This window comes from Hemicordylus capensis, chromosome 4 (genome assembly GCF_027244095.1).
Source record: "Hemicordylus capensis ecotype Gifberg chromosome 4, rHemCap1.1.pri, whole genome shotgun sequence".
NCBI classification, from domain to species: Eukaryota; Metazoa; Chordata; class Lepidosauria; order Squamata; family Cordylidae; genus Hemicordylus; species Hemicordylus capensis.
The window spans coordinates 304,480,771-304,552,859 of NC_069660.1; the positions used below are offsets into that span (position 1 = coordinate 304,480,771).

At 46.4% G+C, this 72,089-nt stretch overlaps 1 long non-coding RNA gene across 1 annotated transcript; it reads right to left on the minus strand.

Moving 5' to 3' along the window:
- Positions 1 to 5,825: 5,825 nt before the first annotated feature.
- On the minus strand, positions 5,826 to 41,433 carry LOC128324983 (uncharacterized). Its single transcript, XR_008307202.1, has 2 exons — positions 41,321 to 41,433; positions 5,826 to 5,992 (listed from the first exon to the last, which is right to left on the minus strand). It is a non-coding gene; the product is annotated as an uncharacterized LOC128324983 (long non-coding RNA).
- Positions 41,434 to 72,089: the final 30,656 nt, after the last annotated feature.

Below are 72,089 nucleotides of genomic sequence, written 5' to 3' on the forward strand. Positions count from 1 at the left end.
AGTGTTATATGATGAAGCAGAAGCAGCTTGCTCTTAGGGCTTCTTCTTCTTCTTCTTCTTCTTCTTCTTCTTCTTCTTCTTCTTCTTCTTCTTCTTCTTCTTCTCCTCCTCCTCCTCCTCCTCTTCTTCTTCTCCCCCTCCCCTTCTCCTCCTCTCTCCCTCCCTCCTCTCTCCCTCCCTCCCTCTCCCTCTCTCTCTTCCACACTCACCCACACACACACTTCACTTTAAAAAACAACAACAGAGGGATAATTTGACAATATATTTGTTATGGCTTGAGGAGGCATTAACACGTGTATTACAAGCAGGGCATATAATTAAGACTGTGAGTATTTCCTCTTTTATGGGATGTTTGTGTTTTTCCAATAAATCCTGTTGAGAGATTTGGTTCATTACCAACACGATATAAATATTCAAGAAGAAAATGTGTTCTTAATGAATTGGTCTGATTGCTTTAATTACATTTACAATCTGTTGCTTCTAATATAGTCTTTTTTTTAAAAAAAATGATAATAATGGTTTGCTTGATGCATGATTGTTTTCTGCAGTGCTGAATGTGGAGGACAAATCTCACAGGAATACTCCCAAGCATCAACTGAATGAAATTAAAATTAAAAAGCTGCCATCTAGCAGCATTAAAATTAGTGAGGGGCTTGCCACTAATGTTAGTCATATAGTGTGGACCCTCTGGCCCCAATCCATCTATTACTGTGTGCAACCAGATATGCACAGCTACTGATGAAGGTTCATGTCACTATTGAAAGAAGCATCCAACCAGTTCAAAGGGGTCTGGATGAACACTGCAAAGGTACAATATAGATGTTCACCTGTATGTGTGTTTATTGCACACATGGAAGCCTGCTTCCATAAATGGAGCTCCCTTACTGGATCAAGGCATGTGTTAGTGTACGTATGTGTGCAGAGATGTAGCCACAATTAAACAGGGCCGTGCAACAAGAACTACATCCTGCTGCCTGGACCCGCTGCTTGTTCCTTGCCCTGCCACGCTGTTGCAGAATGACCACGTGCCCGCGAGAATTATCTGGCAGGGGGCAGTGGCGCAGCCATAACTTCAGACTGCATTGGCAAAGGCAGATGAAGCAGGGAGCAGTTAGGAGGGGCTGCGAAGAAGGGTTTCATCCTTGAATCTCACCCCAGGCCCAGCCTCAACCTTGCTGTGTGCGTGTGCGTGTGTGTGAGAGGGGGTGGGGTGGGGACGTTTTCCAGATTACCTGCTACAACTGTGGTTTGGCTTCTCAGGATCGAATTGAAAACAATCCCCAGAATCTACCACAGCAAAATTTCCCTACCATGGAAAAATACAGCTACTTTTTTTGCAACTGACATTCAATGTTATAGCACTAAATGGCAGCGATAAAATCTGAAACAAGGTATCGGAAAGGTGAATGGCACCCTGCTGACTGCATAGGGACCACAGTGTCACAACACAGAAGTACAGAAGCACACTTAGCAGATATGTTGTGACACTGTTGTAGGGGTTAATCTGGAAAGCACCAGAAAGCAGAAACCCTGAGACAAAGAGGCCATTTGCATGATCATATGCGGGTGGTTTGTGTAGGGGAATAATGGCAGTTCAGTTCCCAAATAGCAGAGCAAAACCAGTTTGGTGAGAAAGTAGCAAAGCAAGAGGTCTGGAGACAGTTCTTTAATACTGAAGAACTACAAGGATTTATTTAAAGAAAAGGTTACAGACAAATGTGAAAAGCCTGCAGCTTAATTTCAGCTGTAGCTCATAGGGATGTGCATGGAACTGGCTGGCCCAGTTCAGTTTGAGTCCGGACTGGACTCAAAGCTGACCGGACCAGTTTGATCTGGCACCCTGTAGAACCCTCTCCCCAGTCCGGTCCAGTCTGGGGTGGGGGTTCGTGAAGGTTTTCCCCCTTTATCCCCTTTTGGGGGCTTCCTCTAGGCTACGGGGGTGTCCGTGAAGGTTCCCCCTCTCCCCACCGGCCTCAGTAATCACCACTGCAGCACGTATTAACCCCTTTTTTGGCCCATTCGGGACTCTGTATGTTGGTGCAGCAGCCATTTTATCCACCGATGCACATGTGTAAATGCGCATTTGCGCATGCGTGGCGGTGGAGAGAATGGCCGCTGCACCAACATACGGAGGCCCGAACTGGCTGAAAAGGGGATTAAAACGGGCCGCGATGGTGATTACTGAGGTGGCTGGGGGATGGGGACTCTTCATGGACCCCCCCATCGCCTAGAGGAAGCCCCCCCGAAGGGGCTAAAGGTAAAAAAAAAAAAACTTTAAAAATCGTAACCCCCCAAAAAACTGTCAGGGGGGAGGGGTTCGGTCTGAGGTCAGTCTGAACAAGGGGGTTTGGTTCAAGCCCAGAATCATTGATCCAAAGTGGTTTGATGTAGAATCGAACCCCCTTCGAACTGTTTTCACATTCCTAGTAGCTCATGACTGAAGAGAGAAACCAAAACAAACAGCCATCTCTGGAGAGACAAAATGGAGACTAACACTGGAAGAACAAAGAGGGGAGGAGTCCAGCATGTTTATCCATGACCCTAAATCCCACCTCCAGTGCTCACTATGAGATATTGCAGTTGAGAGCTGATGCTGCCAGGGTCCTAGCTCCAACACTCCTTCTCATTGGCTTGTGCTGCTGTCCCAACTTCTCTCTCAAGGTTTTGAAATGATCCCTGGGAAATGGCTTAGTTATCACAACTGCTACCATTTGTTCACTTGGACAATACCTCGATTTTTTCTTGTACATCCTGCACATAATTATATTTTGTTTCAATGTGTTTGGTTCTAAATTTAATTGTCTCCATTTGTGAGATCTGGATGCAGCTTTGATTATCCTCGAACAGCTCAGTGGGTTTTGGTTTGTTTTCGTGTTGAAATCCAACATTAGCTTGTGCAGCCACACCACCTCTTGACATGTGTGAGTGGCAGATACATATTCTGCCTCAGTAGATGAGAAAGCAACTATTGATTGCTTGCAACTACGCTAACTGACTGCTCCACCACCATAAAAGAATACAAAACCACTGGTTGACTTCAAGGAGATTCTCACGATCAGCAAAAAGCGGGCTAAGGGAGCCTAGCCCGCTTTTTCCTGGTCATCTGCTGCAACAGGAGCTGTGTGGCTCCCGGCAGCAAACTCTCCTAATTCCCCCTCCTCTTAACAAAGGTTAGGTAAGCGAGCACTCCACTAACCCCATCGTTTTTATTGTGTGTTGCTGCGGTGTGGCTCAGTGCTGCGACAACACACAAGGAGACCCCTGGCAGGAGGCTGAAACAAGCCTCCCAACCCTGGAGGTCTCTCCAGAATGCCCTGCTCATTTGCGCGGGGCATCCTGGGACTTCCAGGGGCCGCGCGGCCCCCAATCCCCGCAGCCACAACCGGCTCCATGATGGAGCCAGCAGTTATGTGGGCAGCTGATCCGGCCATCCTGGATTGTCTAGGGATCATCTGCAGGGAGAGTGGGCTAAGCCCGCTCTCCCCGCAAACCATCTGAAGGTGGGTCTCACCAATCGTGAGACTCACCTCTTCAAGTCTATTTGATCCTCAGCCCAGTCTCAATCCTCAACCCGTATAACCTACTCAACCCGTATAACCTACTAATTTGAGTCCACTACTAGCAGGCAACTTTAATTTTAGATGGATTGTCCCACAGATACAGCTATGTCCGGTCTTGTTATCATAGCTACATATAAAAGTTTTCCAATCACTGTCCTGTACTCACTGTTGTCTGGCAGAAGTTCACTCTCCTCCTCCTGTTTTAGGTAACCTGTTTCCATGGGTGTTCTAGTTTCTTTGGCCTCTATAAGTCCCAAATACTCTAGTAAATCATTTATTTTCTGTTTTTGGTTAAGCAAATAGCTTCATCCTCTTCTCTCTCTATGAAGCTATTCTCACGATTGATCAAGCTGAGATCAGGCTGAGCTCCATTAGCCCAGTTTTGATCAACCGTGGGAACCACTGAGCCCGACTTGAGCAGCCACTCATCTGGGCAGCCGACCCAGCCACCTAGCAACGAGCAATTGCTCATCTGTGGGGAGAGTGAGCTAAGCCCGCTCTCCCCGCCGAACCCCATCGGGTGCTTCACATGGATCGTGTGAAGCGCCTCTATGTGTATCCCAAGATCGTGTGAAACAGGCCCGAGTTCTTTTATTTCTACCTCACTATACAGGCGCTTTATTATTTCAAGGCTGTCCTTTCTATTTTCATAACAAATTATCAGATCATCGATGAAAGTAAGTATATAGGTCCATCTGTTGTCTCTGAACCTTGAGTACAGGCAGGGGTCAGCCTTTCCTTTGGTAAATCCCTTATTAACTAGCAACTAGTTTAATTTGACATTCCAGGCTCTTGCAGCCTGCTTTAGTCCATAAATACTTTTCTGCAGTGTACATTCAAGTTTTTCTTTACCAGGTTCCACCAATCCTGGAGGCTGCTCCATATAAATAACTTCTTTGATCGCTCCATTAAGAAATGCAGTTTTCACGGCTGTGTGATCCACTTTCACTTTCTTTGCTTCTGAAATGCTTACAGGTGTCTTTACTGAGCTGTGTTTTACAATAGGAGCAAACGTCTCATCAAAATCTTCCCTACATATCTGCAAGAATCCTATTGCCACCAGTATTGCTTTTTTGGGTGGGGGGTGGCTGCTGTGCATGCACAAATGACTCCTGCGAGGCCTTGGGCCATGCCAGGCCTCACAGAGGCCATTTGCGCATGCATGGAGGCAGGCAAAATGGCCACCACATGCAATTACAGAGTCCCAAATGGACCAAAAAACAGCATTTTACAGGCCACGGTGGTGACTTCAGAGGCCAGTGGGGGGAGGGGGAACCTTCGCGGACCCCCCCGGCCTTTAGGAAGCCCCCCAAAGGGGTTAGAGGTAATTTTTTAAAAAATTGTGACACCCCCCCGGACTGAAATGGACCAGGGAGGGGGTTCAATGGGGGACTGGACCGAATTGGTCCAGTCAGGTTCGAGTCCAGACTCGAAACGAACCAGGCCAGCCAGTTCCATACACACCCCTACTGTCTCAATCCCTCTTATCAGGGATGGGGCTAAGGTCTCTCCTTTTTCATTTAAAACTGGGCAAGAAAAACAACTAAATGACCACTTGCAGTGCCACGTACTTGCAGATATTAATGAAACAAATCACTCGTGTGAACTGTTGTATTCGAGTAATGGCCAGCTCACACATTACAGTTTGCAAAAACAGAATTTGGTCTCACACTTGTATATATTGTGTCTGCAAACATGGGAACTCCTGGGGTAGTCTCCACTAGTCATTGAAGTGGCTGTGACCCTATCACAGTGAAGTACAAGATTGCACTGATTGTGAGCTGTACCACTCTGTGCCCCATCCCTCACAGAGGCATAACATGCAAGAGCATCAGATTGCCAGAGGATAAAATCACTTTGTAGAGGTCAAGCATTTGTTAGAAAGTGGAAGAACCCTCTTTTTCATGTGCAGCTGTAATACCTTTAGAGCCAGCTAACCAGTTGGATAAGTGAATGCAAAGAACATATGCAAATCACTGAGTTTGTTTTATGACATTTTTGTTTCTAAGGAATTTTCTGTTCTCTTATGCGATTCTGCCTGTACATCCCTCATACCATGGCATGATCTGTGCCAGAGCAGAGATGAGGGGAAATTCCATATCATCAAAGTCGAGAAAAAAAATGAGAGAGCCATCTGTGGAGTACGCAAAGCTTTCAGGGTGAGGAATGTAGCTTACCTAGGGTTCTGTTATTTTACACACACACACACACACACACACACACACACACACACACACACACAGAGCTACATAAGCAAATCAGACAGAGAGCATCTGCTTTGAATTTATCAGCCGAGCAAATGCAGAAAACAAGAGTGTTTAGTCTCCAGGCCACCAGCGAATGCTCCAAATTCTCTGCTGCTTGGCTGACTTCTGAACGGTTTGGCACATCTTCAATAAGAAATTACATCACTGATGCTCTGGAAATTCAACCTAGTCACAGAGATGGAAGAAAATAAGCAACTCTTCAGTGAAATTCTTGGCCAATGCCACTATGCTTAATTTCAATAGTAATAACAGTAATAACAGCCTAGGGGCCAAGGAAGTCATCCCATAGAATAGGGGTAGGCAACCTCGACTCTCCAGCTGCTGTTGAACTAAAACTCCCATGATCCCCAGCCACAATTTATTGTAAATGGGGATGATGGGAGTTGTAATTCAACAAGGTTGCCTGCCCCACCACACAACCTCCACTGAAAAGAATGGCATGGTGATTGAATCCAGCACCAGTCTTATCGTGGATTCACCCAGTTGAAAAGCAGAGTAGGGGACAGACCTACACATAACAAGAATAGGGATCCAGCTCTAATGTGAATCATATCTGTATTGGGACCTAATCAAAATTCCAGTCATGCCTGAAGCTCCGTGCACTCTGAGACATTGTATAAGAATAATTGCTTGTATATGTTGTATCTTTGTCTGGTCTACATGCTTAAACTTTTCTTTTGCTTTCTCTTGCGGCCTTTTACATTACATGGGCAGTTCTCTTAGGCTCTGGGCCCATAACCCTGTTGTAGGGAAGGGATTCCAGTGACCTCTATTATATCCAAGCAAGCGTGTGTGAGAAGAACCAAGCCCATTAAGAGTATCTTGAGACTGACAGACATTTAAGGTCCAAAAACTTTCAAAGGTTTATTGAGGAAGTTACATACTTGAATAGAAAGCCCGTGTCCTTGACCTTTATGTCTTCATAGTGTGAGAGCCATGGGTGTAGCATCCATTGGACAAGGGGGGACAAATGTCCCTTGGTCCACAAGGTCTGAGGGGCCCCCAAGGCTGGTCCCCCCTTGCCCTCCCAAGTCACCCTCTTCTCCTGCTTGCCCGGGCAAGCTGCAAGCTAAGCAGCCTGCTGCAGTGTTTCCTTCTGCCTGCTGAGCAGCAGCTTCCGCTACCGAGAAACGGGGAGGGAAAGGCTTGGATGGGTTAGGTTGCCCGCCATGTTGTGTCTGACGTCAGACACAGGGGGCATGGCTTGGGACACTGGGGCATGTGCTTTGCGTGCACAATGGAGACCCCCCTGGCTACACTTTGTCGCCCAGCCCGTGGGAAGCTTGCTACACCCCTGGCAGAGCAGAACAAGGAAGGAAGAAGGGAGCAGACAGGAGGGAGAGAACTGAGCATTTGAGCAGGTGCGAGGAGGGGGAGACCTGAGTCTACCAATCAGAGGAAGCAAGAGCATAGACAGAGACAAAAAAGAGCGGGGAAACAAAGGGGAAGACTGTTGCTTGCTATCTCTGTTCCCAATGCCCCTCGTGGTCAATAGGATAGAAGGTGTAAAGAATCAATTTTGCTGGAGCTTATTCACAGTATATTGATAGTCAGATTTCAAATGCTTAAGACATCTGTGTGTGTGTTAAACAGATGTCAGTGACCCACATTCTGTACAACAGTAAGCGGACGGGAGAAAGGCTGCATGCTCACAAGTCACCTTCAGTGTCCCTGTGGAGAGGGCTTCTTCTCAGGGGTGGAGCAATCATTGTTCGAGGGTTTTTTTTTAAAAGAACCCGGGCCACTGTCCTCAGGCACCGCACCTGGCGCCCCAACCATGCCCCCTGCGCCTGATGTCAGATGCAGGGGGTGTGGCCATGTTTGCAAACTTTGGCTGGTGCTGTATTTGCAGCACAGTCGGGTTTGCAGCGTGGCCATGCGGCTCTGTCTGCGAAAGGCTTCAGCCAGCGCTAGGTTCTCAGCTTGGACGGGAATACGTCTCTCTGCTTTTTTAAGTGGGGAGAGGTGCTCCCAGCTGCACTGCAAACATGGCTCCGGCCAAGGTATACCTGCAAACGGGGTGTGCTGCCCCATTTGCTAACGTGGCCACACCCCCTGCATCTGACATCAGATGCAGGTGCATCCAACTGTTTGGAAAGTTTTGCCCAGAACTCAAAGCAACTCCTGGATTCCAGTTTGCTGATGATGATGCTTAGCAATGTGATGTAACATGACAAATCCTACCATCTTGCCTGCAGGAAGTGAAACGTTGGTAGCGCTGCAAGGTAAGAACCACCTCCCTACACACACACACACACACACACACACACACACACACACACACCGTGACACAAACAGTATTTTTAACACATGGGTTCTTGAGGGCACAAACAGCAACTGAATTCACAAGAATGTAAGAAACTTATTTGTTTGTTATTTCTCTGTGTAAACCACCCTGAGCCATTTCTGGAAGGGCGGTATAGAAATTGAAGAAGAAGAAGAAGAAGAAGAAGAAGAAGAAGAAGAAGAAGAAGAAGAAGAAGAAGAAGAAGAAGTTGTTAATAAGAAGAATAGTTTCGCATTATTGCACTTCAAATGGTCAATAATGCGAAACTATTCAATACCAATGAAACAAAGCAGGCTTACAAGAAAGAACAAGTCAAGAACCGAGCAGAAAAATGGAAAAATAAGCCCCTGCATGGTCAATATTTGCACAAAATAAGTGGAAAATCAGACATCACCAAGACCTGGCAATGGCTTAAGAATGGCAACTTGAAGAAAGAAACTGAGGGTTTAATACTGGCTGCGCAAGAACAGGCACTAAGAACAAATGCAATAAGAGCAAAAGTTGAAAAATCAACCACAAACAGCAAGTGCCGCCTTTGTAAAGAAGCAGATGAAACTGTGGACCACCTAATCAGCTGTTGTAAAAAGATCGCACAGACTGACTACAAGCAAAGGCATGACAAAGTAGCAGGGATGATACACTGGAACATCTGCCAAAAATACAAGCTACCTGTAGCCAAGAATTGGTGGGACCATAAAATTGAAAAAGTTGAAGAAAATGAAGATGTAAAAATATTATGGGACTTCTGACTACAAACAGACAAACATCTGCCACACAATACACCAGATATAACTGTAGTCAAGAAGAAAGAAAAACAAGTTAAAATAATCAACATAACAATACCAGGAGATAGCAGAATAGAAGAAAAAGAAATAGAAAAAAATCACCAAATACAAAGATCTACAAATTGAAATTGAAAGGCTGTGGCAGAAAAAGACCAAAATAATCCCAGTGGTAACTGGCGCCCTGGGTGCAGTTCCAAAAGACCTTGAAGAGCACCTCAACATCATAGGGGTCACAGAAATCACCATCAGCCAATTACAAAAAGCAGCTTTACTGGGAACATCCTATATTCTGCGATGATATCTATAACCATTGACAATAAAATTCTGGCATCCCAGGTCCTTGGGAAGGACTCGATGTCTGGATAAAACAAACCAGTCAATAACACCTGTCTGACTGTGTAAACAAGAAAATAATAATAATAATAATAATAATAATAATAATAATAATAATAATAATAAGAAGAAGAAGAATAAGAATAAGAAGAAGAAGAAGAACCCATTATATGTATGCAAATATGCCTTAGCAGAATCATTTCAACACACAACTTAACATATCCCCATCCCACATATTTCTTTCTCCACTCGCCACTCTGTCTCTAAGGCATCCGGCACAGGTCATAATCACACTCGGCCACCGCCCAGCGCAGTGTGGGCCAACAGTAACCACACCACCCAGGGCAGACTAAAAAGGATTTGGGGGCCCTCAGGGGCATGGGGGCCCTGGACCTTGGCCCCAAAGTCTAAGGGTAAGAGCACCTCTGGGTGGCAAAAGACATTTCAGGGTCATCAGTTTCTGCTTTATGTATGTGGATGCTGTTCGAACAGTTGTGTCAGTGCTAGACCCTGTGCTGCTTCAGAGGGATACTCTAGGAGGCTATTTCACACACATGCGTGCAAAACCAGGCTAAGGGAACCCTGTTTTGCACATGAGTGTGAACCTCTGGGATTGGGCTGATCCGAGCAGCAACACGGTGGCAAATCCACATAAGTAGCCACCCTGTTAAATGAGGTTAAGGGTGTGAGCGCTCCATTAATCCCATTGTTTTAATCATCTAGCAGCCATGGCTGCTTGCAGCAGCAGCTGCCAGACTGCAGTGAGCCTGGGGAGGGGGGATCCACCGCATGCACCCGAGCGATGCATCATGGTATTTCTGGAGGCCACATCCCAGACCCCAACCCTCCCCGCTGCCTGGGCGCATGTGCCCCACAAAATGTAAGGTGCGAACGTGACATGATTTGCAAGTCCATTAATCTGCCCATTCATTAACACTGTAAATGTAGGTTATTTGCATTGGAAATAATGGCCATAGTGCTGCAGGACTGCACAGTTTTAAGTAGTAGCAGGTAAGCTCTGTTCTGCAACTCTGCAGGCAGGCATTGCTTTAGATGCCTGCAGAGGAGTAGGCAGTTACGAACTGGCTGCGTTGCCTTGCATACCATGTCAGTCACTATATTAATTGAAACTGAAATTATTACGGGGGGAAAATAAAATAAAAAAATATAGACAGCTTTTAATCAAAATACAGTAGAACACAAAAATAATCAATACATTCATCAACATTCAATACAATGAAATATATTCATATTGAGAAGGCTTCATTCCTTTCTCTATCTCTATCCCCCCAACCCACCCTCTCTCTCTCTCTCTCTCTCTCTCTCACTCACTCACTCTCACTCTCACTCTCACTCTTGCTCTCTCTCCAGGTGCTTCCAGACAGGAAAAGAAGGGAGACTGAACAGTAAGAAAGTTATCTGAGCTCTCAGATCTCTCTTTTTACAAATCCAACGTGTGTGTTTGGCCATGGCAATACATTTCTCCAGATTTATTGATCTAGTCTCTTGAAATTGATCACTCTTGAGAAACACAGCTAAGCCTGAAAGTCTTGGGGTGAAAACAAAACAGTTGGTGAGGTTCCAGAGTCTGGCTTTTGGAAGACATAGATCAAGATACACTCAAGCTGCCTTACCAGTAGCAGCCAGTACAGGTGAGACAATGGGGTGGTCAATGAGCCACAGGTGAGAGTCATTCCTGCTCACCTTTCCCTGCTCTGGCCACCACACTCTGCCCTGTCTTGCCTGTTGTGGTGTTAACCCCAGCTGTGTGGGCTGTTTATTTGCCTGCTTGTGGAAGCAGAATAACTAGCCTGCATGCCAAGGGTTAACCCCGTGGTGGACAAGACAGCCAGGATGGGGAGAGGAGACTGGGAACGAGCTGCAGCTGAGGTTCATTTACCACCCCCATCCCACTCCTACTGGCTGCTACTGTGCCTTACATCCTTTTAGGAGTACTCTTGGTGACAAATCTAGGTTTGCTACTGAGTAATGTATGAAAAGTAATGAGTAACGTGAGTAAAAAGCTGATCTTGTGGTAGGAAGCATGGATTGCCCATGTGAGCAATGTAAGATGTTCCCTTTAGAGGATAGGGCTGCTCTGGGAAGAGCACCTGCACGCTTGCATGCAGAGGAGGTTCCAAGTTCCCTCCCTGGCTTCTCCAAGATAGGGTTGAGAGAGACTCCTGCCTACAGCCCTGGAGAAGCTGCTGGCCCTCTGTGTAGAAAATACAGAGTTAGATGGACCAATGGTCTGACTAGGTATAAGGCAGCTTCCTATGTTCCTAAACTGCTGCCAAAAGATTCAATACAGTGTCAATTCCTGCTCCATAACAACACATATTACTTTGTCCCTTTGGCTCTGGGCACTGCCATGAAAACAAATGTCAGTGCAAGAGATGCAATTGTGGAGCTGCAGAGAGGCTGGGTGTCTGAATGCAGAAAACCGAAGGTATTGCTATCACTGCTCCTGCAGACTTGTAAGGAGAGGTGAAGCAAGTCATTGCAGTCGCTACATTTTCTGCATTTAATTAACAAGTGGGTCCATTTGGCACTTGTGTTTTCAGGTCACGTCTGATCTGTTCAGGCTGGGTTGGGACAGGATGGTCTGGAAAATAATTTGTGCAACTCTGAATGTTTTAGATTTACTGTGGTCTGCCAGAAAACTGACAGGACAAGTTAAAGATAAAAAATTGTAACTTAACACAGACATGACTGCTGTCCTTGAAAGGAGTTGCGCCAAACAGTTCCAGCTCAAAGAAACAAAGTTGTAAGATAATGCTTTGAATTTCTACTGATCACGCCCCCTACAAAAAAAAGTTTCCTTTCCAAATGTGAATGAATTCATCTCTGCTGCACTGGAGATTTTATGGGCAATGAAACCCACAAGCTTAAATAAAAGGGGGGATGCAGAAAGAGTTGTGGTTGGTTTAAAAGTGGGAACACTGGTTCAGTGGTGAATTCATAGGTCTTAGTTACAGCCCTGCACTCCAGCTCTCTTTATCTCCTTGTAACTCTTAAACATTATACAAAAGCCATACCCTCTTCTGAATCCCTGCTTTCTCATGCAACATCTGATGCTAAGGCCACCCAGACACTACCCAACTTCTTCACCATGGGTTAGACATGATGGGTTGGCTTGGACGATACTTTAGCAACTGGTGATTAAAAGGGGGACACACATCATGATGACTTATGTGCATATGCCAGGACCCTTTCTCCATGTGTCCCTTTATTGCTTGGTGTGGTGGTGTTGGTGGTGGAGGTTGTTCATCTGCGTGGTCATTCCACATGCACACCAGGGGCGCATGAAGAACAGGCATTTGACAAAGAGCACCTGCACATAAGAAAGGGACATGCTGGTAGGGCATCAGGATATCCGTGAAATACATCTTTATGGGCACACTCACTGACTGCAATCACATTTAATGTGGAGCCATTTGTCCAATGGTCCTGCGGTTTCACTCTCCCCTACCCCCGTTCTCCTGGTTGAATTCAGACATCATGGAGAGCTCCCTCTCTGTAGTCAGCGAGATTGCAGAGAGGATTGGGAACTAGCAGTGTGGGCTTCCTTCTTGACTGAAGGACAGCCCTGGCAGCCAATAGCAGCTGGAACAAGGGAGGAGTTTCCTCCCTCAATTCTGGTTATGAAACAGCCAGATGCTGGCACTGCTAAACTGGAGGTCCAGTTGGTGAAACTCACTACAAACTGAAAGTACAAATCAGAGTCTGGAGTGTGAAACCACAGGTCAATCTTCAGTTGGAACTGCAGTTGCCTGCATTTGGACATGCACAAATTGTAACCAGAGACTCCTTTAATTCCGGTTTCATAAGACGTGCGAATGCGGCCTCTGTATGTCCCCCTTTTAAGCTTATGGGCTGTTGAAATATTGCCCAACCCTACACTGGTCCACTTTACCCACATTTTCAAAGTGCCAGTCTGGTTGTATAAATCAATCGGCTCTCAGCAGAAAAGAGAATTATTTCAGTAGAGTCTTTCAAGGAGAAAGGAGATGTGTTCTGAGAGTTCTGGAATTTTAACTTCTGAGGAGCGAGTTCAAACAATGCCTCCATGAGCCCACCTTAATCACATGGGGAAGAAGCATGGGTTATGCAATGATTCGATACACTAAGACCACTTCAAGAGAAGAGTATCTAGTGACAAACATGAGATCTCTTGTGCCAACTGGGTTTTTTTTACCCAGAAATTTTACTTGATCATGTTTGTTATTTGGGCGAGAGAAAAGCTAGTTCTCTTCCCCATCTCATTCTCTAAAATATTTTTTGCTTCTTGAATTCTCTTTAAAAACATCCTTTCACCTCAAACTTCTTGCCATCACCTAAGATGCAAAGTATGTGTGTGTATCTTTCTATCTATCTGTCGGTCTGCCTGCCTGCCTGTCTAGTCATCCTGGGAGGTTGTATGTTTCTTATATTTGAGAGAGAGCAATTTGATCAATTTTATTTAATGACATTTGCAATTTTGATTTTAAAAAGAACACATTTAATTACACATTTTTAATTCACTCTGAGATGGAGGATAAAATTGCAGCAATGCTCTATCAAATATACAAAACATACATCCCCACAGGATGACTAGACAGACAGACAGACGGACAGCTAAAGACACACAACACACACACAAAACTCTGTTTCTTTGGCGAGGCAAGCAGTTGGCGGTGAAAGAAGAAAATGAAAAATTGGTTTATTTAAATCAAAGACTTATTGTCTTCATCTAGTTTCCCTCATCTAAGAAGCAAACAAATTTTAAAGAGAGAAACAGGGGAACAGAACTGCCCCCCCGCCACCTCACCCAAATAACATACATGATCAAATAACATTTCTGGGTAAATGAATCCTGCTCACTACTTTCCCTGCCCACCCTTTAAAAATATTGTTTGCTTCCTCCATCAGTGAAACTAGCTGGATGTAAAAGAAACCTTTTTATTTAAGCAACTGCCATGTCCTAACAGAGGAAGATAATTCGAGTCTCTTCTAGACTTGGAAAAGAATATTCTCCAATGCATATACTGTAACAGGATGGGGAGAATAATTCTCCGAAATATTCTCTCCTATTCTAAATAATGCAGGAGAATGTTATTTTCCAAGCCAAGTCTCTTCCCCCCGCTGCTTGGTACTCAGACTGGGCAGTGCTCAGAAACACAACCCGCCCTGCCACCCCACCCCAGTCTTCTTTATAGCACCCCAGCCACCTTGGAGGTGATATATTGAAAGATGGCATAGAAATGGATGCAATAACTAACTAATCCCAGGGCTTAGGTCTGCAGTGGGGGAGAGGGGGTGGGCGCAGTCACAATTCATTCTACCATCTCAGGCCTCTACCACCTATTTTGCTGTGTGTGGAGAGGGGATGTTGTTTTCAAAGCATCACCATGTGAAACATAATATATGCACCAGGCCTTCCTGGAATCACTTTTAAGCTTTCAAGTTCCAAGGAACCCAAACATTCTGAATGACCCATTGAGAGCTGATGCTGATCTGGTTTTCAAGCAACCATAAATCAGCCTAGATTCCTGTAAAAGGTTCATGAACCACAATAAACATCTTGATGAACCTGAGTTAAATATTGGTAAGATATCAGGAGGAGCTTGCTTGGATTAAGATTCCATTGCTAATATTCATCACTGCTCCAGATACAAGAACATCTGGGCCAGAACCTTGCCCTGGTGGAACTTCACTAGTAAATATTAGACCTGTGCAGTCAGGTAGTGCAGGCATGTCAGACTGCATGGTCCTCGTATCAGGACTATTGGGATTAATTCCAGAAACAAGAGGAGGGAGCTCCAACAGTTGGAACTCCAACTGAATCCCCTCCTATCCAGAATTAATTCTACTTCTGACATGCCTGTTGGAACGACTCTCCCACTCCCCTCCTGCCTCCCCCCACACTTTCCCTGCCTCCCCCACCCTTACTTTTAGACAGGCCCGGAAATAGCCACCACTGCATCACCTCCTCCACTGATGCTGCCACCACTGGGTCTCCTCATCCTCCATGCCACCACTGGGTGTTCATCCTAAAGAGGGGGAAATTGTATTTTTAAAAGGCAAGCACCATATGCACTGCTTGCCTTTTAAAAATGCCCAGAAGGACCTCGAGGCACAGTGCCTTTGGGGAAGTGTAGTTCCTTTAAGGGGCACAGGTCAAGATCAGCCATCTCCGACACTGACAGTGTTGGAGGGAGGCCATGTTGGCCCACCCAACTTCTTTTTTGGTCGTGTTAGATTGGATCGGAATCGATCTGATATTTTCACACATGCACATGCAGAAGTAAATGTCCCTGTGTTAAACAGCACTCAGGCTCAAGTACACGAGTATAGGATTGCAGTCTTATCCCATGCAGATTTACTTGGAAGTAACCCCCATTACACTCCTCAATGGCTCACATATGGCAGATCCAAGAGAGAGGTACACATGCTGCCGTGAGGCATTTTAAAGAATGCCTGCACTGCTCCAGAGGCAGGGCTGCTCTGTACCTACTAAGCATTCAGTAACCGTAGCTGCTATGCAGTTCCCACAATTGTGCAATGCTTCACAGGCATGGAGCAGCCCCACCTCTGTAGTAGCGCAGGCATACTTTAGAGCAGGGGTTTTCAGCGTTGGGTCCCCAGATGTTATTGAACTTCAACTCCCATGATCCCCAACCAAAGGCCACTGGGGCTGGGGATTATGGGGGTCAAAGTCCAATATCATCTGGGGACCCAATGTTGAGAATCCCTGCTTTAGAGTGTCCTGCAACAGTATACACACCTCTCTCTGAGACCGATGGTTCTCTGCGCAGTAAGTGAGCCATCAGGACTCCTTGACAATTAAGTGTGCATGAGTGCAGCAGTGTTCCCTGTAACAGGGATTCCCAGATGTTGGTGACTACAACTCCCATCATCCCCAGTTACAGGCCATTGCAGCTAGGGGTGATGGGAGTTGTAGTCAACAGCATCCGGGAATCCCTGTTACAGGGAACACTGGAGTGCAGCCATGTGACCCAATCCTTTCACTGTTTGCTCAGAAATAAGGCCCACTGAGTTCAATGGGACTTGCGCCCAGGTAAGTGTGCATAGGACTGCAATCTTAGGCAGCGATCCTCTGTGTGCTGTTTGGGAGAAAGCCCGATAACATTCAGGAGCAGAGCAGAGCCTTCAGCAGTAAGTAGTAGCTGAGGAGTCGGAGTTGGGTAATGATCTTCAATTTGGGAGAGATCTTATAAGCTTAGAGATCTTATAAGCATGTCCCTGTCTCTAAGTTTGTGAAATGTGGGGGGGCATGTAATATTACTACAACATGAGCCTCTTCTGACATAGATATCTATGTGTGCAAGTGTGTGTTGTGGGTGTGTGCATGTGTCCATGTGTGTGCACGTGTGGATGTGTGCACTTGTGATTGAGCAAAGGAAGAATAATATTTCACTCCTCTGCAGACCTCCAAAAATGCCCAAGCTGACTGTAATGTATTGTTGATTTCGGAAGCTTCAACAGTTGGTGCTCCATCTTTCTGCCAACACATTCATCTTCTCCAAAAACATTATCAGTCTTTGTTAAAATGTGTGCACAGCTGTAGTGTTTGATGACATTGGATGGATTACCCTGTATTAAACATTTGTAATTGTTTTCCATTGGACTGTGACCTGAATTCTAAAACGTCTTAATGAGGGCTGACGCCAACAGGATATCCCACTGAATGAGAAGAAGATCCTGCACCGGAGACTTAGCTGAGCTTAGCCTAGTCAGGTCAGGAATCTGCCACCAAAATGCCATTTGTACAAATCATATAATTGGGGATCCCACCAAGTATTGGATGAGAAGGAGAAAGACGACGATGAAGATGATTAACATTAGTTACCCACATCTTCTGCAACATAATGTGGGTGGTTCTGATCCACCACATTGCAGTGGGGTTCCTAAGGAGTCACCTAAGGAAACACTAGAGTTTCCTCTGTATTGGTTGGGCTAGCAAGGAGTTTCTATTCTCCTTCCTGTTCTTGTTTGCTCCTGTTCCTTTGTATCTGAGTCAGCAAGTTCAGTACTGATCTCTGAGTGCCTTTGTCTCCCAAGTAAAGTTATCTTAAAAACTGTCCATTGGAGTTTACTCTCTACTCCACGCAGACAGAACACACTCTGCAATACTTATGTCGTGGAAACCTCAGCGGCTGACGGAGGAAGAAGGTGAGGCTGCTTCCACCTTGTGCCATCATCTCACTTTCACCCTGCCCTCAAAATTTGGCTGCTCGCCAGGCGGCCTGTTTGCCCCGCCCCCATGACAAGCAGCATGAGGCTGAACTGCAGCCTATTGGCTGCCCAGCACACGGGGGTGGGGTTTTAGGCCGTGCAGCCAGCTATGGCATCCTTCCCGCTCAGTTTGCTCTTAGCTGACACCCTCCCTCCCTTCCCTTGGTACAGTCTGGGCTTAGCTGGTCGCCTATTGGGGCCAGGCAGGAATTTTTGGGGTGCTCACCTGTTTGGCCAGTGGTGCGCATCCTTTTTCGCCTTCCTCTGACTCTACCGTTTTAGTTAGTTAGTTGAGGTCTATTTTCCCAGCCACAATTTGGCAGGTACAGTGTGGTCGGGAATAACATCTTAAGCTGGTGAGCACCTTCAGGTAAGCGTTTGGCTAATAGACTGGAAAGTTCAACTCCTTAGATGCTGCACAGCTCAGGGAACTCTGGCTTGGCTGATCTACTCTGTCAGGCTAAGTTCCCTGGACACGCTGGGCGGCTGCCGGCTGGTGCTGCTATGGGAGAGGCCTGACCTTAGGTCGGCTAGGATGGGCAGCTCCTGCTTCAGAGCATTGGGGGCTGTCTGGAGCCAAGGTGCATCACCCTTTATGCTTTAGGCTAGCATGCCCTTACAGGCATGCCTTTAGCTGCTGCACTGTAGAATGGAGAGCCAATCCCAATTATTGTTTAATGTTACATTCTGAATTGATAAAAAAATTGTGATCTTTTAGATCAGGGATCCTCAACGTTGGGCCACCAGATGTTCTTGGACTTCAACTCCCATAATCCCCAGCCAAAGGCCACTGGGCCTGGGGATTATGGGAGTTGAAGTCCAAGAACATCTGGTGGCCGAACGTTGAGGATCCCTGCTTTAGATCACCATACATTCGTGTCTCGTGTCTTCTTGGGGTGTGGGCAGGGGCGTAATGATGGGGGGGCAGGCAGGGCACGTGCCCTGGGTGCCACCCCGGCGGGTCACGTGGGGGGCACCAAAAAGTGGCTTCCCCCCACCCCCCGGATCACCCGCCGAGTGTGGCGGCGTGCGTGCGGTGGCGATTTGGCAGTGGCGGGCGGCGGCGGGTCGCCCGCCAAGTGCAGCGGTGGCTGGTGGCTGGTAGCGATGGGCTGTAGCACGGCCCGAGCGGCGGCGGCGGATCACCCGCCGAGGAGTGCAGGCAGAGCGACGCCGAGCCTGCCTTCTGGCCCGGCGTCGCTTCCCAACTGCGCAGGCGCGCTGGAGCGCGACGCCGGGCCAGAAGGCAGGTTAGGCGTTGCTCTGCCTGCACTCCTCGGCGGGCGATCTGCCGCCGCCGCTTGGGCCGCACTACAGCCCATCGCTGCCAGCCACCAGCCACCGCTGCACTCAGCGGGCCGCGGGCGACCCGCCGCCGCCCGCCACCGCCAAATCACCGCCACCGCCGGCAATCTGCTGCCTGGGGGCTGCCGCCGCGCCGTCACAGGTATGTGGGGGCTGGGGGCGGGGGGCGCCATTTCAGGGCCAGAGCTTGCCCTGGGCGCCATTTCCCCCCAATACGCCACTGGGTGTGGGGGCAATCTCCTGGTTGCTCTTGCTGTCTCTCCCTCTCCCTGGTCAGGCTTGAGCATCCTCTCACCCCCACACAGCCTCCATGACTGACTCATCATCAGCCCGACAGTGAAATAGCCCTCCACAGGCTTCACAATTATCACAGGAGACCAAGATCCTGCCTCGTGAAATCGCAGGCTCTCATGAGAGCTCCATTGGCCCGCTTGTTAATGGGTCTTCACCAGCTTCTCCTCGCTCCTGCTACGGCTCAGAGAACTACTTGTTCCTCCTGCTATGGCTCAAGGAACTACTTGCTACAGTTCCGTAGCTATGTGCTACGGCTCAGGGAAGTACTTTTTCACACAACGCATAATCAACTTGTGGAATTCTCTGCCACAAGATGTGGTGACAGCCCACAACCTGGATGGCTTTAAGAGGGGTTTGGATAACTTCATGGAGGAGAGGTCTATCAACGGCTACTAGTTGGAGGACTATAGGACACCTCCAGCCTCAAAGGCAGGATGCCTCTGAGTACCAGTTGCAGAGGAGTAACAGCAGGAGCAGGAGCGTAGCTATAACTGTGTGAAAGTGTTCAAAGAACGTGGGCCCACAACTCCTGAGTGCCCTCTTGCTCCATTCCTCCCTATTTTCTTCATTATCTCCCTCACTCTGGGGGACTGCAAGAGAGAGGGATGAACAGTGCCCCCCTCTCCCCTAGCTATGCCCCTGAGCAGGAGAGAGGGCATGCCCTCAACTCCTGCCTGTAGGCTTCCAGTGACATCTGGTGGGCTATTATGCGAAACAGGATGCTGGACTAGATGGGCCTTGGGCCTGATCCAGCAGGGCTGTTCTTATGTTCTTATGCATTATGTTCAGCAGCTGCAGCGGCACCAGCTCAGCTACCCCTTGACCCACTTTGGGTTTCATTTCAGGAAACTATGTCTGTGGCCAAGCCCAAGCCCAGGCCAAAGGGATTGCCATGGTGACCTGATAACAACAAAACCTATAGTGCTTTGTAACTGTGATCCAATACACACCCAAAAAGCTGATTGGTAGAGCCTCTACTTTTCATGCAGAAGGTCCCAGGTTCCTGGCATTTCCATGTGGAGCTGGGATATACTCCTGCCTAAAACCTTGGAGAGCTGCTGACAGTCAGTGTAGGCAATACTGAGCTAGATGGACCAATGGTCTAACTCAGAAGACTACAGCTGCCTCTGTTTCTATGGAATGGCTGACATTTTGATGATGGGGTCATAGCTCAGTGGTAGAAACATCTGCTTGCATATAAAAAGTCCCAGGTTCAATCCCTGACATCTCCAAGGAGGGCTGGGAAAGACTCCTACCTGAATCCTTGGAGAGCCACGATGTAGACAATACTAAGCTAGATGGACCAATGACTTGGTATAATGGAGCTTCCTATATTTCTGTGTTTCTACCTTTGGGAAGAGTTGGAGTGGGTAGCTGAAACTGCAGTGCATTGAAGCAAGGAAGCCACATTGAACCAACTAATTTTTCAGTTCAGCTTGGACTTACAGTGAGTGGTCCCCTTGATTTTTATGAAAGCCCCTTAGCTACATTTTGGGGAGTACATTTTTATTTATCTTTTCTTACTTATATAAATAATAGATGCATGTGTCTGATAACTTTTTACAAAATAAAACCCACAAACCCTGCACCCTTTCCCTCCCTCTCACCTGTCAAACAACTGTTTCCAAATTTATGTATATGCATTTTACAGAGTGTTCATTACAAAATAAACATGCATTTCAGTCTTTCTGGCTTGTCAAAATGTTTTTTCTTCAGATCTACATACTTCAGATAGGGCAACCATCTTTCTAAGAAATAATTTTTGTATGTGTAACATTGAAGGCTACGGAGTGGCAAAATATGGTTAAACTTGAGGTGAATCAGAACGTATGGGATTTCATTAAGAGTCTCTTACCTTTTCGTCAGAAATCAAACACTGTTTCAACTGGGCCAACAGATTTCCTCTGGAAATGGTTGCAGCTAGGCCAGGAAAATGAAAGAACAAATGGAATACCTCCAGCAGGTTCAAAAACTGCTGGAGGGATTCCTAAAAATCTGCCCAGATAAGACATGGAAAGAAAACAACACTGAAGAATTGTACTATGAAGTAAAGTTTTCCTCGACACACAAAGAATGTGCAAATAAGCCCTACAGAAACAAAGAAGAGGGCAGGTCCAAAAATTCTGTGATGACACATTAAAGTACACTGTTCCAAAATCTCCATTAGTAGCTATAACAATGATTTTATACTAAAGGCCACAGAATGGGTGTCAGTTCTTTTGACATCTGCCAGACTAATGACTGCCAACATTTGGAAGGACAGCATTGCCTTACTTACAGCAACAGCATAGAGAAATACTCAGATATTGTGATATATGAACAGAAAATGTCTAACTAATTAATAGGACTGTGCAAAGCAATTTCAAAGCAGTTCCAGGCAGTTTCAGTCCAGAATAAATCAGTCTGATTCAACCTGATTCAGTTTGAACCAATGGTTTGGGCTGGATATAAGTTGAACTTGTATCAAATAAAATGGGTCTGAAGTGAGCCTATTTTGATTAGGACCTGCTTTGGCTTTGGACCATCTCGCAACCAGAACCCACACTTCCCTGACCCCTTGATTAATTTACTGGACTGGGTAGAGGGCAGGAGACAGCCTGGCAGACTCTTGAAACAAGAGAGCAAAGACTCAAGTGAGAAGCCCTTTTTAAAAGACTCTCTCACCTTTAAAATAAAAAAAAAAAACACCAAACACTCCCTTTTGAAGACTGGGGAAATGGTGCAGGGTTTTTGTTTTTTGTTTTGCAGGGGGGACTGTAGTCTTTTCTGCAATAATGCAAAAAAACATGAAAATAACAGGTAATAAGTACAGAGAAATCTCAAATTTTCTAGACTAATGGGGGAAAGGTCTTAATCTGGATTAGGTAATTCCCTGAGAAATCAAGGCAAAACACATGTGGTCACAAGAATTGCAAAAATAAGCTTTCACAACACAAAACCATGCAGCTTGGGGGACACTAAAGGTGATGAACAACAAAAATTTTTGTATAGCAACACACAAAACACTCTTTAGGAAATGGAAATTGGTTTTTCTACATGAGGTCACAAAGCATATGCCCGATATAGCAAAAACAGAATGAGGAAGCAAAATGGCTGAACTTCTAATTCCATGAATGCTGTCTGGAAAATCTGATATCCAAAATATTGGGGTTTGGGAAAATGAACTTTCTCTGTATCCAAATGTACCATTTTCACATAGTAGGGGTGTGCAGAACTGGTTCGAATTCAACGGGGTTGATTTGAAACGGCCCTGTTTGACCAGTTCCATCCAAACCAGGACGGAAGTCACCTTATGCACTGCAGTGGTGGTGGCTCTTTGGCAGTGGTGGTTCCTTGGTGGTGGCAGCAAGCCAGCAGCGGCTCTGCTACCACCTGCCAGCACTCCCCCACATCAGCACGGGCCGTCACTCAGCTTCCCTAGGACCTGCCTGCCCGCCGCCGCTGAGGAGACATCGCCGCATGTAAGGTGATCTCTCACCCACCCCACCTGCTCTTTTGTAACACTATAGGGATCCCCCTTTGCTAGTAAAGGGGAATTCTTACCAGATTCCCCTTTGCAAGCATGCCAAACCAAGCCAGACCCATTTGACCCTGTCCTAGTGCATGAACTGAATTGGCTCATGGACTAGGGGTTCGGTTCAAATTCAGTTTGAATTCAAACAGACCCAGAGTGGTTCCATGCACACCCTGTCAGATAACGTTGGAGGGGTGGTGGGGAACTCAAACAGCTTGAGGTTGGGTTTGGAAGCCAGTGGAGATAATTCATCTGAAAAGATATAATTCACCAGGGATTGTATAGCCAATAGTTTTTGGACAAGTTGGATATTTTAGCTAGTTCAATATGTACAATGCCTTGTGATTAGTGTGAAGGTGTTAGTGTGAAGTAGCCCTGCTTCATTTCAGAGACCACTTCAGAGCTTCAAAAAGGCCCCCTGTTCACCTCAGACCTCTTCAGACCTACTTCAAGGATGCTCAGTTCTCTTCAAGCTAACCCTTCAGCCACTCAAAGCTTCACTTTGGCTCCCCTCCCCTCATTCCCCACTCCTAAAACTACTTGGCTTATTTTTAAAAGGATGTGTTTTTCCTCCCATTGAGTCCCAGAAATCAGGCTTGGACTAGCCCACACAGCAAAAGGGCATATTCCTGGTGCGCCCCACCCGCTGGGTGCCCCTCTGCCTGACTCCCACCCTTAATTACCCATTCTGCTCAGAACCCGGCGCCGTCCCCACATACATTCCATCGCCCTCTCAGTGCCCCCAGTCTGGCCCTGCCAGGAATGGTGTAGGTACTGCTGGGATGTGTAGTCTTTTCTGAAGCTATGGATATTGCAGAAGACAGCTGCTTGACCCCTCATAGTGGGGAGTGAAAGGGAAGGATAAAGGCCTTTCTCCTGCCCCCTACTGGTCTTGCTGAGTAGTTTTAGGGCTGGGAACCAAAGTGAAGCTTCAAGAGGTTGAGGAGTCTATGGTGTTTTTGGTTAATCCATTCTTTGATCCAGGCCAGCCTTTGAATGGTGCATTAGTTACTTTTATTCCAGTCCTGGGGTAGAGGCAGGGCTAACAAATAGGCAGCAGCAAGAGCAGTGAAAACAGACTGCACTTGCCTCTGTGTAAATAATATCTATTTCAATAAACCACTAATATTCCTGATTCTACTCCACTGCTTTGTCCTTGCATACCACAACTCTTTCCTCTGGATTCTAGAGTTCAGCCTGGTTTGCTTTTCTTTGACCCCACTTTGATCCCCTCTAGATGGCACTTCGTTTGTGTCATGAACCCAGATTCTGAAGTCCCGCAGTCCGACCTATTGGGGGTATGGAAGACCTCCAGTAGCAATGCATCCTCCTTCTCTTCTGCAACTGGAGGAGGTGATGGGAAGGGAGGCTTCAGTTACATTGGACCTAGAAGGGGCACAAGGATGGGAAGCCCCAGGTGCATCAGCTCTTTTCCCTGCCCTAGACCAGAGGGCCAGAGGACACATCCCTGCCCAACTCTTCAGACTTGAGGAATATCCAAATGATTCACCAGCTGAGATGGAGTCTCCTCCACCTTGGCACAGCCTGCAACTACAAAACAGGACTCAGGCACTTTAAGCGCTCCAGCCCTTCAGAGTAAAGGGTGGGACTAGAGTCCACTCTCCCTTCATAAGGGCTCAGTTGGCTTCAGGACCTGATTTGCTGGCTTGACCCTTGCTTGTCTGGGCTTTGACACACATCTGTTCCCATGTCTACCTGACTTTCTGGATCCTGGCTCTGGCTTGGCTGATCTTGATTCCTGACTCTCCTGTACAGACTCTTGGCTCTTGACCTTGGCTTCCCTGACAATGACTGACACTTACCCTTTGCTAGATCTGCTCCTCTGGTCTGAGACTTTGACTTCACTCACACAAGTGAAGCCTTGCCCTCTCACACCCACTTGGGTCATGACTCTAAGGAGCTCACAGTGGGCCAAATCTAAATAGGCCTCCAAAGCGTTGCACAGCCCTATTGCCTGTGGGTTCCATTTTGTATGATTTCAGACAAACCTGCTCCATGTGATTATTAGCAACTGGCAGTGCATGTAGAGAGAAAATATATTCATCTGAAACTCATCCTAGAGACTAGAAAGTTAGGCCAATAATTTTAATTAGATCTAGGTGTGTTGCCTACACATTCAATATGCTTCCTTCAAGAACCAAATACAATAGTCCCCAGCTGTTGCCCAGTCTAAAGGAAATGCCACTGGGTTGAGTGAGGATCAGTGCCATGAATGGGGCTTGTAAGAAAGCTGCCTTCCTCCATGGGAAATCTCCTTTGTTAGGTGGGAGTCAGGGCATGCAGTGTGAACATCCTGTTCTCAAGCTTCTGTTAATTGCAATGGGACAATTTGGAAGAACGAGACCTTTGCATGAACTTTCTCTTCTCGATGTCACAGACCGTCTAAGCTTCTGTGAATATAAGATATAGTAATTGCGACATTGTTTTTGCATGAGTGTTTCATGTGAGTTGTCATTTAAATCTAGGCAGGTTTTAGGAAGTAACACAAGTTCTATCAACCACTTGTTGAGAAGCCAAATGGATTTTCACATATTTATCCATATTTGTAATATGCTCCCTTCCACATGTAAGGGACAAACAAGTCAAGGAATAGGGTGATATAGTAAAGACGAAGGACATAAAAAGACCAAGCACTAAAGCTTTCATCCACCCCTCGAAAAAAATTCAAAATTACATAGCTTTTGTTGGAAAATGCAATTCTACCTTGCCTCTGAGCACTGCCTCTTTAAGTATGGCACTGGCTGCTGTGCTTACCAAAGCTGCTGAACGTGAGGCTGAGTGACCTTATAACAATAAGGCAGAGTTGAAAAATGGATCCACTACTGGATCGCAGCTGAATGCTGCCAGTCACCAGAACAACTTAGGCTAAAGCAGATGGGAAGGAACAAGAAGCGGAGGAGAAGAGGGAGGGTGGAACTGGGTGAGTCAGCATTGTTTGAATAGGCCAGATTTGAGTTGAATAGATTTGAATTAGAATAGATTCACACATCCCTATCAGCCAGTGGCAACATCAGTGTCCGGAACAAAGGGAGATCAGGTGAAAGACACCCCTCCTGTATCCATTCTGAGGCCTCTGGGAAAGGGCAGGAGCCAAGACCCGAAAACCCCATAGTTTTATAAAAGAGCAAAAAAATCTTCACTTGATATCTAAATGCATCTGAGTTGGTCGAGAGATGCACTTCTGTAGACATCCAAAGCCTCAGGCCAACACTGAGAAAGCTCTCACATACCTCTTTTCCTCAGCTGAATGAACTTGTTTAACTGAGGCTGCATTTAGATGTATGTGGAAACAGGTGCAAGATCCCTCCCCTCCTCTAAAATATTAGAAATACACATCTGTCAAATAACTTTACATCTCCAAATACTCAATGTTCATCTCTCATCACCATTTCAAAGCCATACATCTGTGTATCTGTGTCATGTCCCTTCAGGATACCACAGTCTCCCACCAGTCAGGGTATAGCTTTGGCCCAGACGCCTCAGATTAATGGTTAGAGGCCCGGCCCCAAGTCCTTTCTGGGACCTTTGACCAACAGTGCTGCCTCAAGCCTCCAACCGAGTCACAGAGCTGTTGCCAGGTCAAGCTCTGTTCAGCATCTGGCCTCTCATCATCAGCAGTCTGGGCCTTAAATAGCTCCTGACAGGTGGAGCTGTTCTCACGAGATCTCGGAAGTCCCCGAGATCTCACCTGGAAGTCTCACGAGACTTCTGCGAGCTCTCATGGGCCCTCTCTGAAGTCTCGCGAGAGAATGCCATCTGGCTGCATTTTGCCTGCCAGTTTACTGCAGGGCCAGGCATCATTGGGTCAGGCAGGATGGCCTATGCGATCGGGGATCACCGGCACAGCTGCTGGAACTCTCCATGGGAGAGGAGTCACCCAATCCTTGTGGCCCCGAGCCCAACGTTGTTTGGTTCCCCCACAATCTGATTTCCAAAAAAATCACCAAAACTGTTTTGCCTGAAACTCATTTATATGTGCCCTTGCTTCTTTTATCCTACCATACAGTGTTTCTTCTTTTATTACAGCATCTGAAAAATCTAACTTTCTGCATGTTTCTAAAAACTGGATTTTTTCCCCTTTAAATACTTTTCTGTGAGAAAGGATCAAAGTTGCCTGACTGAGGCTAAAGGAGTTATGATGTGGAGAAACAAACATTCAGACATCCAGGTGTCTATACACTTAAACATGACTGTACTGTGTTCCTTTTAAAAGTGAACCTGGATACAGGCCTCTCAAATGCTTGGTACAGATAGGAAGTGTACTGCTGTACCTGAGATCAACATAATGTGTAAAAGGCTGTACTTGGGTACAGATCTGTACCTATGTACACTGTACACTCATGTGAATGTTGAACATAACATGTGAATAGGGTTCCTGTCTTTAAAAAATCTGTCTTATTTTTCCTTGGGAGGAACGCTAAAACCCTCTTTGAATTTTAGTTTCTCCTTGAAAGAAACACTTAATTTCTCTTTCAATTTTCACTCTGGAGAAATTTTAGTACCAATCCTAATTATGGTGGTTCACATACTATACAAGGCAATGTGGGGAGAAGAATGTTGTCCACATGTAAATAGTATTGCAAGAGTTATGTGACAGAGCAGCTCCACTGCAGTGTAAAATTCCACAAATGTTGTTGCACAACAGGATGCCGATTACTTCTAACTGGCATCCAGTGGGAAAATGGTGAATGGAAAGATACCCATTACTTCCCAGTGCACTTACGTTTTAAGGAGGGGGGCTATTTTTAAGTTAATAGTAATGGGAAGTCAACCCATTTTTTATGTAAACCGCCCTGAGCCATTTTTGGAAGGATGGTATATAAATTTAATTAATAATTAATTAAACAAACAAACAAATAAATAATAAACTTCCCATTACTTCCCAGGACACTGATTACTTCCACTTGGCATCAAATGTAAAGATGGCGCCCTGTAACACAACTCTTCCAAAACTGTTTGCATGTACACAGCAGCACAGGCAGGTCCAGAGGCACTCTTACCTGTGGACCTTGGGGCCCTGGTCTGTGGCCTCCAAGGTCCAGGCCCCCCCCCAAAGGCCCAGGGTCACCTCCTGCTGCCACCCCACCTCATGCCCGCCACACCGCTGCCCTATGGCATGAAAACCGCGGCATTGAAAACATAAATAATTCTATCTGCTGTGTGGCCGGGGGGGGGGGGGAGAGGGGGTGAGCCGAGCAGGCCTCTCCACCCCCATGGTGGTGGCGGCAGAGGGCAGAATGGGAGCAGCCGCTGGGTCTGACCATTGGGCCCAGCCCACCTAGAGAACTGTAAGGTGCTCCAGAACACTAATGCAGTTAGAATAGAGTGTTGCAAGCCCATGATGTTGGGGCTTACAGCATTTTATTTCAACTGCGCAGGAGCGCTGGAGTGCTTTGTAGTTCTCAAGGGCTGCTGGGCTGAACAGCCAGAATTATTGAATAGCCCAAGGATCCTCAAGGTTGGGCCCCCAGATGTTAGTGGACTTCAACTCCCATAATCCCAAGCCCCAGCGGCCTTTGGTTGGGGATTATGGGAGTTGAAGTCCAATAACATCTGGGGGCCCAACCTTGAGGATCCCTGGAATAGCCTATTGAATAGGCTGGAATTATTGAGGGATTTTTGGCGCTGTGGCTCAGTGTGGCAGGCCAGCGGCGGCATGCTTCTGAGGAGGCTTTTTTAAATTCAGATGGCTGGCGGGAGGTGGGGTCTCTGAAGCCCTTCAGGTCTGGGCACCAAAATTACCTAGGTGCGCCACTGGGCAGGGCTCCTACTGCCTGAGTTGCTGTGTGCAGTACGTAAGCCAGTGTTACGAGGCCTGATAATTGAATGTGTGAGGAGGGACTTCTATTAGAGTGGTTGGCTGCCATTGTAAGGCAGCCATTTTGGTTAGTAGGAGCATGATGTCAAAAACTAGAAGAAGTTGTGAGTGTATAATTGTCCCATTAACACAGATAGAACAAGTCGTTCTCTTGCAGAGAACAATTTGTTATAGGGAAGCTAACAAATAAAGTTTTAATAATAAGAACAATTATTATTACTAGCTGATTCCAAACAGGGCATCTGTGCAGCAGTACACTCCCCCCACCTTCAGGCCTAGTTTGTTCTCCCCCTCCCTAACCTTCTGTCGCAGTTAGTTCCAACCCCCACCCCCAAACTTCAGGTCCAGTTAGTTCTCTGCTTTCTGCTCCGGTCTCCCCTGCCCTCCCCCACCCTCTGTCCCAGTCTCCCCTGCCCTCCCCCCACCTTCTGCCCCAGTCTCCCCTGCCCTCCCCCCACCTTCTGCCCCAGTCTCCCCTGCCCTCCCCCCACTTTCTGCCCCAGTCTCCCCTGCCCTTCCCCACCTTCTGTCCCAGTCTCCCCTGCCCTTCCCCACCTTCTGCCCCAGTCTCCCCTGCCCTCCCCCCACCTTCTGCCCCAGTGCTAGTTGGGGCCAGCCATCCCCCTGCCCACGCCGGCATGCCCGGCTTTGTGGCTGGCCATCCACCGGCGAATTGCTCCCCCCGACCACCGGCCGCTTCCCTCCCACTTTCTCCTCCCGGCGGCCAAACCAGGGCCCACGGCCACCTCCTTCTCCTCACCAAGGTGGCCGGGCCAGAAGGGCAAGGGCCAGGTCATCCCGCGGCTGCCTCCCGCTTCCTGCTCCCGGTGGCCAGACCAGACTGGGTTGCCGCATCCTCCAAGGCCCGCTGTCGCCACTGCCTCCCCCTTACCAAAGCAGGCCAGGGCCAGGCTGTCCCGCCGCCAGCACCTCCTGCTTCCTCCTACCAGTGGTCAGGGCCTGCCACCACCACCTCCCAGGCAGGCCAGGGCCAGGCCTCCCCACTGCTGCCACCTCCAGCCTCCTCCTCGCAGCGGCCAGGCCAGGCTGCCTCCTCAGGCCACTTTGCAATCCGCCGCCACTGCCCCGTTGCTGAGCAGCAGCTCTGCCGCACCTTTTCATTGGAAGCAGCTGCAGCGGGGGCCACTCACCTGGCCGCTGGCGGGGGCTTGGCTGCATGGAAGCCAGGTGAGTGGCGGAGGCACTTCCCCACTGTAGGGCCTGCTGGGCAGCACGTTGAGGCTTTGAATAGCGTTCAGGTGCTGCCATGGCGGAGGGGAGTCCCGAATTACTTTACTCTTAAAGCTGCCTCCCGCCGCCCCCGCCCCGGAGGCCCGTTTATGGGCCATCACTGCAGTGAATTAAAATATGCACCACATTTTCTACTTCCCCTAAATCACAGGGGCACCTTCACAAATGATAAGGGAACTTTTTATATCTCCCCTCCAACCATGCTGATGGGAAAACATTGAAACAAGCCAAAGTAAAAGCTTTCCGATGTGTTGTGCATATCACATTATAAAGATAACTTGAGGAGGGGTAACATCCTCATCAGCATCCTCATCAGCATCCTCACCCTCCTCACCACCACCACCACCACCACCATTATTATATTTACACACAGTCTACCAGATGTTATTGACTGGATTTGGTACTTTAATTTATCAGAGCCTTTCCAAGGGTCTAGGATAACAACGTAATATTTATTTATTTATTTATTTATTTATTTATTTATTTATTTATTTATTTACACACACACACACACACACACACACACAGTCAGACAGGTGTTATTGACTGGTTTGTTTTATCCAGACATTGAGTCCTTCCCAAGGACCTGGGATGGCTGGATTTTATTGTCAATGTTGTTGCTGTTGTTATAGATATCATCACAGAATATAGGCTGTTCCCAGTAAAGCTGCTTTTTGTAATTGGCTGATGGTGATTTCTGTGGCCCCTATGGTGTTGAGGTGCTCTTCAAGGTCTTTTGGAACTGCACCCAGGGCGCCAATGACCACTGGGATTATTTTGGTCTTCTTCTGCCACAGCCTTTCCATTTCAATTTGTAGATCTTTGTATTTGGTGATTTTTTCTATTTCTTTCTCTTCTCTTCTGCTATCCCCTGGTATTGCTATGTCGATTATTTTGACTTGCTTTTCTTTCTTCTCGACTACAGTGATATCTGGTGTATTGTGTGGCAGATGTTTGTCTGTAGTCGGAAGTCCCATAATATTTTTGAATCTTCATTTTCTACCACTTTTTCAATTTTATGGTCCCACCAATGTTTGGCTACAGGTAGCTTGTATTTTTTGCAGATGTCCCAGTGTATCATCCCTGCTACCTTGTCATACCTTTGTTTGTAGTCAGTCTGTGCGATCTTTTTACAACAGCTGATTAGGTGGTCCACTGTTTCATCTGCTTCTTTACAGAGGCGGCACTTACTGTTTTTATTACTACTACTACTACTAGCTGAACCCGCACAGAGCATCTGTGCAGTAGTTTACTTCCTTTTGGGGTTAGGTTGGAAGAATTCGTTTGGCTGGTCCTCCCTTTGTAGCCATGTCCCCCTCTCCCCCCCTTGCACAACTGTCTCATTCACTCCCCCCCCCAGCTCTCTCGCTCACTCTGTCCCTGCCTCCACAGCTCTCTCACTCTCTCAGTTTAGTTTAGTCCCCAGGTGTCATGTTTTTCCCCCCTTAAGGGCAGCTGTTTGTACTCACAGTTCCCAGCATTGTAGGCAGTTCTGGCCCACACAGTCCCTTTTTTTGGTGGGATGACTGGGAGCTTTGTTTCCCCCCCCTTTTTTTTGCATGGGGGGTCAGGAAGACTGTCTGGGTTTTTTTGGGGGGTGGGGACTGCCAGCAGCTGGCCCACACTGTCCCTTTGTGCTTGTTTGTTTGTTTGTTTGTTTGTTTGAAGGGGTGACTGAGAGCAGAGGGTTTTTTGTGGTGTGGGGTGTGGAAGACTGGCTGGTATTTTTTGGGTGGAACAATGGCAATGGGTTTTTTCTTTTTGGGATGGGAAGGTCAGCAGTGCTTCCTCACAGTCCCAATGGTTTTTAATGGCCCCTTACCTCCCAGTGATTTTGGGCTTCATTTGGTTCTCCAACTCCATTCCGTCGTTTCCTCCTCCTTTCCTTTTGTTCCTTTCCTTTCCAGTTCCCCCGAGTCTGCCAATTCCCACCTCCTTTGCTGCCACTCCCTCCCCTGGCAATGGTTCCTCCTTTCCCCACTGCCTTTCCTCCTTTCTTCCTCCATCTCCTGAGTCTGCCGATTCCGCCTGCCTGCCTACCTGCCTCCCTCGCTGCCACTCCCTTCCCAAGGAAATGGCTTCTGGCATCCGCATGGCTCCGGAAATAGTCCTCAACTTGGTCGACCGTAAACGAATTATATATATAGATTATTATGCCAGAGAAAGAGAAAGATCCCTGCAAATGATTGGCTATATATCTGAAATTCTGGAGATACAGTATGTATTGGATAACATGAGTTAAACCAGTGATAGAGAAGCTACACAGAATCCTCTCAGGTATTGGATGAAGATCCTGAACATTCCATTGGGAGGGCTAGATAAGGAGCTTGAGGTAGAATGAGAGGAAGTCTTGGCATGGGGCAGATGGCTTGGCATGGGGCAGAGGAAGGCTGAAGAGAAAGTTGAAGACAGACCCAGAGCTGAAGGAGGAAGTGCAGGCAAATCTCTGGTCACTGAGAGCTAAAATGCCTGCTCCCCTCCAGGAAGAAGACTCACTGGCTGGAAACTGGTGACCTGGAGGAAGAGTAGCCAATGAAGAGAGGACCATAGTGAAGACAGTGAGATTTCAAGAAAAATGGAGCCTTCCTTCCTGGAAAAGGAGCCTGCCCTCAGAAGTGGGCTCAAGGACTGGGACACGGCTAAGCCTTCTGGTCTCATATTTCTATACCAGCAGTTATTATAATATAAATATTATAAATATAAAGACCAGCAGTTATTATAAATACAGCAACATTTCCAATTTTGCCATTCAAAACTTGACCGGGACATTTTGCATTGAGCTCTTGGGCTCCTTGGTCAATTTTTTAAAATTTAAATATTGACAGGACACACATATGACATGTCATGCAGTGCCAGATACAAAAAAATACCATTGAATGTCAAGATGCCAAATACAGGTGTCAAATATTCAGTAGGCATTTGTTGAGCATTCAGAAGATCATCCGGTGAATATTCTACATCATCATTCACAGAGGAGAATTCTTAGGAGAATTTTTGAAAGCAAATTCCTTTCGGCTAGAAGGTGAATTTAATGGAGCGCCTGATGATCCAGCAGGTGTCTCTGTTGAGCAGTTTTTGAACCAGGTTGCTCTCCCTGCTCAAGGGGTGATGGGCACTCGGCAGTGGGGTTGAATGTGTTCACTTCTGAAGCAGCAGAGAGACTATAAACTATTTCCTGGCCTCCCACCTGGTAGAGCATAGCACGTAGCCCACCAAGCTGGGCCTCACTCCATTTCAAACCTTGATTGATATAGACAAATTAGACACACTTGTCACAGGACAACATGCGTACAGAGAACTGAAGCCATGAGCAGGCCCTCTGCTAATAAATCAGGATCTAATTTGACTATATATGGACTGCTGAGTGCTCTGGCACAAGCACTTTACAGCATTTTTATTCCCAGCTTCAAGATGATTTATTTTATTTATTTAAAAGATTTGTATGCTGAAAACTTGTTGTTTAATCACAGCTCATCCTGCCCAGGATTGGAGGAGTTCTGGTCCTTGCTAAATCCTGATATAAAAAAGGAACCACACTTGAAACTTTAGAGTTCGGCTCCGAAATGTATATAAAATGTATACTGCTTCCTTTCTAGGAAGCTAGGAGAACGTGAAAGAGGGGACTGGTAGAAAGGAAGCTGAAAGGGAAAGTCAGGAGGGTCAAATCACTCCAGAAAGCATGGGATTTATTCAGAACCACAATAATAGAAGCTCAGTTGGAATGTATACCAAGAAGGAAGAAAGGTACCACCAGGTTTAGGATGATGCCAGCATGGCTAACAAATAGAGTCAGGGAAGCTATAAAGACTTCCTTCAGAAAACAGAAGTCCTGCCCAAATGAAGAGAAAAGAAAGGAAAACAAACTCTGGCAAAAGAAACTCAAGGAGACAACAAGGGATACAGAAAGAGAGTTTGAGGAGCATATAGCTAGACTGGTCCCGAAGATGATGAGGGCATGAAAGGGATTACTAAGGAGGATAAAGAGATTGCAGAGAAGCTGAATGAGTTCTTTGCATCTGTCTTCATAGCGGAGGATGCTGACCATATGACCACTTCAGAACTGAGCTTCTCAGGCTTGGAGGCTGTATAAAAGGTCAATTCGAGGTGATGGAAGAAGGAAGCTATTCCCACGATCACTAAAAAGCAGGCTAAGGGAGCCTAGCCCACTTTCTAGTGATTGTGGGAATTACTGGGCTTGCGGGAGAGCCCAGTGGTTCCAAGGCAGCTAGCCTGCCTAATTCCCCCTCCCCTTAAATAAGGTTAATGGAAAGACACCCTGACTAGGAAGCTTCAGCCAGCCTCCTGGCCTTGGGGTTCTCTCCAGAATGTCCCCCACACTTCCACGGGGCATCCTGGGACTTCCAGAGGCCAAACAGCCCCCGATCACCCCAGCCTCAACCAGCTCCATGACGGAGGCGGTAGTTGTGCGGGTGGCCACTCTGGCCACCCAGCAGGGCTGCAGATTTGATTGTCTGTGGAGAGCCCGTTCTCCCCGCAGAGCCCAGTAAGGCGCTTCACATTAATCGTGTGAAGTGCCTCAGGATGTTCTAAACCATCTTGAAAAACTAAAAATTAACAATTGCCAGGGCCAGATGGCATCCACCCAAGATATCTGAAGGAACTCAAATGTGAAACTGCTGATCTTCTAGAAAAATATGTAGCTTGTCCCTTACAATCAAGCTCTGAACCCAGAGGACTGGAAAGTAGCTAATTTAACTCCCATTTTCAAAAAGGGATCCAAGAAGATCCGGGCAACTACAAGGCAGTTAGCTTAACTGTGATGCAGGGTGAATTGATAGATAGCATACTTAAGGACAAAATTATTAAACATATAGAAGAGGCCTTGCTGAAGGAGAACCAGCATGGCTTCTGCAAGGGCAGGTCTTGCCTCACTAACCTTTTGGAGTTCTTTGAGAGTGTAAGCAGGCATGTGGATAAAGGTGAGCCAGTTGATGTAGGGTGGATTCAGATGTAACACCTCCTCCAATCTATCACAGAGCTCTACAAAAAACCCTTAGTGCTTTTGTACCTAACACCAGGGGTGCACCTAGGTAATTTTGGTGCCTGGACCTGAAGGGCTTCAGAGGTCCTTGCTTAGCAAAGGGGACAATTCACACTTGCTACATAAGCCACCTAATGGCACTGCGGGGAAATGCTTGACTAATAAGCAGAAGGTTGCCGGTTCGAATCCCCGCTGGTACTATATCGGGCAGCAGCAATATAGGAAGATGCTGAAAGGCATAATTTCACACTGCACAGGAGGAGGCAATGGTAAACCCCTCTTGTATTCTACCAAAAGAAAACCACATGACTCTGTGGGTGCCAGGAGTCAAAATCAACTTGATGGCACACTTTACCTTTACCACAAGGCCAGCTCTGATCTCCACAAAAATGGTAAAGTCCTTAAAATTGACAAGAATGTAAGATTGTCCTAAAAATATCATTCACTTGTAAGTATCATGGCTTCCCACAAAGAATCATGGGAATGGGAATTGTGCAAGACTGCTGAGGCTGCTGTGAACCTGTGGGGGCTTCTCCCCACAAGTGGCAAGTTCCACATCAGTCCACATTCCTTCATCTCAAGACCTCCTGCTAGACTGTCCAGCACCTTAAGAAATGGAATGGGTTGGACTGTACCAGGGTTTTGCCCACCAACCCCAACTATGGTGATACCTGCAGGGGAGTGCCTCAGCTGGAATCTGTGCCTTCCCGGACTGCCCACTCATTGGCATGCAGCCCAGGTACTCAACAGTGGCAAGCAAGGAGGTCTTCTCGAGGTTCTTCTTCTGCCTCATCAAGCACCCCGAAGTGGTCCCCCTTAAGCTCGCAGAACCAGAAATGCAAAATGCATAATCTAGACGACTGACAAAAGTCCTTATGTGTGACCATGTGGTGCCTATATTACACCAACTTTCACAAATGCCGATTTGTTTCTGGACCACAATCAAAGTTCTGGCTTTAGCCTATGAAAACCTAATTTGTTTGGAGACCTGGAAGCCTGCAGAACCTCCTCTTCCTATATGAACTTACTTGCACATTTTGGCCTTTAGAAAACACCCTCCTGCTTATCCAGTCACCATCTGAGATGCAGCTGGTGGACCCAAGGGGCAAAGCATCCTCAGTAATGATGCCCAGGACATGCTTGATCATGAAAGATGGAGTTCACTCTCTCTATGCCTGCCATGAGGCACCAATTAAAAATGTTCTTATTTAGACATGTCTGTTTCAATAACGTGCTTGTGATTTCACGTCAGTTCCTATGATGGCTGCTCACTGTTTCTAATAATATGCTATTACAGTGTCTGCTTGCTGTTCTTTTGTTTTTATTTTCATGACTGCCTGTTGGTTTTTGATTGTTTGTATTGAGGTGGTATGGAAGTTCCATTATGGAGTTGAAAGGTAGGATTGAAATATTTTAATTAATTAATAAAATAAATGGGATCCAGTCAGATCACCCCTGGCCATGTCAAGTCCATCTGATGGCCAGCTTTTGATATGGAAACATTCTGTTCTCCTTTGTCCCTTTCTCTCGTCCTTCCCTGTAAATGTATGTAGCAGAGAAACGTTGTTGCCCCTTCCCACCCAAAATTAAGGCTCTCATCTGCACTGCTCCATTTTAATTCCAGCAAGCAAAGGAGCAAAGCTATCGATTTTTAATGACTGCTTGGGCTTATTATTCAGCAAGCAAGTCACTTTAATCATTTGACAGGAGTGTCAGAGCTACAAAGAGGAAAAAGTGTTTTCTGTGCAGTTGGAGGAGGGAGGAACATAGGAAAGAAGAGTTTTTGAAACTCAAAATTACAGCCTGAGGTTGTCATGAGCATTGTTATGCAAATGAACGTGAAGTTTGCTGGGATTTCTTCCTCTGAATTTGTTAGCAGCAATACCTAAAGGCACCCGCTTTAATTAGAGATGATCTGAAATACTCAAACCACCCTGTATTGTCAGAAAAAAGGAAACACCTTACTTGCTTATATTAACATAACTGAATGCATCTCTAAAGTATGAAGGGACAGAACTGTTACATAAGAACATAAGAACAGCCCTGCTGGATCAGGCCGAAGACCTATATTGTCCAGCCTCCTATTTCACACAGTGGCCCACCAGATGCCTCCGAGAGGTCCACAGGCCAGAGGTGATGGCATGCCCTCTGTCCTGCTGTGCAACTGGTATTGAGCGGCATCTTGCTTCTGCAGCTGGAGGTGGCCTTTAGCCATCAGACTAGTAGCCATTGACTGGATATGATCATGACAGACTAGATATGATCAAGGCCAGACTAGATCTGATAATGAAAGATGTAGCTCTATAATGCTGGTATCTCCGTTTACCTTAAAGAAGCTGCCCACCACCACCCCCTGGAGGCATGTTCACGAACCGCGCCTGGGGTGAACTGAGCCGTGCTCCCCCCACTGGCAGTGACAGGAGCAAGCGCTGAGCCTGTCCGTCCAGCCCAGCGGCTCTTGCTAACTGTGAGGCGTGCCTGCACAGTTGAGAGAGATCGTCACAAGCCCATGACGTCACGGGCTTGCGACTAATATCTCTCAACTGTGCAGCCATGCCTCACAGTCAGCAAGAGCCGCTGGGCTGAACGGACAGGCCTAGTGCTCGCTCCAGCCACCACCACCAGGCTGGGGGGGGGGGCGGGGAGACTGCTTGTCTCACACCCCAGCAGCCACCTCTTGGCCATACGGCGACTGAATTATATATATATATATATATATATATATATATATATATATATATATATATATATATATATATCCCTAACCCTAACCCTATTTCACACAGTGGCCCACCAGATGCCTCCGAGAGGTCCACAGGCCAGAGGTGATGGCATGCCCTCTGTCCTGCTGTGCAACTGGTATTGAGCGGCATCTTGCTTCTGCAGCTGGAGGTGGCCTTTAGCCATCAGACTAGTAGCCATTGACTGGATATGATCATGACAGACTAGATATGATCAAGGCCAGACTAGATCTGATAATGAAAGATGTAGCTCTATAATGCTGGTATCTCCGTCATGTGCAAACCATGGTACTGTGGGTCTGCTTTTAAGAGCAAAAAAGTAGGGGCAGGACCATAACTCGGTGGAAGAGCATCTGCTTTGCATGCAGAAGATCCCAGGTTCAATCCCTGGTATCTCCACGTAGGGCTGAGAAAGACCCTACCTGAAAACCTACAGAGCTATTATAAGTCGATGGATTCAGCCAGAGGTGCTCTAATGCCCGGACCTTGGGGCCTTGGTCCGTGGCCTCCAAAGACCAGGGGGGCCTCCAAATGGCCAGAGGGCTTCCTGCAGCCACCCTGCACCTGCCCCACTGCACCAGACTTCCATTTTTAAAAATGTTTTAGCCACCAAACGGCTGAGGGGTGGCTGGAGAGGCGTGAACCAGGCGCAGTTCGTGAACGCGCCTCCGGGGGGGGGGGCGGCGGGTGGCTTCTTTAAGGTAAACAGAGCTGGTGCTCTGTGCCGCCCAGCAGCCCCCACGGTGGGGAATCGCCTCCACCACTCACCTGGCTCCCGCGGAGGCGAGCCCCCACCTGTGGCCAGGTGAGTGGCGGAGGAGATTCCCTGCCATGGGGGCTGCTGGGCGGCACGGAGCACTGGCTCCGTTTACCTTAAAGAAGCTGCCCGCCACCCACCCCCCGGAGGCGTGTTCACGAACCGCGCCTGGGGTGAACTGAGCCGTGCTCCCCCCACTGGCAGTGACAGGAGCAAGCGCTGAGCCTGTCCGTTCAGCCCAGCGGCTCTTGCTAACTGTGAGGCGTGCCTGCACAGTTGAGAGAGATCGTCACAAGCCCATGACGTCACGGGCTTGCGACTAATATCTCTCAACTGTGCAGCCATGCCTCACAGTCAGCAAGAGCCTCTGGGCTGAACGGACAGGCCTAGTGCTCGCTCCAGCCAGCACCACCAGGCTGGGGGGGGGGGAGACTGCTTGTCTCACACCCCAGCAGCCACCTCTTGGCCATACGGCGACTGAATTTATTTTTTATTTTTTTTAAAATATATATATATATATGGAGGTTCGGCGTAGCAGGATGGAGGCCCCCAAAAGTAGGTTTTGGGGGGCCTCGTGGCAGGAGTGGTCCGGGCACCAGAATTGCATAGGTGCATCCCTGGATGCAGCCACTGATGGAGAAGGTGGATGGAGACAGAGGCTGATGGAGGGGTGCAATCCTCTCCAGACAGCTGCTAAGGAGAATGGCCACTAGTGTAGTGTGTTATTCATTCAGAATATCTGGGAAATTTAGTAAATAGTATCTGAAACTGTGAGACTTTTGAGTGTATGGGTCAGCCCAAACCATTTGGCCAAGGAGGGGGCGTGGAGACAAATCTGTCAATTTCAGCCCAAGGTACTGCAGAGTGTAGTTCCTTGATTTCCCTCCTCCCGTGGGGAAGTGCTGTGCACATTTCCCACATGCCCTTGCATGTCCTCCCAGTATATATTTTGCATCCTCTCAATGTCCCCGTCTCTCCTTCCCAGCATCCCTGTGTGTCCTCCCAGCACTGGGTGTCTCCAGTTTCAGTGACCCCTCCCCCCTTTTATCAGAAACAGAAGGTACTCTATAGGGAGGGCTGTGCCTATATAAAAAAAACCCCATCTGCATCAGAATGTCTGATGCATATCCCTCATAGAGATCATCTTTAAAATGATCTAGGCATAGTAGTAGTAGTAGTAGTAGTAGTAGCAGCAGCAGCAGCAGCAGCAGCAGCAATCTCCAAACCATCCCTTAGGTCACAGACAAGCTGGCAGCCCTAATGTAAGGACAGTTGTAAGACATTGGGCACTTAATCCCATGTACAGCAATGTCCTTCTGAGCAAGCTACACTATACTGAGCCAGCATTTCATGTAGGAAAGCTTGCCAAATAGACCATCATAATCTAGACGTCAATCATCCTGCAGGGCAAACAGACAGTGCCCAAGTTAAATAAGTTCCCATTGGGAACTGAGTTCCTTTTCTTGGCACTCACACTGTTTTTGTTTACTGAGCTCAGAACAGCAAAAGGAAGGATGTGGTGGTTTCCGTGGGTTTGTTTATTATGATTGAGGGGGTTAACTGAGGCATCTTGCTTTTGTTCTTTCTGGATCATTTCATGCCCTTTGGTTATATCTCCTTTACAAGTCCACTCAGGAGGCTTGTGGGCAAACTGGGCGTGAATTATATAACAAACAATACGTGGCTATCTGTGTAACAAGCAAGTGGGCAGTCATAAATTATCAGTCACTATATCCTCACAAAGGGTGAGGCTGCTCTGAGCAGAACTCTACTCTAATGAGTGCAGCAGATACTTGTGAGATAAGAAAGAGTGCAGGCCTCATTCTCCCTTTGGAAAGCATGTACTTGTTTTCAGAGCTACCAGAGGATATTAGCTCAGTGCCAATGGTGCATATGCCTGGAAAAGCAAACTAGGTGGTGCTTGAGTGGAGTCAGGTAGGAGGGAGATCTTCCTCTATGATAACTAGAGCTGTGTCTTTAACCTGTTAGATTTGATGTGGACATGGAAAGGACACTCATCCCCAGCCCCATGTGTTCAGAGAATGTATGACCACTGGGGCCGGAAATAGCCAGCAATCATATTCCCACTTATGTTACCTCCCCATGCATACTTAAGTGGAGCGGGGGGTGGATAGTGAACAGTCACTGTAAAAGTGCAGACTGTGATGTTGGTGAAATTCACCTTCTGCAGGGCCAAACTATACCTTATGACAAGCCCAAGATTGGCTCTTGCATGCCTGATTTATTTCCCGTAAATTATTATTCCCTAATCCCCCTGGCCAGGATTAGGACTACAGCATGGGGGTGTCAGCCCACTGAACCATGAAGAAGCTTACATGGAAGTTTTTCACACCCGGCTTTTAGTTCCCATCTCCTCCAGAACAGAGGGTGTGTGTTCACATTTTGGGCAGGTTTACTCCAAAGTCCCTATGAGCTATTGGGGAGCACTTCACACACAATTCATGGTTTTAATTGTGTGTTAGGGTGTAGCCTGATTTATATCCAGGCTAAAAAAAATCCACTTTTTGCATCAGTTTTTGGGGGCAACTTCGAACTCGCGGTAAAGCCTCACAGTAAACCTGTGGTAAAGCCTGCTGTATGGGAAAGCTCTGGATGACCCTCATGAGTTGGGAGAATTTAAGAGGAAAAAAGAGGAGACCAGGAATACTACCCTGAAATCTTTGGATGAGGGCTGTGATCACAGCAAAAATAATTGTCCACACTATCAGAGAACTAGCCAGAGCCAAAATAAAATTTGGTAGAAATATGACATTCAGCAAAACTTGTGTTTGAAACAATTTCAGTATTACACTTTAGACATTTAAGGGCTGGAGATTTGTTCCTTTTAGTTTCACAAAAATCTCATATTCAACACAAATTCCTAATTAAAACCAACATTTAACTTGGGCTTCCTGGCCAAAGTACCTGTGTGTGTGTGTGTGTGTGTGTGCATTTAATAGTTTGGCTTCTGGTTTTAGTTGAGACCTGGGTGTGATTCTTATACAATGTGTCTGGGCTTGGCTGGAGATGGGGAAACAGGGGCCGTATCGACTGATTATGGCAGGGGTGTCAAACTCAATCACATAAGGGGCCGAAATCTAAAACACAGGCTAAGTCGCGGGCCGAATTTTTTATTAAGATACTTACTCTTAGTAGTAGAAGTATAGATCCTTCCTCACCCTGAGACACCATATCACACTCCATCCTCGTGCATGAATCATGTTCTGAAAATAACAACAAGCTTCATACCTGTGTAGTTGCTACTGGCAGCAGGTGCAGGATCGGGACTCTGGCACGGTTGTGCCTAGTGCTGGGTCTCAGCAGGGAAGGGGTGTGCAGAAGCAAGGATATGAAGAAGCAACTGAGCTCACTGTTTGAGACTGGGTCCTTCTGCCTGTGGCGCGGTCAGGCACTTGTGTGGAGCGCCTTGCTCCAACCTAGCTTTTACCCTGGGACTGGGTCCTTCTGCCTGCAGCGCAGTCAGGCACTTGTGTGGAGCACCCTGCTCCTACCTAGATTTCTGGGACTGGGTCCTTCTGCCTGCAAATGGGTACTGAGGCAGCGCGGTCAGGCGCTTGGATGCAGCACAGTCACCGCAGGCCACATAAAACGGCCAGGCGGGCCGGATTCGGCCTGGGGGCCTTGTGTTTGACATGTGTGGATTATGGGGTGGCAATTCCAGTGGTGGTGGGGAACAAAAGAAGTAACGTTGGCAGGTCAGCGGGTAATTACAAGGAAGGGGGATCAGAAGTCTAATAGCTGTTCCCCCTTCCAGCTGCCCTGTCAGCTCTTTGACCTTGGGGAACAGTGCCAACCACCCTTAGAACCTCACCTTGCTCCTTTGTAATGCCAGGTCGGTCCAGAACAAATCAGAAACCATTCATAATTTGATTCTGGATTCAGGAGCCAATTTGGTTGGGGGAGGCCAGTGGCCCGGTTTGGTCCCATCTTCTTCCTTCCGGGTACTCTCTTGAGGAGCGGGTGAGGGACTGCAGGCGGGGAGGTGGAGTGGCTGTGGTCTATAAGAACAACATCTCCCTTACCAGGATCCCTGTTGAGGTGTCAGACCATAGCGAATGTGTGTACCTAAGTTTGGAGACCAGGGATAGATTGGGACTTCTGTTGGTGTACCAATCACCCTGCTGCTCAGCAGAGTCCCTAACTGAGCTGACGGACTTGGTCTCGGGCTTGGTGTTTGAGTTGCCTAGGCTTGTGGTGCTGGGGGACTTCAATGTTCATTTCAGGACCAATTTGTCCAGGGCGGCTCAGGAGTTCATAGTGGCCATGATGACTATGGACCTATCCCAAGTGGTCTTAGGACCAACTCATATTGCCGGTCACATGCTTGATTTGGTCTTTCATTCTGATCAGGGTGGTGTTCTGTGGGTGGAGACTCCTGAGATTTCCCCATTGTCATGGACAGACCACCATCTGGTTAAGGTTGGACTCACAATCACTTCCCACCGTCGCTGTGCTGAAGGACCTATTAGGATGGTCCACCTGAGAAGGTTATTGGATCCAACTGGATTCCAAGAAGCCTTGGAGGGTTTTAGTGTTGGCTCTGCCAGTGATCCTGTTGATGCTCTGGTGGAGAACTGGAACAGCAAACTCACCAGGGCAGTAAACACAATTGGTCTTAAGCATCCTCTCCGACCCACTTCAAAATTGGCTCCTTGGTATATGGAAGTACTATGGGGCCTGAAGCGGCAAGGCAGACAACTGGAGTGCAAGTGGAGAAAGACTTGACTCGAATCCAAACAGATTGCAACATAGAGTACATTTGAAGATCTATGCTCAGGCGATATCTGGCAAAGAAGTGATTCTTTTCTGCCCGTATTGCATCCGCAATTTCATGTCTGGCAGAGTTGTTCAGGGTTGTGAGAGAGCTAGTACATGCCCCTCCTCCTTTGAATCAGAATCTGGAACCATCGATTACCCGCTGTGATGTGTTTAATGAATTCTTTGTGGGGGAAATCTCTCGTATTTGGGCCGACTTAGACTCAGTCTCCACAATTACTTCAGTGTATGATGTGGAAGTGTCCAGCGACTCCTCTTGTGCGATTAGGTTGGATGAGTTCCAGTCTGTGACTCCTGAGGACGTTGTCGAGCTGCTTGGAGTGGTGCGGCCTACTACCTGTTCTCTTGACCCTTGCCCAACATGGCTTATAATATCTAGCAGGGGTCTTATTGTAGGAGGCCCAGTAGAGATCACAAATGCTTCTCTGAGGAGGGAAGCATGCTTCCTTGTCTTAATGAGGCAATTATTAGACCGCTTCTAAAGAAGTCTGCCTTGGACCCCTCAGAGTTGGGCAACTACAGGTCTGTTTCTAACCTTCTGTGGTTGGGCAAGGTAATTGAGAGGGTTGTGGCTTCCCAGCTCCAGACAGGCTTGGAGGAAACCGATTATCTAGACCCGTTTCAGACTGGCTTTCAGGCAGGCTATGGGGTAGAGACTGCCTTGGTCGGCCTGATGGATGATCTCCAGTTGGGAATTGACGAGGACGTGTGACTCTGTTGGTCCTTTTGGACCTCTTGGCGGCTTTCGATACTAGCGACCATAGTATCCTTCTGGAGCATCTGAGGGGGTTGGGAGTGGGGGGGGCACTGCTTTGTGGTAGTTCTGCTCCTACCTCTTGGGCAGGTTCCAGATGGTGTCCCTTGAAGACTGTTCTTCAAAATCTGAACTTTTGTATGGTGTCCCTCAGGGCTCCATATTGTCTCTGAAGTTGTTTAACATCTACATGAAACCGCTGGGAGAGATCATCATGAGATTTGGTGCAGGGTGCTATCAGTATGCTGATGACACCCAAATCTATTTCTCCATGTCAACCTCATCGGGAGAAGGCATAACCTCCCTAAATGCCTGCCTGGAGTCGGTGATGGGCTGGATGAGGGATAACAAACTGAGACTGAATCCAGATAAGATGGAGGTACTCATTTTGTGGGATCAGGAGATGAGTTTGATCTGCCTGTTCTAGATGGGGTCAAGCTTCCCCAGAAGGAACAGGTGCACAGTCTGGGGGTGCTTCTGGATCTGAGCCTCTCCCTGGTATCCCAGGTTGAGGCGGTAGCCAGAGGTGCCTTTTATCAGCTTCGGCTGATACTCCAGCTGCGTCCATTTCTTGAAATAAATGACCTCAGGACCAGAGGTGTATCTAGGGAAAATAGCGCCTAGGGCAAGCACTGAAATTGCGCCCCCTGTCCAAGCATCTGACACCCACCTTTCAGATAACTTTACCATAATATCAGCTGAAAAATACAAGTCAGGCTTGTAAATCTTTTAATATTTCAAAAACTATTTAGCAGTGGACTTAGCCAGATCAAAAAATGCTGGAAAACTACAAATTTCAGTATGCTGGAGCTCATGAAATACCCAAATACTATGTGGAGGTGTACTTGGAAAACTAGAAGTGCCTGTCTAATTCTCTACTATGCATTGTAGCATCACTATTACATAAGTTTTAAAAATCAATGGAGAATTTGACTTTTCCCAGATACTCTGAAAATAATTAAAGGATATACAGAGTAAACTGTGTCACTGCTTAGAATATATTCTAGTATTTCAGAAAGACAGTTAAAAGGAAAGAGAGCAAGAAACTCCCAGTGGGCCTTAATACTAAGGATTTCACACTGTTTCAAAGACAAACTCACCATTAATAGCCATATTAGCAAGACATCACATTTAACTCACTTATCACAAGAAGCAAAGTAAGAGCAAATGAATACAATCCTAGCTCATAAGTGTCAGCTCAGTATTCACAAGCCCTGATTCTCTGTAAATAGTGCCAATCTAAATATGTGTACAGTGTCTTATATTATATTAATTAAAAAATAATTTTTTAACCTGTAACCCCTTTGGGGGGTTTCCTAAAGTCTGGGGTTTTTTTTGCAAAGGTTCCCCCTCACCCCGCTGGCCTCTAGGGCCTCACAGATACCATTTGAGCATGTGCGGTGGCCAGTTTTAAAAATACTCTTTTTTTTAAGGCCACTGAAAACAAAATGGCCACCGCACATGTTCAAATGGCCTCTGCAAGGCCTGGCATGACCTAGGGCCTCACAGAGACCATTTGAGCATGCACAGTAGCCATTTTGTTTTCGGCAGCCATTTAAAAAATTTTTTTTACAAGATGGCCCCCCTTCAAGTGGCACCTGGGGCACATGCCCTGCCTGCCCCACCCTAGATACGCCCCTGCTCAGGACAGTGGTACATCTGCTGGTAACCTCCAGATTGGATGACTGCAATGCGCTCTTTGTGGGTTTGCCTTTGTATGTAGCCCGGAAACTATAGCTGGTTCAGAATGCGGCAGCCAGGTCGGTCTCTGGGTCATCTCGGAGAGACCATATTACTCCTGTATTGAAAGAGCTACACTGGCTGCCGATAAGTTTCTGGGCAAAATACAAGGTGCTAGGTATAACCTATAAAGCCCTAAATGGCTTGGGCCCTGGGTATTTAAGAAAACTTCTTCTTCTTCATGAATCTCACCACCTATTGAGATCATCTGTCTGCAGTTGCCACCAGCTCATCTGGTGGCTACTCGGGGATGGGCCTTCTCAGTTGCTGCCCCGATTCTTTGGAACACACTCCCTGATGAAATAAGAGCTTCCCTATCTCTGAAATTTTTTAAAAAATCTTTAAAGACACATTTATTCACCCAGGCTTTTAATTAAATACCTTTTAAATAGTTTTAACTTCATTTTTAAATATTGTTTAGAGGTTTTAAATTGTAATGTTTTAACTTTTTGCTGTCATTTATTTTAACCAATGTTTTAATTTCTTTGTGGTCATTTATCTGTTTTAACGAATGTTTTAACTTTTCTGTTTTTGTTGTAAACTGCCCAGAGACGTAAGTTTTGGGCGGTATAAAAATATGTTACATAAATAAATAAAACAAATAAATTTAGATTGTTTAAATTATATTAACTTCTGCTTTTGAAAGGAAGCTTTGAGGAATACTTTTAATAAACACCCTAAATATTAACTTCTGTGGGGTGTCAATGCGATACAAGTATTTTCCTGCCACATACAACACTTTTACACTCCCCCCCCTTATCTGTGAAATACAATAGCATCTATAATTGGAACCCTGAAAACAATTAAATTAAGATAAGATATATTTGAAAATTCTTGCAAGCAAAGTCAAGTGATGGGAATTTACTTGAGAACTAGAAGAGTTAGCACCTGTGGGAAATATCACTCACAGAGAACGTTTTAAATAATACCACCTCCGTAGGAACATCACAGTGTAGTTATTTCAGTTCCAACCACATCAAAGCTGCAGTTCAATTTATGTAAAGTATAACTGACGTCGGGCAGGTCATCTAAGGTCTATGATCCTGATTCTCATCTTGTTTACAGAAGAAGCATCTCTGCTGAATTTTGGAGGATGCAAAACATGCTCAAATGTTTTACATAAGGAAAGTCCCAGGTTCAATCCTGCCATCTCCAGTTAAAAGGATTTTTGGTAGCAGTAATGGGGGAAAACCACTGTGTTGAGGTCAAACTACATGCTACATTAAGCCGTTAGTAGGTGCCTTAATGGTAGGTTTTTGCCCTCCTTTGTTGTCTTTGTGAAATGTGTACTACTTAAAAAGATCGTTTTAGAGCAGGGAGGACTGACAAAGGTGATGTTTTGGGGGTGCAGGAAATAGTTTTCTGAGTCTTTAACAGGCTCAAAAAAATGGAGTTTTCAGCAATCAAGTCATAGGAACATAGGCAGCTGCCACATACTGAGTCAGACTATTGGTCCATCTAGCTCAGTATTATCTACACAGACTGGCAGCCGCTTCTCCAAGGTTGCAGGCAGGAATTTCTCTCAGCCCTATCTTGGAGATGCCATGGAGGGAGCTTGGAACCTTCTGCTCTTCCCAGAGCGGCTCCATCCCCTGAGGGGAATATCTTACATGCTCACATGTGGTCTCCCATTCCAATGCAACCAGGGTGGACCCTGGTTTAGCAAAGGGGACACTGCATGCTTGTGACCACAAGTCCAGCTTTTCTCCCTTAAATTAACTCCCTCACTGCTGAGTTAATTGGCGGTATGCAGGGAAGACTGGCTCATCTCTAATAAGCAGCACATGTTTGGGGCCCTAATCCAGATCAGAACCACTGTGTGAGAAGTGGAGACCTTTAACCCTTTATTCCTGCCCTGGTCCCCATCCAGATCAGGCTCCCTGTGATGCTCTTTGGTCCAGAAAGAAAGCTCCCATTGGCATCAATGGGGATGCTCCTTCTGGGGCAAATAACAGCTATGGGAGCTGGGAAGGCAGACTGGGACTGTGATGGGGCCAAGGCTTGCATTCCACAGTCTGAATCTGGACTGCGCTCCCCTGTGTACTATTTACTGAGAAACAAACCAATATGCCTGCCCTAATTGTTTGCTTAATATATTGTGTTGTTTGGCCCTTATAACAGTGTCGGCCCGTCACAGCAGACCACGCTGACCTATATGGACACTGGTCCTGCTCAGTATCAGGAGGCTTCAAAGGAACATATTAGTGATACAGAACTGGTGGGGTCCCTTGAGAGGCCTCCTTCCCAGGCAACAAAAGCCCAATTCAGACATTATGCTGTATGTGTGTATAGGTGTCTGTACATACATACATGTGTTTGTGTGAATGACTGTGCCTATGTTCATTTTTTAAGCTGAACTTGGATGCAGGCCCTTTAAATGGATTCAGGCGTTTGAGAAACCAAGATGGAGGCTCCCACCTGAGCAGCTGCATCAGTAACAGGAGGGAGGGAAGGAGGGAGGGTTGGCTACAGAATGTGCTGATGGGAGAGGAGGAAGCAAGCCATCCAGCCAGAGGCCATCTATCAGGCAAGCCCTGCCCATTTGACTTCCACTCAGGAAGCTACGGAGCTCCCCAAGAATTGATGTCATACGGCCAGAATGGAAATTGCAGATCCCTGGAAACATCCAGTCTTGCCCTCCATCAAGCAATCGTACATACGTCTGTGGAATATTGCACTGATGGACAAATTAACTGAACAGCTTCAAATTTCTCAAAGGCTTTCCACTTCAGATTGTTCTATTAACCATTGGTATCCTCTTATGACATATACAAATAATCCTCTAGGTATCTTTTGTGGCTCTACTAGTCATTTTACATTTCGGAAAGATGTTCTTTCTCTCTGTAAAGAGCAGTCTCCTTTACTCTATTTTTCTTTTTCTGATTGTACCTGATTGATAGCTATTCCTTGTAATGTTTGTTTGTTTATTTATTTATTTATTTATTTATTGTTACATTTATATACTGCCTTTCATTACAAACAATCTCAAGGCGGTTTACAAAAGTTAAAAAACATACAAAAAATGACAATAAAAATAATTAAGCTAAAAATATAAAGCCAATCTAATTTAAAATCTATAAAATACAAATGTACAAACTATACACAAGTAAAACACATAGAAGCAGCAATAAAACAATCATGTAAAGGCCTGGATAAAAAGCCAAGATTTAACAAGCTTTCTAAAAACTGTGATGGAGTCCGAGGAGCGAATGGCCACTGGGAGAGCATTCCAAAGTCTGGGGGCAGCAACAGAGAATGCCCTGTCCCGAGTGCACGACAGCCGAGCCTCCCTCATTGTCAGCACCCGGAGCAGAGCCCCCTCAGATGTTCTTGTCAAGCAGGCAGCAATGCTTGGGAGCAGGCAGTCCCTCAAGTACCCTGGTCCCAAACCGTTAGGGGCTTTAAAGGTCAAAACCAGCACCTTGAATTGGACCCGGAAACCAACTGGCAGCCAGTGCAACTCTTTCAAAATGAGTGTGGTGTGCTCCCACCGGGCAGCTCTGGATAAAACCCTAGCTGCTGCGTTTTGCACTTGCACTATTTGTACATTTACATAAAGCGAGCAGTGCTAGATACACACTCGTGTACCAGTAGTGGTAAGGAAGCAATTGTTCCTGTTGCTCTACGGTAACAAGATGTTTGTATACAGCTTGAGAGTATACTGAAGCCCCACTCCCAATATACAGAAACCAACAATACGTTATGGAAAATCTAGCAATCAGGATAGTTAGTCTGCCTTCACCATCAGATGCTATATTTTAAAATAAAAAGCTTCCAGAAGTCTAATCTTCTGCACATACCACAGTGGTGTCAACTAACATATTATTAACATGTTAACATAGTGCTGCATTATTGCTATTTTTGTTTGTTTGTTTGTTTGTAAAACTGCTTTCTTGGTTCTTTTCCTTTTAAAAAAAATGTGTAAAACTGAGAAATAAAAATTATTTATTTATTTTTTTAAAGTATTGTTGCTATAGGCGACTGCCTGGGTCTACCCAGTGAACAGGCCAGCCCCACTTGAAAGCCACTGCCCAGGGGCAGAGCCACCACTGAGTGGATGGGTTCACAGGCAGCAGTCCCCCAGGGGCTGAGCCTGGTGCCCCAGACATGCCCCCCCATCTCACATCAGATGTGGGGGGCATGATTTAGCTCCCAAACGGGGCTGCACAGCCCCATTTTTGAACTCAATCAGCCAGTGCTGCCTTCGCAGCGTGGCCAGAGTGACTCTCCCTTCCTTTTAAAGACACAGAGAGCTGCTCTGGCCGTGCTGCGAACGCAGCGCTGTTCGGTCTCACTTCCAAATGGGGCCGTGCAGCCCCTTTGAGGAAGTCAGATTGGCCAGCACTGCGTTCACAGTGCAGCCAAAGTGGCTTGCCCTGCCTTCAAAAGGCAGGGAGAGTCGCTCCAGCCATGCTGTGAACACAGCACTGGCCAGTTTAACTCCCAAACGGGGCCACGCAGCCCCATTTGGGAGCCAAACCATACCCCCACGCCTGACATCAGATGCGGGGGAAATGGCTAAATGCTCCCTTCATCTGATGTCAGACACAGGAAGTGGGGCGAGGGGGGCCGTGACGGCAGCAGAACCCGGGCCACCGCTGGCCTCCCTCTGCCCCGCCACGCTCAGAAGAGACAGTTTCAGTCCATACAGATCAATGGTCTGACTCAGTATACGATAGCTTCATTTCTTCATATGCAGTTTGGTAAGGGAGAGTCCCACTCCCAACCCCTCCAAATGTTGAAGGGGAATGATCCTCTCTTCTTTCCAAATCTCCACCCCTGCAATGCATGTTGACATCTCTTTTTCAACCTGACAGGAAACAAAGAGTATGTGGGCACCTCTCTGTGGTTCCAAATACAGAGCATCACACAACACAGGAAGAAGGTTCAAAGTGTTTCCACTGAAAAGCAACTGCAGTGTGTGTGTGTGTGTGTGTGTTTTAAACCACACATTCTTTCAGCTATATGAGTAGGCTGGGGAGGAACCTGCCTCACCCACACTTTTGTTTTCCAAACATTACAAGCTCTGGTCAAATGAGCTGATTTTCCGCTGCAGAGACACATGAGGCCTCATACCGACACATCATTCTACCTTTGTTATTATTAGAGTGCTTGAGGGGAAATCTTGCCAGGTCACTAGGAAATTGCACACTGAACAGAACGTTGGCCTTCCCCTTCCAGTTTTAGAAATTTTTGCATGGCTTCCTAGAGGTCATAGAAAGTGCTCCATTCTGGAGATTAAAAAGGAAGAAAAGAAACTGGTTTTCACCACAGGAACTTCTGACAGTGTGATCCTAAAGTTCCCCAGCCTACCCCAAGCCACCACCACCCTCTCCTTTTCAGTGGAGATGAGAGAAGCAAATATCCCCTCCTCCACTCTCCTTCTGAGCATCTGCTTGGGGTGGGCGTATAGGAGGACTGTACAAGTAACCATGCTTGCATTTTTGCATTGGGCACATTTAAGCACTTTGAAGCCTTGGGTTTCATTGAGAGAGTTAAGTATGTTCTTTTCTCCAGTCAAAATCAATGAATGGAATACATTATTAAACTTTAGTTTGATTGTAGCCTTGCAGTGCCTTACTGATGCCAGAACCTAAGGGGTATACTCATGGGTCAAATGGGCCGTAACCCAGAATTTGGATTTTAAAAAGCCAAATCTGGCAAATCCACCGTTCTTGCGAGGTAGGACAGTCTCGGGGCTGGAACACCTCGGTTTGAGCGCGTCGATCGCCTTACCTCACCCTCTGTGGTCTCTCCCATTATCTCAGGTGCGTCTGGTGGATCACTGGGGGTCTCTGTGTTGAGTGTGGTTGGATCTGGAACTGCTGTCTCCTCTTCCTCAATTCCGCTGAGATCAGGAAGCATAATCCAGTTGTCTGGGTGTTTGGTCTGGTTGCTTGCTTCGGTGTGGGCCCCCTCTGATCGTAGATGCAGACTGGGGTGGAGACCTAACAGAAAGGAAATCCACCAGCGGCCACATAATTTTCTATGGAGATGGAGCCACAAGCTGGTCAAGCACCAAGCAAGACATAACAGCATCATCAACCACTGAAGCACACTGCAGTCTTACTCATGTTTACTGAGAAGTGAGTCCTACGGTGTTCTACTGGGCTTACTCCATTTACCCACTTAGGGATGCATTGACTGTAAGTTTCCTCAAATTCTGAAAAAATGTTTTCTAAAATTCTGTAGGTACAAGATGTTTGACAGTAACTTGCCAACCCCCATTAGCGAAATTACCAAACTCCCTGTGTGAGCAGTCCAGTGACATGTGTCTTTACTCAGAATTCAGATTCAGAATTATTCAAAACTGTATGCATGTATTTGCGTTGCGCTAACTCAATCCTGATTCCAAGTAAATGTGCATAAAACTTATCAAAGAAAAGTGTTACAACATAGGCAGAGATGTATCAGTGCTAATGACACAAGACATTGGCAGGCATGATGAGGAAAATTACTCAGAGTAGTTCCATTGACAATGAAAAGGACAGTCCTTTTAATTTCAACAGGGCTCCTCTTGAGTATTTTGCCTCATCATGTCAGGCGCTGTTAAGAAGTTTAAGTCCCATTGATTCAAATGGAAGAGTTTGAGCACAAGTTTATTTCATCTCCACTAAAATAAATGAAAAGTGGTTAACATTGGCTGGATTGTGCACAATGTGCTTCATATGTAATTATTTCTAAAGTATCTTTTCCTGGCATAGAATCTCTCAGCCTGGAGAAAAAATTAAAAGAAAGGATGGTGGGAGTATGAAACAATTATAATCTAAATATGTCTTTTTACATGATTTGCCTGTTGGGCTCAAGTTCATAAAGAAACTGTGAATGTGTAATGCAGATAGCTACCTACCCGAATCCTCCTCTTATATCTCTTAAGGGGGTACATACCCCATTAAACCCCAATTAGCTGATCAGCCCTGAGCAGCTTTTTTGCTCTGAACTACAAATGTGGCCTTTCTTCCATTACGGAAAAATAGGTACATAGGAAGCTGCCATCAGAGTGCTTTCCAGATTGCACCCTGACACGGGGTCACGACAGATTTCCGAAGCGTGCTTCCCCACTTCCGGTGTTGTGACACCACAGTCCCTACGTGGACAGCAGGGTGCCGTTCACATTTCTGATGCCTTGTTTCGAATTTAATCACTGCGATAGAGTGCTATGGCGTCGTATATCTGGCGTAAAGAAGTTGCTGGGTTTTTTGGGTGGTTCGTTTTCACGAGACTGCTCCCTCTACTGTTTACGTTTTGAATGTGATTTGCCTGAACGGAAGCATTTTGCTGCTGTTGGGTGGCTAACTGGAAAGTGCCCTACTGTGTCATACCTTTGCTCCACCTAGCTCAGTATTGTCTCCACTGACTAGCAGTGGCTTGCCAGGTTTTCCCAGCCCTATTTGGAGAGGCCAGGGATTAAACCTGGGACCTTTGCATGCAAAGCAGATGGTTTATGATTAAACAATGACCCCATCATAGGAACATAGGAAGCTGCTATATACTGAGTCAGGCCATTGGTCTATCTAGCTCAGTGTTGTCTACACAAACTGGCAGCAGCTTCTCCATGGTTGCAGGCAGGACTCTCTCTCAGCCCTATCTTGGAGATGACAGGGAAGGAAATTGGAAACCTTCTGCTCTTCCCAGAGCGCCACCATCCCTATCAGAGGACCCATCCTCTGATCTACAGCCCATCTCCATGTCACACCTATCAAAGTGTCCAGGCAGCGGAGGGGGGGGAGTACTTATACCTGTTGTGAGGGGTTTCAAATACAAACAAATGACTAAATGTCAAGTTATACGCAATGTATTTTCATTTAAAGGTATTTCTAATGCAAATAGATTTATTGCAAAAGAACTGTTTTTGTTAGATTATTAGTTTCTCGTTGCATCTTTGCCATGTAACATAAAGCTTTATTATTTTTATTTCATTGTCCTTTGAGTTAGTATAAATATATATATTTCTGTAATGCTATGGGGTCCTAGAAACCTGACATGATTTAGGACCTGAGCATCTCATAATCTGGCCCTGTAATTTACCACCCCACCCCCTCCACAGATGCCTATGAGAGCTGGGGCCTCCAGGAGGCAAGAGGAAGACAATACCATATTTTGCATTTCCAGGTAGAAAACACCTACACAGTGGGTGAAGAAATGCAACTGTTTCCTACATGTCAAATATTGTTCTGTGCACTGGTAACTGAGGAATTTGGTGAAGAAGGAATGGCCCCTGGGGACATTACCCTGCAGAGGGTGATCATGGGATTATCCCAACCCCTCCTAAGTAAACAGGTTGTGTAAAAGGCTCTCGAGATTGGACATTCCTAACATTGGTTAGTATTGAGTCATTAAGTATTCAGCAAATCAAAATGACATGGGACCCAGATGATTTCCATTGAATGGCATGGTGTGTGTGTGTGTGTGTGTGTGTGTGTGATGTTTCACTGCCTTCTTTCTCATGGTGAAAGCATGCATGGCTAAGCATAGAGTGACTGCCTCATTTTTAATTCTTTTTTTTGCAAAGGAAATGAGATCATGTAAGGGGGAAATGATACACATTTTAGACATTTGAGCAAGATAGCATTTAAAGAGGTCTCATTCATCTCAACACCAAGGTAAAGTGCACATTCACCACAACAGCTCTGGCAATCTAGTGTGCTACATTCAAGGGGCAATTAGTTGCACCAGCTGAAATCAAAAATAAGTTTACTGCTAACTTAAATGTTCATAGAATCTGGTAGACAGAATCCTGCATTTAGAAAGGATGCCCCACTGATTAAATGGCTGGGCTCAGATATATGTTGCATGTTATCTAGGCATCTTTGTGTGGACTTATTCTCTGTGCATTGGTGCATCCTCTGTCCCAAGGATTCAGGGCGGGTAACAACATGTTAATTATTCTGCCCAATCTATCTCTGTCCCTGGCCACTAAAGACCTTTTCAATTAAAAAGAAGAAATACAGAAGATGCACAGGCTCAGGTTTCTGCCTATACATAAGGAACATAGAAAGCTGCCTTCGAGGTTGCTACCACAAGACCAACTCTCCCTGCTGTTTAACAGAACATTTTTGATCAACCTTAACCATCATGATGGAATTTAGGATTGCAGAGGATCTCTGTAGGCAGGTTGGACCCAGGTCATTGCATCAAATGTAGTCTCTATGCTGGCACAAGTCTGCTGGGGCAGCATTTATTGCTGCCAACCCCATAGATGAAATGTCCCCAAACAAGAGAACTCCCATCAACGGATTGCTACAGGTTGGAGACAGGAGGAAACAGTAAGGCAGGTGAAAGCAGCAGGAAGAGGGAGGCTTGGGCAAAGAGAATGCATATGCAAAGAGGTTTTTATACTAGGTGGTATATTAATTCAACAAACAAACAAATAATATGTTGTGGGGCAACACAGGAATATAGGAAGCTGCCTTGTCAGACCATTGGTACATCTAGCTTGGAAGTCAGACCATTTGTACATCTAGCTCAATATTGTCTCCACTGACCAGCAGTCGCTCTCCAGGGTTTCAGTAAGAAGTCTTTCCCAGCTCTACCTCACGATACCAGGGATTGAACTTGGAACCCTCTGCATTCAAAGCAGATGCTCTACAACTGAGCTATGGCCCCATCCCAAACAGAGATCTTTCCCAGCTCCACCTGGATATGCCAGGGACTGAATCTAGGACCTTCTGCCTGTAAATCAGATGCTCCACCACTGACCTACATGGCCCAAATGGGACCATAGTGGGAAGATGGGGGGAAATCAGCCAATTAACTCTACTATGTTCACACTGAACGGTGATACTGACCTGCAGGAAACAGAAGGCATGATCAATAAATCGCATTATTCTGGTCTGATTTCCAGGCCAGGTGAACTTCACCCGGAACCATTATCTCATCAATGAGATTTACCCAATGTATCTCATATTTCCCTCCAAGGCTGGCCCTGCTATGAAGCAGGCTGAAGCCGTTTGCTTCAGGCAGCAGATCTTGGAGACACTTGTTACATTTGCTTGCACACTCATTTACAAGCAAGAAACTCTATAGCAAACTTGCTACACAGAGAAAATCAAATGGAAACCCTTCATTCCATAGCTGCTCTCCAAAGCAGATGGAAAGGAATTAGGAGGTGATTGAACAGAAAAGGAAGGAAAGGGGGGAGAGTAAAAAAGAGGAAGGAAGTGGAGGTGTGGTTTTAATAAAAAGAGGAAAGAGGAAGGGAGTGGGGGGAGAAAGGCGGGGATGGCACTGCTTTCCTTAGGCCAGTCGGTTTACTGGGAAATCTGTAAAGCTGCTAGGGAGGGGACAACCCAAGAATACAGAGAATGGCCATAGCTAACAGAGGCTGCTGCCTTATAATGAGTCCTTTCTCACGATTACATGAGAGGGCTACTGTATGGGTGGTGGGGAAGGCTGCTAAAACTTACCTTCCCTGCAAACGATTCCTCCATCCTTGCTGGGTGCGCCGATCATGTGCCCAGACAGTCACCGGCTTCCCTGAGCAGGGCAGAGGTTTGGGGGCCAGGATGTATCATCCCAGCCCCTGGAAATCCCATCATGCACCTGTGAGTGCACAGTGCATTGTGGGGATCTCCCCTGCTCCTGTGTCGGCACCACATGGCGCCAATACACAAGCACTTAGTTTGAGTTAAGGGTGCCCTCACACCCTTAACTCTGGCTAAGTGGTGGGATCCCTAAGCGGGTTTGCCACCACACTGCCACTGGGAGCCGCTTGCCTCCTGGTGGTTCGCACATGCAGCCAAGAACAGGCTGGGCTGCCTTAGGCTGCTCTTGGCTGTGCATGTGAACAGCCTCACTAAGTCAGTTTATTGGTCCATCTAGCTCAGTATTGTCTGTACTGATGGGCAGCAGCTTCTCCAGGGTTGCAGGCAGGAGTCTCTCCCAGCTGTGCTTGGAGATGTCACCAGGGAGGGGACTTTGGACCATCTGCATGCAAAGCAGATGCTCTATCCACTCAGCTATGGCCTCATCCCATGTAGTTGCCCTGGACTGAACCTGGGACTTTCTGCATGCAACAGCAGCTCTGTCCGCGAGCCATGGCTCCATGTAGTACCTGCAACAGATCTGAACCTGTGTACACTTTACACAGATTGTATGTGTGTCTAACATAATGTGTGAATAGGGCTGAACATGGCATGTGAACAGGGGCACAATGTTCTGCAAACCTCCACCCCCTGCTCCATATCATTGGCTGTCGACTGATGGAGGAGGGGCTGGGGGGAAGCGGAATCTCTCGATGTCATAAAGTTAGGAATATAGGAACATAGGAAGCTGCCATATACTGAGTCAGACCATTGGTCTATCTAGCTCAGTATTGTCTTCACAGACTGGCAGCGGCTTCTCCAAGGTTGCAGGCAGGAATCTCTCTCAGCCCTATCTTGGAGAAGCCTGGGAGGGAACTTGGAACCTTCTGCTCTTCCCAGAGTGGCTCCATCCCCTAAGGGGAAGATCTCTTAGTGCTCACATGGAGTCTCCCATTCAAATGCAACCAGGGTGGACCCTGCTTAGTTAAGGGGACAAGTCATGCTTGCTACCACAAGACCAGCTCTCCTCCCTTAGTTGATGTCATAACGTTGCATGAGACATTACAGAGGAAGAGAGAGAAGCAAAGTGCAAACAGGGTACTGTTTCCAGCAGAAGCCGCATGCTTAGTGTCTTGTCCAGTTTGGCTCTGAGTACTGCATCAGCTTTCCACCCTCCTTTATTTGCACAGGGTTTTCCAGGACCCAAGACAGTTCTAACTGCTGTATTTGTACTGTTTACTCTTGGCTTGCTTCCTCCTTGACTGTGACAATGACATTTGCATTTGCCCCCCTTGCATTCAGAGAACGTCTGGTGAGTCCTTCATAGAAATGTTCCACAGAAAGAAAGGTAAGGGGGAAACCAGCTAGCCCCTTTTTTCACACACATACACCCTCTCCTTCCTGCACAAGGCAGAGAAATGAGAACTGCTTGATCTCTCTTTATGTCGCTAGTTGGCCGCCAGGCTGTATTTGAACCTACCTCTCTCTCTCTCTCTGTTTGTTCTTGTTTTGTTCAACGGATATGTTATATGAAAAGTAAATAATACCCAAAAGCCAAAGTGGTGCCAGCAGGAAGTGAATTTCTCAATTTGCCCATCAGACATAAAAACTCTTGGGCACAGTCCAGGGAAACTTTGCTGCACCCAAGTACCACTTAAAGCCAGCAGCCCTTGAACTGCTTGAGAGCAGTGTCTTACTCATGACACAGAATGAATGGTGGAATTCTGGACTCTGCCACTTCAGCCGGCAGGTGGGCGGTCATAGTTTTAAAGGCTTTCGTTTCTCTGCTCGTAACAAACAATACATCAGTGGGTAGTCTGTACTAAACTCCCCACCACCACCACCACCTCCCTGTGCTAGTTTCCTGCATACAGGGAGATCTGTTTGTTCCTTTTACATTGGGGAGCATGCAAAAATCCTTGCCCACAATCTGAAGTAGCACAGTCCAAAATTCAGCCCACCTCTGTCTAGCAGTCATTCTATATAATGTGTAAATCAACTCTTTGCTGTGCAAAAAACCAATATGAATTAAGGTATGGTTACCTTTTGATGGATGGAACTTCTAATGCAGGGAGGGCATTCCAGGACCGAGGGGCCACAACCGAGAAGGGCCTGTTTCTAGCCCCTGCCAAAGGAATCCCAGTCAATGGTGGGGCTGCGAGTAGGACCTGAGATGACGAACAGAGGGTCCCAGCAGACTCAGTGGGTGATTGTGGTCCCTCCGATTACCCTTTTGTTTGCTTGTCTGTTTGTGTTTTGTTTCAGTGTAGTTGGATATTCCATGCCAAACATTCCTAGAGGGCAGATTAAAAATGTAGGTGGCACAGTTTCTCAGCCTCTTTCATGGTACATCGATCTGACCCTAACTTGTATAAGACTGTGCCGTTGAGTCGGTGTCGACTCCTGGCAACCTCAGAGCCATGTGGTTGTCTTTAGCAGAATACAGGAGGGGTTTGCCATTGCCTTCTCCGGCGCAGTATGAGATGATGCCTTTCAGCATCTTCCTATATCACTGCTGCCCGATATAGGAGTTCCCCATAATCTGGGAAACACACCAGCGGGGATTTGAACCCACAGCCTCCTGCTCTCTAGGCAGGTTGCTTCCCTGCTGTGCCATTAGGTGGCATATCCTGTATAAAGCAGGGTCCAATTAAGGCACAAAAGGGGTATGTGGGTGAGAGCTGCTGAACCCTCCCCACTGTTCACCTGCCCACATCCCCTCACCCAGATGCTTTTCTCTCAGCTGGACTCCATTCCACTGAGTACAGCCCAGAGGAAATGTGGTTAGAGGTTCGACTGCAGAGAGGTAAGTCATGAATTGGGGGGAAGGGGTTGTCTTCCACTTCTGCACCATCCAACAGTCAAGACAGCTGACTCCGTTGATTCAAGAATTACTGACCCTTCTAGTCTCTCATCTGGGGCTTCCTTTTCCTGTTTTGTAACCTGCGTGCAGCACCAATTTCTCCAGGCATGTTGAATGGGGTTGTGACATGGGCCCCTGGATTCATTAGCTGTCAGTCCCTTTTGTGCCTTAAATTGTACCCCCTGATTTATACATCTTGGGGGGCAGACTCACGTAGAAAGAGACAGGTCTGTGATCATCATATCTAGTTTGGTCCTAAATTGAACTTCCATGTAGCATGGCAGTCTATCTCAGAATATCAGCTACTGGGGTTGAGCAACAAAGGAATGTGGCAGGGAGCCAGGGGGCAGGCAAAACCATTCATGCCCTAGTTCTGGTCCTTCTCAAAGCACCTGGTTGTGTACTAAATGGATCTTTGGTGTGATCTAGCATGGCCTTCCTTTTATGGTTTTGAGCAAGTTTCCCGCCTCAATTAATTTAGAGGCACCTGGCTGACTGGCCACTACTGGAAACAGAATGCAGGTCTAAGCAGGTCTGACCAAGCAAGGCTGTTCTGATGTAATTTTGGTACTCAGCCATTAAGCTTCCCTCCTGGTTCTGAAGTGACATCAGAACAGGAACCGCTTCATTGCTCCATCATGCTGAGTCTGCTTCCCCAGCTGTCTTCCACTTCTGCACCGTCCGACTGTCAAAACAGCTGACTCCATTGTTTCAAGAATGACTGACCCTTCTAGTCTCTCATCTGGGGCTTCCTTTTCCTGTTTTGTAACCTGCGTGTAGCTCCAGTGCTCCAAGCGCGCTGAGTGGGGTTGTGACATGGGCCCCTGGAGGCTTCAGACGTGGCTGAGCTGACATTCAAAATGGCTGCAAGAAAAGCGGGGGGTGGGGTGGCATTTGCTATGCACATCCCTCTCACGTGCTGCAACCCTAGGGTCTATTGCAGCCCCAAACAAAAGAATAAAACTGGGATATAATTGCACTGAGTGAGGGATGAAGTCATCTGATAACTTGACAAACCCTGATACCTTGGCAAAGAGGCACCTTTTAACGTGGTCATTTTCTTTTATTTAGCAGGGGGAGAGTAACTGGCCCTATCCACCCCCAGCACAGCATCCCTCCAGTGACTGTTGCTGGTGTCTATCTTGTGTTTCTTTTAGATTGGGAGCCCTTTGGGGACAGGGATCCATCTTATTTATTTATTATTTCTCTGTGTAAACCGCCCTGAGCCATTTTTGGAAGGGCAAAAATGCGGGACTGCACGACCAGCTAGTGGTAGATAAACATGAACCGTGCAGTAGTGACTGGTAGAATAGAGAACACCTCTCGAGCAGGCACAGTTTTGAAAATTACAAATTTCTTCTCTGTGGGGGAAACCCACCTTATACTTGTATATAACAAAACTGAAAAGACAAAATTGAATAAATATCCATAATTATTTGAATATATATAATCACATGACCTCATATAATTTTCATGTGTTAGTCACATAGATCTACTTGTGTAAATCACAAGAGTCACAAATCACCTGAATTCTGACATAACTAAAATAACAATTGCAAACATTGCATTGAGATAACAAGTCCTTGAGCTCCAGGTGATAAATAGATGTAAGAAGAGCTTGTTGTTTTAAGAGAAAATGCAGGAATGTTGAGAACGGAGGTGTAAAATAATTGCTAGTGCTTGTCCCTTTAAAGTGGGAATCACAGCACATCATTGTGGCTGGGAATGTTAATAAATGCTCATAACTGTTATTATAACTGTTTTTTGAGTAAAAACTGGGAGCAGCCCTCTGTGTACCCCAAAATATGTCTCAGCACTGCACGACTCTCAGGGATTTATTTTCAGGTGACACAGAGACTTTCCTGTGGGGAAAGGGAAGTGCTCAAAATTTGCCCTTCCTTTGCAACTGTGGGTGGGTCCCAGGACAAATAACTCCTTGGAATGGAGAGAGAGAGAGAGAACATTTGAACCAAATTAAAATTGAAATTAAAACTAGATCTTACTAAAAGCCAGGCTAGAAAGATGGGTCTTTAAGGCTCTCCTGAATGTCTCCAAGGAAGAAAATCCTCTTATATAGGGCAGCACATTCCACAGCCTAAGGGAGACAACTGAGAAGGCCAGCTCCCATGTAAATTATATGTGCATATGCAAATATAAATATGGCTGCTATAATATCTTCATCTTTATAAGAACCAAAGAAGCCCCACAAGAAGCCAGCACCATCATTTTAGGCCTTACGATTGGCTGAACTAGCATTACTGTATCTGGTTATATTATCCAAGTCCCTGATGATGCAGATCCATGATGATGATGATGATGATGAAGAAAATGGTTGGGAAGGGGAAATGGAACAAAAGAAGCAATTACAACATTGAAGTAACCACGGATGCTCAGAAAGAGGAAGTCAGAGTAAATGTTCTGTACTTTAGCATGATCTGATGCTAAATTGGATGCTGAATTGGATCATGCTGTCCTTTAGCATGGTCCGATTCAGCAGGGTTGGCAGAGAAGAAGTGGCTTAACTTTTAAAAGCCTTCCCTTTTACTGAAATGGTTCATTAGGTTTCTGTTGCCAAAAAAATTTCAGGGCAGAATACTAAACTTGCACACAGGAACATAGGAAGCTGCCTTATACCAAGTCAGACCCTTGGTCCATCTAGCTCAGTATTGTCTACACAGACTGGCAGTGGCTTCTCCAAGGTTGCAGGCAGGAGTCTCTCTCAGCCCCTGCTAACTGAGCAGCATTTAAAGTGGTGATTCTCTTTATTTAGCAGGGGGAGAGCAACTGGCCCTATCTAACCCCAGAAAAGCATCCTTCCAGTGATTGTTGCTAGTGTCTATCATGTTTCTTTCTTTCTTTTTTAGATTGTGAGCCCTTTGGGGACATAGGGGACCTATATCTATCTATCTATCTATCTATCTATCTATCTATCTATCTATCTATCTATCTATCTATCTAAACCACTTTGGGAACCTTTGTTGAAAAGCGGTATATAAATATTCATCGTATTCATATTCATATCCAGCCCTATCTGGAGATACCAGGGAGGGAACTTGGAGCCTTCTGCATCCAATCATGCAGATGCTCTTCCCAGCGTGGCCCGATCCCCTAAGGGGAATTTCTTCCAGTGTTCACACATTTAGTCTCCCATTCAAATGCAAACCAGGGTAGACCCTGCTTAGTAAAGAGGACAATTCATGCTTGCTAGCACAGGAAGACCTTGTCCCCTTAGCTAAGCAGGGTCTGCCCTGGTTGCATTTGAATGGGAGACTAGAAGCATTAGCACTGTAAGATATTCCCCTCAGGGGATGTAGCCACTCTGGGAAGAACAGAAGTCTTCAAGTTCCCTCCCTGGCTTCTCTAAGATAGGGCTGAGAGAAACTCATGCCTGCAACCTTGGAAAAGCCGCTGCCAGTCTGTGAAGACAGTACTGAGCTAGATAGACCAATGGTCTGACTCAGTATATGGCAGCTTCCTATGTTCCTATGTAAGGCCAGATTTCCTCACAGAGGAGAGGTTGTAGCTCAGAGGCAGAGCACCTTCTTTGCATGCAGAAGGCCCAGGTTTGATCCCTGACCTCTCTAGCTAGGGCTGGCAAAGACCCTGTCTGAAACTTCAGAGAGCTGCTGCCAATAAGCAACACTGAACCAGTGAGACTGGGGGGTCTCAAACTTCAACCATTGTGGTGGGGATGATGGAAATTGCAGTCCAACAACATCCGGGGACCCCTGTTGGAGAACCCCTGAGCTCGACGAATGGGCTGACTCAGTATAAGGCACCTTCACATGAGGAGCAGATTCAAATCACCACTTGGCCAGAAAGCTCATGGATAGAGACCTGAGCCAGTCACTTAAGACATGATCCATAATCTGAAATGAAGTGCTTGTTTCATGAATAAATGACTCCACTTGTGAAACAATCTTTGTCACCAAATGTGACCGTGTTCATAACACTCGTACCCACCTACAGTATCTCAGCAATAGGGAGAAACCTGTGATTAATAGCAGCCATAAAAGTGAAACCTAATTATGCATCAGGGTATGAAATTATGAGCCGCCACCACCCATCCCCTGCTTAGTGGAGAGATGAACAATCTCGAGGCATTCCACTCATCCCACACGGCATAGCTTGATTTGTCTCATCCAGCCCATCTGCATGCATACTTGATAGCCACAAGGTTCTGTTTCCCTCCCGTCCACCAGTTCTATCAGGACCCTGCACAGCTTGCCCTGTTTGTCACCTTGGGCTGACATCCATATCAGAATAGGAAAACAATGACTCAGAAAGACACTAGATGTCTCTCTCTCTTTTTTTCATTAACAAGGAGAAAAATTCATTCAGAAAACTGGTTTGGAACTGGCAAGAGGAAGTAATGTGTCATTTCGCATAAAGCCACAAAGGCTAGCTCTTCAAAGGAAACCGCTCCCGGTGTGAGATTTCATAAAACTCCCTGAAAGCTGGCCACATGCCAAGCAGTGACCACGCAGTCCAAGGAGCAGGGCCTGCAGCCAGAGGCATGCTTCCGCTTTGCAGTGAGGCTACTGTGCACGCTCTCGCTCCTTTCCAGATGTATCGGAAGCTTTTCTAAATGGTGATTTACTCCTGCTTCACAACACTGTGGGTAGGGGTGAGTTCATAGGAAGGAGGCATTTACAGCACCTTCGGTTTGGTGCTGTTCATACAGCCAGTGACATTTTTCGGCTTGCTTCATGATGATTGGCCTTTAATGTGTAACCTAAGTGTTGCACTGCTGGAGTGTTGGAAATGGTTGTGTGATCTACACTGGCATTTTTGCAGAGCCATGTGGAGAGACCCTGTGGATGAAGTGGATAAAGCAAGAGGTGGAGGTGTGGCTACCTGTCAGAATGACTTTGGGGAGTGTCAGTTCCACCTGCCACCCCTCTCAATATCTTGCCAGGAAGACTTGTTTTCTGTGCCCTGCAGTCAACTTCCAGTCTACAGTGCAATATAATTTTGTTGGTTTAGTTTTCCCCAGTGCTCTTTGCACACTGCCAGTAGTGTGCTAGAACAATGGACAGGTGCACTGCACAAGCAAATCCAAAATCTGTAGCAGCTTTCACATTCTCTACTTGGCCTGTGCAGTTGGATATATCTGGTGGCAATATTGGGTCCAATATCAGCAATATCATTCATATCAGGAATAATTCCGATCCGATCCATTATAAGGAAGCCTATATCGAATTGGAATTATTGGGATGACTGCCAGAATACTGGTAAATATATTGGTTAAAATATTGAAATAGAAAATGGTGGCAGAAATACCAAATAACATCTGCAGCTGCTTTCCACAGTTCTAGAAATCCTCCCCCCATCACAGCTGCAATAACTGAGCTTCTCTCTCTCTCTTTCAAAATGGTCATGTGCACTTCTGCTATTGCAAAAGGAACAAAACAAGTCAGAAAACCTTCTGAAGTAGCACAGTTGTGCAAGAGCATTTTCTCAAACTAAAACCCACAGCCGTCTATGAGAAAAAGAGAAAACAATTCCAAATGAAGTAATGGCTGGGAAGAGGGCTCTGAAAATTTGCACACAGGTAGTGGAGGATGGCAGGACTCTGTTTATTTAATTTCAAGTAAATCAGTCAATGTATTGATTTTTATTGATTTTTATTGATTTTTATTGATTTTTTTAAAAAAAGAAATATTAAGCTGAAATTGTACTAACAGAATCGTGGCCCAAAAAAATTTACTACATTGATAGTTACTGAATTTTAAAAATCATTTAAAATCCATGGATTGACTGACTGACTTGATTTACACAGAGTCCTACCATCCTCCACTACCTGCCTGTGTGCCAATTTTCAGAGTTCTCTGCCCAGCCGTTAATGCATTCAGAATTTGTTTCTCTTTTCCCCATAGATGGCCATGGGCTTTTTCGTTTGAGAAGGTGCTCTTGCATAACTCTGCTCCTTAAAAGGATTTGTGACTTTTGTTTTCTTCCAGGTGAAGGATAATAGAAAAAATCCAAATTGGAGAATATTCTTCTCCATGTCATGCTGCACAATGCTTAGCAGGCATGGAGCAGCCCACCCCTGCAGCAATACTGGCATGCCTTGGAGAGCCCTGCAGCAGCATGTAGTCAACATCTGGGAGTCCCTGTTACAGGGAACACTGGTGAGAGTCCTACTCTGCTGCTATTACTAATATTTATATACCACTTTTCAACAAAGTCCTCAAAGCTAGCTAGCTAGCTAGACAGATAGATAGACAGATGGTTCTCTTTCCCAAAAGGGCTTTAAAAATAAATATAAGGCAGACACCAGCAACAGCCACTGGAAGGATGCTGTGTTGGGGTTGCTTAGGGTCAGTTGCTCTCCCCCTGCTCAATATAAGAGAATCACCACAGAAAAGGTCCCTCTGCTCAGTTAGCAGGGGTGCTAACTCTCCAGGGGAGGGAGGAACAGGTGCTGCCACTGCCTATCAGCTTGCCTGCCATCTACCATCATCGCTGCCCAATAAGCTGAAGGGGCCACCACTATCGCTGCCCAATAAGCTGAGGTGGCCAGCATGCTCGAGGGGTGGAGGGCCCTGTATGACAAGTTCTATTAGCTCCATGACTGGAACCCCCAACAAAATTTTCTTCTTGCAGAAGAAGCCATAGGGACCCGGATTTGGACGAGGGCCATGGCATGAGAGGAAGGGGCAACTCTTTCCCACCATGCCTTGGCCTTGATCCAGCTTGCCACTCTTGTAGCTGCTATTAGCTGCACAGGGGGAAACAATGAGCACATATTTAAAAAAGCTTAATGGGCACATAAACCTTAATGGGCACACTTTGTACCTGTACATTTTCCATTTTGCAGCTGATGGCAGCTTGAGAGGGGCGCGGTGTAAGTTGGAAATTGGCACCGGAGAAAACGGTTGGAGTCCCCTTCCCTACGCTGCAACCTTGATCCAAATTCTCTCTCCATACTCATAGCTGCCTTTACAAGAAGTGAATTCCACTGGGAGTTCCAATCATGAAGCTGCACCGTCACATGTCCTTCGCCCTTCATTTTCACTCCTTTAGGGAGGAAAGCTGGTCTTGCAGTAAAGGTAAAGTGTGCCGTCAAGTCTATTTTGACTCCTGGCGGCCACAGATCCCTGTGGTTGTCTTTGGTAGAATACAGGAGGGATTTACCATTGCTTCCTCCTGCGCAATATGAGATGATGCCTTTCAGCATCTTCCCTTATCGCTGCTGGGAGGATTCGAACTGGCAACCTTCTGCTTGTTAGTCAAGCATTTCCCTGCTGTGCCACTTAGGGTGGTCTTGCAGTAGCATGTATGAATTGTCTCCTTTGCTAGGCTGGGTCTGCCCTGGTTTGTGTTTGGATGGGTGACTACATGTGAGCCCAGCTGTAAGATATTCTCCTTCGGGAATGTGGCTGTAGCTCAGAGGTAGAATATCTGCTTTGCACACCAAAGGTACCAGAAACAATCCCTGGCAGCATCTCCAGGTAGTTCTGGGAGAGACTCCTGCCTGAAATCTTGGAGAGCTGCTGCCAGTCAGTGTGGACAATACTGAACTAGATGAAACAGTGTTCTGACTTTGTATAAGGCAGCCTACTATGTTCCTCCCTTTGGGACCTGGGTCCTGGCAAAGGATTATGGGATCCTAAAAGTGTCATGAATGATGCACTCTTTGCACCACAGCATTTGAACACTCCCCTCTGAGAACATGTCACTCACATTACTTGCTCCAACTTGCTTTAAAGACTGCCCCGTGGTATTTGGATGAACCACGGGAGCTGAAGCAGCAAGGTAGACAATGAGAGCACAAGTGGAGGAAGACTCAGTGTGCATCTGATTAGGCACAACACAGAACACATTTGAAGATCTATGCTCTGGTAGTGCATGTGGCAAAGAAGCAGTTCTTTTCTGCCCGCATTGCTTCTGCAAATTCATGTCCAACTGAGTTGTCTAGGGTTGTGAAGGGACTAGTATGTACCCACCTCCCCCTTGAATTTAAACTTGGAACCAGCGGTCACTCACTGTGACATTTTTAATGACTTTTTTGCAGATAAAATATTTCAGATTCTGGTTGAGCTGGATTCCACAGTTACTGCTGAGTCTACTGTGGAGATGTCTGGCAACTCCTCTAATGGGATTAGATTGGATCATTTTCAGTCTGTGATTCCTGAGGAAGTGGACAAACTGCTTCGGACTGTGCGTCCTACAACCTGTTCTCTTGACCCTTGCCCAACTTGGCTTATCGATTCTGAAACTCATATTATCAGAGAGGGTCTGGTAAATATTATAAATATTTCTCAGAGTGAGGGCAGGATGCCTCCTTGTCTTAAGGAGGCTATTTTTAGACCACTTTTGATCAAAGCTGCATTGGATCCCTCAGAGAGCTAATTACAGACCTGTTTCTAACCTCCCATGGTTGGGCAAGGTGATTGTGTGGCCTCTTAGCTCCAGGCAGTTTTGGATGATGCAGATTATATAGACCCATTTCAGAGTGGCTTTCGTGTGGGCTATGGGGTTGGACAGCCTTGGTTGGCCTGATGGATGACCTCCAACTGGCTATCGATGGAGTGTGACTCTGCTGATTCTTTTGGTTTTGTGGCTTTCGATACCATCAACCATGGCATCGTTCTGGACCATTTGGGGGAGGTGGGATTGGGTGGCACTGTTTTACAGTGGTTCCACTACTACATCTCTGGTAGATTCCAGATGGTGTTGCTTGGAGACTGTTGTGCAAAGTGAGAACTAAAGTGTGGAGTTTCACAAGGCTCCATACTGTCTCCAATGCTCTTTAATATCTACATGAAACCACTGAGGGGCTTCAGTTCCAGACATTTTTGGATTTTTCTGCCATGAAACAAGCCACTTATAGGACTTTTTGGATGGGTTTTTTTTAAATTAAAGAAAAAATTAAAAGCCAACAATTTGTCCAATCCACTTCACATTAAAAATACATATTCCTCCCACCCTGCTCTACATCTCTGCTCAATACCAAAGCCCTATGGCAAGCCAATCCCTAAATATTCAAGGTGGTGGTGGGGGAAATGACCACAAAAAGGAAATCACATCATACCTCCATTACTAAGGCTGGCTGGGCTGGGCAGAGGGTCTGCAGAGAGCTCTGGTGCTGGACACTCTCTGCCTGCCTTGCCTGCCTGCTTCCTTGCTTCCTTCCTCAGCTTCAGGCGTCAGCGAGGCCTGCAAGGAGGCCTCTCTGGAAGCCCCACCCACCTGCCAAACAGCTGAGAGGCGGGGAGAGAAAGAACTCTAGCAGCTTGCCTGAGAGCTTTTCAAATTGCACACAGACACAAAAGAACGGCTCCGTCTGAGCTGTGGGGAAAAATAAGTGGCTGGGACTGGGGGAGAGAGGAGGGCAGGCTGCACTGCAGTGTGCCAAGAGTGGGGCCTGTATCAGGGCAGGGCTTGGGGCAATTGCCCCAGTCGCCCCACTCTAAGGACAGCCCTGAGGTCCAGTTATGATTGCCACCAGCTCTTTTGGTGGCAACCCAAAACCGGGCTTTTTCTGTTGTTGCCCCAGGGCTTTGGTATAAACTCCCTGCTGAAATAAGAGCATCTCCTTCTCTGTTTGTTTTTAGGAAGACCCTCAAAACTCTCCTGTTCTCACAAGCTTTTAATTAGAATTAATTTTAATAATTTTAATTTTAACTGTTTTATATTATTTTATTGTGTCTTGTGTATTTTAATCTATTGACTTTTAAATGTTATTTTAAATTTTGTACACTGCCTAGTGATGTACATATCAGGTGGTATAAAATATGATAGATAGATAAATAAATAAATAAATAAATAAATAAATAAATAAATAAATAACTTGCTACTCTGAAAAGCAACTTCAGCAGGGCTGGGTCCACCCCGTATTCTTCTGTGGTCAAACAGAGGGCAGCTACTGATGAAACGAAGCCTTCCAGGCTACTGGCAGCACAAAGCATGCTGAGAAGGCATACTAGGTCTTCATGCTTGCAGCATTTCCACAATGGACACCCCACCCTTCTTACTCAAACCCAGTGGCTGTGTTCAGACATACAGGATAACCACAGTTATAACTGGCCAAGGTTGTAACGGACTTTCGCCAGAAAGTGCGAAGCTGTGGTTACAGGTCGAAAGTTAACTCTAGTTTGCCTTGCCAAACTCCAGTTGGAACCATTAATTATATCTATATTTCATCACCAACAATGGAGGTTATGCCGCTGAAGCATTATGCCCAAATGCTGACTCTACTATAACCGTAGTTTTGGGCCTATTCCAAACTCTAATCATAGAGATGGCAGGGATGTGCCTGTGCAGCCGGGCAGGAGGGAGCTGCTCCCCTCTCCTTCAACTGGAGTTTGGCTGGCCAAGGTTTGGTGAACGTATGCAGTGCAATTTGGAGTTAAAAACTGAAACCTCAGCCATGCTTAACTCCAGTTAACTTGTACATATGAACTGGGCCAGTGTATTTCCTGTGTTTGCTGACTCAAACAGAGGTTCTGAAAATATACTCTTCATATACTGGAGTAAGAGCTCTCTAAACCTTCAGTCCACCACCATCCCATGGTCATGTGAACAGACCTACTGTGTAGTTGGGCCCCGTGTCTTCTTGACATCACTTTGAAATGTGAACAAAAATAAGATTGGCATTCTCTGGCGTTTTTAAAAAAGTGCTTATAAGATAAACCTGCCTCTCAGTGTGTCTATGTTTGTGTGCCTGTCTTAACGGAAATGTATCCAGGATCCATTTGCACCCTGCTGGTATAGTCATGGTGCTTATTTTTAATAGCGAATGTGATTTTCCCAATCCTAGATATCAATATTTATTCACAATAAACTAGAACAGCAAATATCCAGCCAGAACGCTCACAGAGAGTTCTGTTCTGCGTCGCTACAAGTTAATCAGAAAGCAAACAAGCAACACAGCTCATATGGCCAAAGTGTGAATGGAAGGGAGGCGCCAATAACAAAAATACTCAGGTTGTGACATCATTTGTGTTCATTTTGACAGATATACATAGGTAAATTCTGGGCCATCATTGTAGGCGGTGATCAGATCTTATTTTTAATGCTCCCCGATAGAGAAGGTTTCCTGTGTATACTAGGTGAGAAGATCAGGGAGGCCTTTCACCTTTCGCTGCTACTTTTCTACCAACAGTTTATTCTCCTTTGGGTCTTTTCTCTGTAACACACCATTTATAGCATGGCGGAAATGAAAAGTTAAATAGCCACAACATGTTTAGAAAAGTACATTCCACAAAGGAATGTACTTTTCTATTAATGTGTTATATTAGATTATGTCACAAACTGTGGACTTCATAGGAAAGTAGGAAGCTGCCATATACTGAATCAGACCATTGGTCTATCTAGATCAGTATTGTCTTCACAGACTGGCAGCGGCTTCTCCAAGGTTGCAGGCAGGAATCTCTCTCAGCCCTATCTTGGAGATGCTGCCAGGGAGGGAACTTGGAACCTTCTGCTCTTCCCAGAGCAGCTCCATCCCCTGAGGGGAATATCTTACAGTGCTCACACTTCTAGTCTCCCTTTCATATGTGAGCAGGGTGGACCCTGCTTAACTAAGGGGACAAGTCATGCTTGCTACCAGAAGACCATCTCTCCTCTCCCTAGAGGCATCTGGTGGGCCAATGTGTGAAACAGGATGGTGGACTAGACGGATCTTGGGCCTGATCCAGCAGGCCCGTTTGTATGTTCGTATCATTTCAGAAAATATTATTGAAGAAGTGCAATCTAGTCCTCAAAGGCAAAAAGCCCTGAAACCACCTGTAGATACCATGAAATCTTACAATTCAATGGGAGGCTGGTTGATATTCCCGTTTCAGCCCACTCCCATCAGTGGTTGCTTCCACATTAGTGCTCTTTAGTGCAGTTAGGCATTGTTTTTCCAGAATTAGCTGGAAGCAGAATTAAAATGGGGATTCTGCACAGCACTTATTGCCTGTCTCCTTGACTTTTAATAGCATTTACCCACATGTAAGTAAGGTGGCCCTCGTTATCTATGGGGATTCTGTTCTGGCCTACAACCACGGATGACAAAACTTTGGGTCAATGGAAATTGAGGGGTTACGTTCTGTGAGGTTAAGAAAGGGCTAAAAATAGTGGGGAGTAGACAGGAATAAGAAGAAGGAAGTACAGCACCATGCTCTCCAGGTCTCCAGCTGTCCAGCAACCCCACCCACTTCCTTGGATTTTCTGCAAAAAGTCATGAGAAAAATTTTTTAAGAGCCACAAAATGGTTCCATGCTGCAAAATGGTGACTGGAAATGACATCGGATGTCATTCCCAGTCACCCAGGAACTGTTGATAGGCTGATTTTGCCTATTTTTTGAACCACAGATAATAAGGTCGGGTCTACGTTGCCTGACCGTGGCAATACACAAATCCTGCAGGATCCTGAAGGAGCAGGAGCTGACCATTCCTAGAGTCCCAGTGAAGCATGGTTTCCTTGATGAGGACTTGAACTTCCAGTCCCAGAATTTCTGGTGGGAAAATGGCACTGCTGTGTCACTGGGAGTTCCAGTCCGAGTTTTTGCTGGGAAAAGATGCTCCTTTGGGGGGCTGAGAGTGCCTGCTGCTGCCTCCACCCCATTCCCTAGTCCCTAAAATGAGTACTAGGCATGTGTAGAACATTTAGACGTCGACACATTTTGATGTGAAATGAGCCATTTTGAGTGTCTCAAGCTCGGAACAAAAAACCCTTTAAATAAAGGGACTGTTTTGAGCTCAGAATGAAACAACCCCATTTCGATTCGAAATGTTTTGATGTTTCAACTCAAGTGCCATTTTGGAGACCTGTTTTCCCCTTGCTGATTGGCTTTCTGGGACTAGCTTCTGATTGGCTTGCTATCTCCTTGCTTCTTTGTTGGCTTGTGATCATACAAATCATAACCGTCTCTTTTGTGGGTTGGGTGGTAGGTAGCACCTACCATGCACTACCACCCAACCCACTTTGGTGTCCCTAGGAGCTACTCATGGGGGAACAATGGAGAGTTTCAAGTTTCCCCATTGTTCCCTATAGCCAAAACACTCAAAACATTTCAAGGTTTGTTCTGATGAAACAATTGTGCCGACCATTGTTTTGGCAAAACTTTTCAGCCATCTGCGTTTTGTTCCGAACGTTAAAAAGAATGCAAAATCCATTTTATGCACGTCCCTAGTGAGTACTTCACTTTTGGGATACAGGGAGGTTGCAGCAGCAGCTTGTAGAATTGAGGCAAGCACGGGCTGCCGACACTTGCCTGGATCCTGTTCATGAGTATTTGCACA